General features: G+C 40.6%; 2 protein-coding genes across 2 annotated transcripts in view; one reads left to right on the forward strand and one right to left on the reverse strand.

Annotated features, from left to right (window-relative positions):
- APCDD1 (APC down-regulated 1) overlaps positions 1-13,648 on the forward strand; it is a 24,024-nt gene extending 10,376 nt beyond the window's left edge. The window contains exons 3-5 of the mRNA XM_039706300.1: positions 887-1,418; positions 10,247-10,568; positions 12,576-13,648. Coding sequence (XP_039562234.1) covers positions 887-1,418; positions 10,247-10,568; positions 12,576-13,024 — 1,303 coding nt within the window. The 3' untranslated portion in view covers positions 13,025-13,648. The remainder of the gene's footprint in view (positions 1-886; positions 1,419-10,246; positions 10,569-12,575) is intronic.
- Positions 13,649-28,810: 15,162 nt separating this feature from the next.
- VAPA (VAMP associated protein A) lies at positions 28,811-54,967 on the reverse strand. The gene is made up of 6 exons (XM_039705981.1): positions 54,769-54,967; positions 38,145-38,297; positions 35,444-35,547; positions 33,347-33,427; positions 30,758-30,934; positions 28,811-29,810 (listed from the first exon to the last, which is right to left on the reverse strand). Exons 1-6 carry the CDS (start codon positions 54,842-54,844, stop codon positions 29,652-29,654), a joined length of 750 nt encoding a protein of 249 aa, XP_039561915.1. The 5' UTR covers positions 54,845-54,967; the 3' UTR covers positions 28,811-29,651.
- Positions 54,968-71,173: the final 16,206 nt, after the last annotated feature.

The raw sequence follows: 71,173 nt of genomic DNA on the forward strand, positions 1-71,173 counted from the left end.
AAAAGACGTGTGGATGTGGCACTTGGGATGTAGCCTGGTGCTGGACACTGTGGTGCTGGTTAATGGCTGGAATCAGTGGTCTTAGAGGGCTTTTCCAACTTTAACAATTCTACAGTTCTGTTTATATTAAGCAGTGTAGAGGTGACAAGGGGAACAAGTTTGAAGACACAGAAGGGCTTCCTACAGGAAGTGGAATTTAACTCATTTACACTTCCAGAGGAAAAAAAAGGGGGGGGGTGGCGGTCATTGGGAAGAAAGAGAAAGAACTGACAGAACCTGAATATTGCATAGTCCAAATTCCAGCCAAGTAGAAATTTTGCATTAACAATCAGAAGTTTGCATTAACTGCCCCCCCTGTTGAATTTTTGAGTGGAAGAGCTCAGGATATGATCCTGCATATCCATAGCAGACCAGAGATGATGGAGTTACACAGAGAAGCTTCTAGAGCAGGTTATAAGCCAGTTCTTTTTGCCATTCCCTGGACATATGACATTTCACTTTCTGATGTTATCAGTCATTCTGCTAAATCTACCGTGCAAAAGAGAGCAATAGATGTTTAATAAGCTGCTACTATTTTCAACAAAGAATTGAGTCACATGGTGGTCCCTAGACAAAAGGCAAAAGCAAAACACGATTCAAAGTATTTAAGCCTACAAGATAAAGCCTTTAGATATGATCACCATGAAGCAGTGTATTAATAGCAGCAGAGGGAATTGTTGGATAATTGGCAGGCCACAGATGCCTAGTTCCTATTTACTCTTATTCCAGCTGGAGGGATTTAAGCACCCAGGTGTCGCTATGGACCCACGTGGGTCATGTTGCCCGTAGTATACAGGATGTGCCACCTTGCTAAAATTTTGTTTCCACACTTTCCTTCCTCCCACAGCTGTGAAGTCAGAGCGGGCCCAGAGTTCATCACAAGATCTTACAGGTTCTACCACAACAACACCTTCAAGGCCTATCAGTTCTACTACGGTGGCAATCGCTGCACGAACCCCATCTACACCTTAGTCATACGTGGCAAAATCCGCCTCCGGCAGGCGTCCTGGATCATCCGCGGCGGCACCGAGGCCGACTATCAGCTCCGCAACGTACAGATCATATGCCACAACGAAGCAGTAGCCAAAAAACTGAGTGAGTTGGTGAACCAAACGTGTCCTGGATTTGTCCCAGAAGACAGTCCCTGGGAGCAGGATGTGAGCTATGATTTGCTGAGAGAAGAGAACGGCTGTGAATGCACCAAAGCTCTGAATTTTGCCATGCACGAGCTCCAGCTGATCCGTGTGGAGAAGCAGTACCTGCACCACAATTTGGACCACCTTGTGGAGGAGCTGTTCCTCGGGGACATTCACACTGATGCTACTCAGAGGAGGTACTATCGGCCCTCTAGTTACCAACCTCCTCTTCAAAATGCCAAGGTACGTGTGTGGGGGTTTGCATGTGTCCTCTTTTTATGATACTGCTGACAAAGCCCAAGTCACTCAGTTCTTCTAAGTGCACTGATGTAACCTAAAATCTACATGTGCTTCTAATACAGGGGGTTGTAACAGAAGAAAGGAGAACTTACTTTGTGAGAGCAGTAACTTTGCTGCAGTTTATGTGACTGAAAAAATGCAAAAAAAAAAGTAATCTCATGAACTCAATAAAGGCCCCTCTGAAGATGGAATCAGAGACTTGTAGGCAGAAGTGGGAGTGGTTGGCTGGGACCATGGCTCTAGGCTAGCAGCTGAGAGGAAGGTTTCATATAGAACTGAGATAGCAGAAGAGGGACAGGCATCAGTGGATACTTCTATAGCTGTGGGGGGGAACCAGGGGAAGAGGAAATAAAATATGAATATGGAATTTGGGTGATCCATAACCTGAAGAGGAGACAAGGAAATTGGAAGGTAAACACATGGAAGGGGCAGCATGAAGGGACAAAAACTGATGGACTGCACAGGTCATGGATCCAGACGTAGGCACACACATTAATGAAATGAAAAACATGTGAATTTTGAATGGGGCTCTAATTCCATTTGATAATTCAGATTTCAAAGGGGCCTCAAAGTGCCCTCAGCTTCATCAGGAATTGATCAACCCATAGTAAGCTAAATAAAACTCAAACAGGAAGCACAGACACTGATGGCCTGTAGCAGGAAGGCTGTTATAGATCTTTCCTGGTGACATTTCAAAGGCAGGCAGCAATTGGAACCACATTGCCAGGAACTGCTGCCATCAGTGTGCTCCAGCTGGGCATTGCCACAGCATCACTTCCAGCTAATGGGTTATCACCATTTTTAATCATCTCATCACAAATGGCTCAAAAATCAGTTACAACTTATCAGCAATAGCAGGAAACACATGATCTGCCTTTAATTGCTCTGTAGCCTGGCCTAGGGATCACTTTAATCCACAGTCGACTGTTTTGCTTTATGAAAAACTTCATGAAAACTGCTGTAATCTCTGTCATTCTTATGCTGTCTTCAAGTTACCAAGGGCAAATTTGAGTTTTCTTTTTAAACTTACCTTCCCAAAATAGAGAGTTTCAGCAGCAGAAGACGTACCACAGCACATCCTCTGCAAAATTTTGGTTTTCTTTAATTAACCACATCATCTTTCCCTTCACTGATTTGTGTGTGAGGGTTCTTTGCTACATCTCTTCCTTGCAGGTATCTGTAGATAGAAATTATTAAACACCAGCTATATTGTATCTGTTCTAGAAAACATTGTAGATCTTTTTCCAACTGCTTGAAACAGAGACAAAATCTTGATTTAAATCACTGTAGCTGAGTATTTTTTCTGGTCTAATTGAGGTGTCTTATTCTGGGCTGATATATAAGACAGTAAATGCCTACACTTCCACCTTGTAGTAATTTCATTACAGTCAGAGCAGTCAGATGTACTTTCAGACAGCTTTAGAAAATTAAGATTGTTTTCCAGGCAGGCCTGCTGTTATTTTAGGTAATGATTTTCCTGCCTGTGTGTTCTGCTACGGTAACATCCCTTTTTCTCTCTAAAATATAGTGGCTCAAAAATACAGTGTTCAAATTTTAGGGATCAAATTCTGCATAAGAGAGGTGTGTTTCTTGAGACAGGTTAGCTAAGAGAAGCTGGGCCTGCTGCTACCTGGCTTTCAGCATGATATAAATAGCAATACCATAAAAAATGAACCTTTGCTTCAGCTGCCATGAAAGATTCCAGGATGTGGGTTTGTTGGTTTGCACCTAAGCATGAAGATCCCTATACCAACAGGTTCTCAACAGGCACTCTGACCTACTGTTTGCCAAATGCAGGAAGAACGGTAACAGAAGTGCTTTTTTTTTCCTTTTTTTCTTGAAGTCCAAGCAAACATACCGTTGAAAGGTTATAACCCTTCCTTTTTGAACTCTTTTCCTTTTTTAATTGTTGCTCCACTGGGACCCAGCTGAAAATGAGTTTAAATGCTAAACTGAGTTTAAAACTACAAGTCACAGACTCCTCTGGAAACTGGACACCATGAATAAATAGAAACGTTAAATCAACTTGTTTTTTTAAGGTTTCTACAGTCATACCAAGAGGTTGGGGAGGCCAGGAAATTGCTTCTGAAGTGAATCAGGTGTATTGTGTGGAATCTTTCATTTAAGGCTTTTTTCATTTCCTTTTTATTTATTTATATTTTAGACTCATAAAGGCCTGCCTAAAATAAGTTAAGAGGATTCACATTTTGAGTTAAATTTATAGTTAAACCTCTATATAGAAGAAAGTTCCACCCAGCCCAAGAGTTTACACAGCCTGTAAGTTGGATGTGGTAGCCACATTCATTACTTATGTGGTTGAAATGAATGGTAATTAAAAACAAATGATTGCTGGATATGTTAGGAATGCCAAAGCCACACGATCAGGACTTTAAACAAATAGAATTGGACCTTTTCCAAATTCCTGCAGCGATTTCACCACGGGATGGTAAATCAAAAGGGCTGTCCAGAAACCAGACAGCTTTATGCTGAGCTACAAATCTGAATAAATTCACAGATTACCATATCTCAAGTGTTCATATAGAATCAGGGAGCTTATAAAAACATATAATATGTCATCTCTTAAGGCTTTTCGAATTCTCTTAGATAAGAACATACCTTAAACAAATTCCTCTGGTGAAATATATGGAAGTTCTTGAGTGCAGATGATGAATCGGTCACTATATAGATTTATCTTGGCTGTTTTCTAACCTGGCTCAAGATACTAGTTGGGACTGGCTGATGAATGGAGATGAACATCTTTGATGTCTCCTGACATTGAGAGTTTATCGAGTGATTCAGGCTATCACACATGGAGCTTCTTCAGCCAGCATGAGAGACCACGTGGCTGGGAAGGGCAGGATGGGGGAACTGCTTGGCCATCATCACATATATTACACAAAATGTTCCCAACTGGAACAACACCAAGGAGGCTGCCTGGTTAGTTGTAATATCACAAAAGTATATGGGGACTTGTAGCATGAAGGAAGACTTGAATGCAGTATTCGTTCTCTGTGCAGGACAGAAAATGTCTTCACAAATGTCCACTCTGAACTACAGAAAATGTGTATAATAGCAGTACTGGGAGACTTATTTCACAAGTAATTGCCTCAGCAATATTGCTTTGTAAACAAAGAACTCCTTGTGCTATTTTGTCATGTGACAGAGTAACTGGAAATATCAGAGCAGGACCGTGATGACCGGTCATTCTGGTTAGATCATTACTTAGGAATAAGCCTGACATGGTCTGGAACATCACAAGAAACCTAAAAAGCACCAGGATAACCTTCACTCTTTGTCATGCTCAATCAGTTGCTGGACACACTCTTTCAGTAAGATATTTTCTCTTTTAAATGTGACTCAAATGAATCAGTTCTCTATTACAACTTTATTTACCTCTGGGACCTGACTTCCAGCAGCACCTGGAATTTGCAGGTGAAACAGATTCAATGTATGGAGAGACTGGTGCTTGGGCTTTTCTTTAGCCAAGAAAGAGCAAAGTGTGCAGGGTTTTCTGTGCTTTCCAAAAAATTGAGTCTTCATCTCTTTGAAACACAGTGACTTCATCTCTAGGGGGATGCTATGTACTTGTGAAGCTCCCAGGGAAATGCAATCCTAAGTTAATAAATAGATGTTAAACATCTGAAGCGCCTCAGAGAAATATGCAAAAGCCAAATAAAAAGCATAATTTTGGCAGACAAAACTCCTTTGTTGCCCGAGTAGTGCCACTAGACTTCTGGATTAAGGCAACACTTGAAGGGTGCCTTTTGTCCGTTATTACTGGAAAAGGGCTCTTGGTTAGGAAAATTATGAGGGGAAGCAAGGTAGGAATATTCAGAAGAATGCTCAAGTGGGTTAATTCCAGGTTTGTGGACAATAACAGTGCGTGGTGCCCTGCAGAGATGAGGAAGCAAGCAGCTTTTAGCTGAGGTTGGCCCTTGCCGTGCTCGGCAGCGCTGTCAGCTGTGGCCCTGTGCCTTTGAAGGTGCCACATCTGCACTTACCACTGTCTGCTCTGCAGCTGCAGGAAAAGCCTGCCACAACTCAAATGCAGCACCAGGGATCAAAATTTACTATTTAGCCTAGCCCACGCCTTCAGGTCAACTCAGCATATGTATCTAAACTACTGACTGTAAACTACTACACCTTCCTTACAGTTGGCATCTAACACAGTGGCTTCATCTTTTGTAAAAGGACAGGGAAGATTCAGTGGTAATATTTTATGGTTTAGAGGGTGCTTTTTAAGGGCATAATAAATACGTAAGCAGCTTTATTTGGGAATACTTCATTGTTGAAAATGGACATTAAAGCTGTCCCTTCGGGTTTTCCAGGAATTTTTTTTGTTAATACTTCATAAAACATTCATGTCACCATAATTTAGTATCATTTTAATGGGACAGATGACATGCAAGCACATTCATCTGAGAAGTCTGGTTTTCTTTTTGTTCTTGTCTTTTGCCCACGCTAAAGTCATTTATACCAGAAAAGAGCAACCAGAAGAGTTTTTCATTTCATACTGTTTTTGTTTATTTCAGTTTTATGCAGGGTTGTGCAACAGAATCAACATCATAGATCAGACAGTTGTGTAATGGTAGTGCCTTGAGATTCCTTCACTATCTTTCCCTTCATAAGAGCAGTTAATAAAAACCATTCCTCAATATCTTAGAATATATGGTACGCATTTGCAGATAAATCTGAGCATATCTCCACCCTCCTTCCTGCTTGCAGCACCTCTGTTCCCCACCAAAAGAAATATCCATCTGACAACTCTGCAAAGGAGTTACCGCTCTCTCCAGCATCTTACTTGCCTCAAGATTTTTAATTAAAGTTCTAAATCTTCGTTTTTCTTCATTCCATTTGGCAGGCTGAGTTATAACTGTGTCAGCCGTACTTGTCAACTCCCCAGAGCCAGGCTAATGCACATTAGTCAACTCAGCTTCATATGAGGTCATGCAAAGCCTGCAAATTATCACTTTTGTACTGGAGAGAATTTGTGGTCGTTTTTTAAAGTGTTGTCTTGATCTGCAGTTATCTACAGTGGTGGAGGAGAGAGCCTGATACTATCCTGAGCAATTCATAAATGTGTCCTTCCTGTGGACTTGGCTCCTTGGCAAAGTGAAGCAAAGCCATCCAACTTTTTTTGTTGAGCTGGAAGCTTTTCCTTGAATTGATGTTCTCCCAAGAATTTCCATTTATACTCATCCTGGGAGCACTAGTTACTAACACTAACCCCTGGTACTGTGTTTCCTTGGGTGGTGAGGTTTAAAACATCCTGACCAGGCATGACTCATTCCAGTCCCACCTAGTCCTGCCCGTGACACGTGGTATTCGAGTGTGGCTTTTGTCTCCCCTCTTCTTCTGCACTTCCCCTCACAGTAATACATGCATTCACATGGCAGGGGGTTCTTACCTGAGCTTTTTGTGGCTGTTGGCCCCTACAGCATCCTGGGATTCTGGTGAGATCTGTACTGCACACACAGTTCAAGCCTGAGCCTGTGCTTGAGGAAATCCAATGCCTTGTCCCTCATCTCATGTCTCCCTGCAACAAGGATATGCTGGGTACAACATGACAGAGCCAGTCATGGCTATGTGGCATAGTCAGTGTCAGATAATTAGTCTTATACAGCCATAGAATGCCACAGAACTTAAGAGAAAATTAAATTGTGCTGGGAGGGTTTCTGTTTCTGACTATCTATAGCAATTGAGAAAAAGATGAAGGAACTTCATCTTTGTTTGCTTTTTTTAATTGGAATCCCCCTTGCTTGGCTTCCAGAGCTCTCTGGCCTTATTACCACTTCAGCTGAGACAGCAGGACAGAGTGATAAGAAAAAATGGTGATGAGAATTTTTAGATCCTAAGCTATTTTCTCCCCAGCTACAGGAACTGAGTTTTCAGCCAGAGATTCCGGCTTGTTTTGGCACACATGGCTTTGTGGATTAATTCAGAAATTTAAAGAAACACCTGGAAGTATGAGGAATGTTGTCACTATGGCTTTGGCACTGCAGAGCTGCAAGGAATCACCCATCATGGGAAGGAATCTTCCAGCTATTTTAGGGCCCAGTCCTTCTAGCAAGGCCCCACTATTAAAAATACTTCACTGTGCACCTAAGATAATCAAAACACAGAACCAATGTTCATCCTGTCCTGTTTTATTGCTTTTTAGTTTATGTCATGCCCCAATGAGCTTTTTATTAGAGAGAGTTCTTAATCCTGTTTGGACTCAAACGTCCTCTGTCTCTGTTCCCTATTTTGTTTGAATGCCTGTTTTTAGAAAATAATCTTCCCCTGAAACACATGGAAAGGGAGTGATTTGCAAAGCCTCAGATAGTGTAATTAAGAGCCAAGAGCAGCTGACCTAAAAAAGCAAGAGCGAAATATACAGTCAATTGTTAAACATAAATTACTCCATAATTAAGTCAAATTGCCTCATAACAGAACTAGCTTTTTCCTTTGCCCATTACTTGGGCAAAAAATCATACTGAGGGAGTTTATACGTGGCATATTCTTCCACTAAGAAGTTTATAACTTTGTGAAAGATAGTATCACAGCAAAAAAGGTTTATGTGGGCTTAGATTCAAATGCTGGCCTCAAGAAAGCAATGGATTCAGAGTACATCCAGTGAGGGGCTGGAGCCAGCTGGTGTCTCACAGCTGTGAAAGGGATGTTTCTGCTTCCTCCCTCACCACCCCAAACTCTCCCTGCTGCACTCGCAGTTCGATGAAAAAAGTTTCTGGTTACCTCAGCCCCTTCATTTGGGAACTCCATCAGTGACTAGAAGACCATCAGGATGGACATTCCTGAGGAGCCCAGCTGGCCAGACCCTCACAGGTGCAAAGCCTTCAGAATTAGAAGGGCTGCACAGAGCTACAGTAGTTCAGGACCACAACACTCTAAGAGCCAGGTGATCTGCAGAGAAGTAATAGAGAGTTAACAGGGACCTTCCTCGAGTTTGCCAGAGGAGTCACCGCTGCTCACAGTGGCCAGTGGTGACCAAAAAAGAAAACAGGCTGAGTTGTTGTTTGGTTCTCTTCAGATTTTGAACAAGGGCAACAGAAATCACTGGTTCCCAGGTTAAATTGCCTTGGCTCACAAACTGTTTTTGGAGGATGGACTCCTGGGAGGAAAACCAAAACCACTATACTGCTCTGCCAGGGTCTCCTCTGGGAGATGATAGAAGCTTTCAAATTCACTTCAGGAGAGAAGGGACTGTAGCAGAAATTCTCTCCTACTATTGATGGATTCAACTTATATAAGCTATTTTTAGTTTTATAACACTTTTTCTTGCTTTCTGGCTTCACTTTATGTGAGTGGGGCAATCACAGCCATAAAGTTACTGTCATCAGTGCCCTTATGTGTCAGGGAACAGTGCAGCCAGTCTGCCTCATGGCAGGACAGAAATGTGTGGTTAAAAGGCACTGGCATCTTCATCTCCAGAAAAAAAAAAACAAAAGACATTATTTCTATTACAATTGAAAGATATTTTTTGTAGGTATATCTGCACTAATTTCACCAGCTGCAGTTAAATTACTCAATTAAATGTTCTTTGTATTTCACTAAGGTACTAACCTACTTGCAGAATTTAGCTGAAAAAAACATATCTTAAAATTTGGTAGCAAGCTCCACAGCGGGAAAGGACTACATCCACTTTAAGAGTATGTCAGCACATGTGGTCTCCAGAAAACCATGTGTTTAGGGGTGGAAAGACTCTCAGGAGGTCACCAAGTCCAACCTCCTTCCTCCTCAGAGCAGGGCTGTTGGCCAGCAGTGGTTCAGATCAACCAACACAGATCCTGTGCTTTCATCTCTCAAGGACTCTCCTCGATCCTTCTGGAGAGAGGGAGATGCACTGGCAGGTTACTCACATCCACCACATTCAAGCTGTGAGGTATTTTCCTGAGGTGCATCAAGTTAAGAGCTAAAGCTCAACATGCAGCCACCTGGGAGATTTACAGAAATAGTTTTTCTACGTACACCTTTCCAGCCCTCTTTTCTGAGGCCTCTCTGAGCACCCTCTGTAACATAAATGCTCATATTCACTGCTCTTACTTTAAAGTCCACAAGAGCTGCTATGAAGTCATTTCTCCACTCATTGCCTTCAGCTCCAGTTCACTTTAGGGGTGACATTCACACAATCTTCATTAGTGCCCTGAATTCCTCCAATAAAATGACTGTAGGTAGCTTCAGAGGATCAACTTACAACACCCACAATATATTTCTTTTACACATATTAAACAGGGTTTATATTTGCTCCATCCCGGACCAGATAGTCATCCAAAGTCTTTTCACCAATAGGAAATCAATGAAATGGCTGCAGTTCTATGTCCCTAGGATGTAGAATAATAGTCTATGCAAAGTAGCTATAAATGGTGTTGCTCTGGAGGTGGAAGCCTCAACCTGAAATTTCTCCACTCCTGCCACAGACTTGGAGCCTGCAGACCCCTCCTGAGACACCCCAGATACTCTTCTGGGGCCGGGGTAAATTGCCATCTGCCATCTTCTTGTATGATTTGAAGGATAAAGTCAGCCTTTTCTGGATCCTGAACTAAAATGTTAATTTCAGATAAATGCAGACAAGGGAATTAATTTCTTACGTGCTCCTCTGCTGTGCAGTCTTACAAATACAAAACCAAATAGTACCAGTAACAAGATGAGAAATGACAATGCGTTCCTTAAAATGTGAAGCTGGTGTCACTTCAGCATGAAGTGGCTGGCCTGATGCATTGCCCTGTATCCCAGGTGCTGCCTGCTGAGGGTTTCTCCCTGCTTTGTTTCAGAACCACGACCACATGTGCATCGCCTGCAGGATCATCTACCGCTCGGATGAGCACCACCCGCCCATCCTGGCCCCCAAGGCGGACCTGACCATCGGGCTGCACGGAGAGTGGGTGAGCCAGCGCTGTGAGGTGCGGCCGGAGGTGCTCTTCCTGACCCGGCACTTCATCTTCCACGACAACAACAACACCTGGGAGGGCCACTACTACCACTACTCCGACCCCATCTGCAAGCACCCCACCTTCACCATCTATGCCAAGGGACGCTACAGCCGGGGAGTCCACTCGTCCAAAGTCATGGGTGGCACGGAGTTTGTGTTCAAAGGTAGAGTTGCTTAATACAGTGGGGAGGGATGTAGTTATGGACCAGTGCAGTTTGCTCATAATGATTTGGTTGCTGATGATTTCATTCTGGGATTTTCAGGAGTTCCTAATTTCTTGGGAAGTTTGCAGGCATTGTGTGAATGCCCAGCCAAACTATACAGCTGCGTGGCATTTCACACCGCTGAAGCAATACTCATTTGAGGCAGAGGTCTTTAAATTCTTATACTTTTCTTAAGTATAAGAAAATAAGTCTCCACATTACTTAGTGACCATGAAGTCCAGTGGCCATGAAGAGAAGTGGTTAGATCTGTGTCCTAGGGCTCCTTCAGTAGAGAGAAAAAAGCATCGTCAGAAGGCATTTCAGATCTGAAGTGGTATAAATAATTTTCTGTGGAAGACAGATGCAGCAGCATGCAACTTTTCATGTGCTCCCAAGGGGCCTTCAAGCAAATAAGGGTGTCCCTAAAGACAGTTCTGATTAAAGATGCCAGAGCGAAGACAAAATGTATCCAGCCCAAACCATGGGGTACTTTGGAAAGCAGCTCTCCGTGGTGACGCCACCCATAGCTGAGAAGCTTTCTCGTGCAAACAGCCCCATGGAACCCTGCTTAAAAAGAGCCCAGGGGCCTGAGCCACTCACACAAGCAAACATCTCCAAAACACGACATCCCACCACGACACCAGCCCCAGCGGAGCCTCTGGTAACCTCAAACCCTCTGTAGGCTCTTCTCCTTATTTCAGTTACCACATTAGAAGAGTAAAGCATCTTGCATGGGTCTAATTTAGAAAAGTGTCAACTAGAAGAAATAATTTATTTATCTGAGATTTTTTTGTAGGAGATGGGAGATACCCTTGCCTGTCAGAACTTTGGCTCTTTAGAGCCACATGTGCAGCATGTCCCAGCTCAGCTACTGGCATGAAATCCAGTTTGCATTTCTGGTTTATGTTGTGCCAACGTACCTTACAGATCAAGGTCACTAGTTTGGCTTAAACTGGTAAAACTTTCAGGTTCAATTTCTATAAATTACTTTTTACTCCAGCTAGAGTAAATAATGTGAATTGTAGAGCCATTGAGTCAAATGGCTGTTTATAAAAGCTCAGAAAAAGCTCACAACAAATCTTACTATAAAATGATCTGCAAGAGAATTTGAGATTTTGGTATGTTGGGAGGCATGGTTATTTGCTTCTGTTTTGGTCAGCACCAATCCATTCAGATCCCCTTTTCTTGATACACAATGTCAAACACACACCAGGAAAAATCTCTATTCAGCTTCTGCAGGCTCATTCATTTTGGTTTTTCTCAACTTTTTTAACTTGGCTGGAAAATGAAACTTTATATGCCGTAAACTCCTTTGAAATACAAGCAGGTTAGAACTACAGAAGCTGCAGCAGTTCTACATTTGATACTGCAAGCTGCAGCCAATGTTGAGAGATGAGAAAAAACATCTTTCTGTAGGTCATCTATATTTTATAATTCATGCAAAAAAGGGCAGGTAATATAGGATGATAGTGCAACTGTGCTGTTTTACAGATTTCCTAGTGGGAACTAATTATTTTATTAGGTTTACAGGGTAGCTAGCAAATGTTAGGAAATGATGAAAAATATGTGATAAATCTTCACTTACGAATTAATACAGACAGTAATAAAACATGAGTAAAGTTTTATTGTTTCCTCTTTTCCTTATCTCCTAGTATAACCAACCAGGCTTTATCTGTAACGGATTGTCTGGAATTTATGAAAAGCTCTGCTTAATCTCTGGCTGAGATACGTGGCTATCAGGTTTTCTTCAACTGAGTTGGAGGGGGGGTTTTCTTTGCAAAAAGCAAGTTTTGCACAGACAAAGACATAAAATGATGCTCCTAGATTTGCTGGCCACACCTGTAATGTGAAAAACTAGTCTAAGAAGGAACAAGGGGAGACAATTTTGATTTCACAGGTGTGCCCCAATTTGCATGTTGGCTTTGCTTTTGTTCCTCTGCTAACAGCTCCCCTCTTCCTCTCTCACAGTGAATCACATGAAGGTCACTCCCATGGATATATCCACAGCCTCGCTGCTCAATGTCTTCAACGGGAACGAGTGTGGAGCACAGGGATCCTGGCAGGTTGGGGTTCAGCAGGACGTCACCCACACGAACGGCTGCATCGCGCTCGGCATCCGCCTACCTCACACCGAGTACGAGATCTTCAAGATGGAGCAGGATGCCTGGGGCAGGTACCTGCTCTACAATGGCCAGAGACCAAGCGACGGCTCCAGCCCCGACCGACCCGAGAAAAGAGCCACTTCCTACCAGATGCCTTTAATTCAGTGCGCCTCATCAGTGCCCAGGTCTGAGGAGTCACCCGAGGAGAATAAAATCAGGCTGTATAGCAGCAGGGCACCGGAAAAATATCCCAGCACCCGAGCTCTTGCTTTGTTGTTTATTTGTACTGTGTCATATTGGGACATTCTCAGCTAGAAGCAAGGAAAACTTATTTTTCATGACTACAAAGCCAGGATTCCACCAGACTGGGGGTTGTTTTTCTTCAGACAGAGAAGGACATTTATTTTCTTGATGCACTTGAATGCCTGAGAACTGTTGTTCTTTTCCTTACTTCCCTCTTCCTCCTCGAATCCCGAACGGCACTCGTTTGATGTTTGTGCTTTGAACTTCATCCAGTCTGATCCCTGGCCTGACACGACTGCACAAAAGTAATTGCACTTTAGGACTGCAGACTTCTGGGGGGAGGGAGGGGGTCTCCTTTTTTTTTTTTATAACTGCTGGGATGAACTCTATGATCCTGCTTCAGTCACCTCTGCCATCTTACTGTTGTGGTACTCTTATCCCCAAAGCCTGATTTCTCATCAGAATTTAGCTCTGGGGAAGGGCTCGGTGTTGTGCCAGTACTGTGATAGCAGCTTCCCCCTCTGACTTCACAGCTCTGATGTAGATATGTATATAAGGAGGAAACCCACAAAGATTTATCTTGCCATTATCTCACAGCTCATAATACAGAAAGAATCAGCAAATCAAGAGCCCTCTGTTCAAAAAGTGCTAAATGGTTGATACCCCTAATTAAAAAAAATACTCCAAGTAATTTAAGCTATTTTTACAATCATTAAGTTGTAAAAATAACCAGTGGTTTAGTATTTTCTCATTCAATTAACTTAGCTGTGCAATTGCTTCGAGGCCTCCCTTTGTATGTAGAGAGTAGTTACAACGAAGCCCCCTCAAAGCCAGCCAGCAGCAGCAATTTTCTGTTGGATGCACAGAGTGCAGGTAAGCTGCCAATACAAGGCTGCAGGAAAGACTTCTCTTTCCATATTCCTGAGGCCTTACACACTCCACATGCAGTACTTGGGTCAGCTGGGTGGGCAGAGTAAAGCAAATGGGATCTAATGTGTTCTGCAGCCCTATTTAGCAGCATTTTATTAGTCATGTGACCTCATGTAAGAACAGGGAAAAGGGTTACAGCAGCAAGCATGCTGTGGTTCCTGGTACAGCAAGAAAGCAGCTGGAAACACCCTCAGATGGAGCAACACCAGCCCAGTCTTAGAGAGGGAGGAGCAAGAGATGCACTAATGCAACCATGTCCTTCCTTTTCCCCTTGCTGAAGTGTCCCAACACATGCCACAGTTTCATAAATCTTAAATCAGCATTGCTTTGGGGAGACACTGCTGGGATGGTGGTGAGACACAGTCCTCAGAGAGCGTTTGTCAACTAGAGCCTGCCCTGGAAACTCTCAGGTTTCCCTCAGTGGTGAATATATCCTTTTGTGCACTGATGCAAATCAGAGCAGACTCTGGAAGCAGTAGGGGAGATGTTTAAGGCCAGCAAGGAGTCAGAAGTTCATAGATGAACCATGCTCCCCTGCTTTAATGGGGAGTAAACTGAGGGCATAGCTTAATCTTGTGTTTGGGCTGTGGCTTTTACTCATGTACACATTTTGGCTCACAGGAAGAGCAGGAACATCTGTAAAAAACATAAGGAGAAAATTGTAGTGTTTCTTCACAGCACAAGCAGCTGCTAGCTGCCCAACCCAGTATTGTGTCAGAAAAAGAACTGTTAATGTATTATTTTCAGTATCCTAGGAAAAGTATTTGAATGAAAGTCTTTACATAGTGAGTCCTCATACTGACTACTATAGCAAAAGCATTCCTTGAAAACATGGATGTGAATTTCCTCAGAGTTGGAACAGAATGAGTTCACCTAGTTTTGAGACAGCAGGAAGACAGAGGGAAGGAGCAGTATCATAGATAGATGTGCTGCTGAGTCAGAGCACATCTTTTGTATTTTTCCTCAGACAAATGAAAAGTCCCAGAAAACTGTTACTTAAGAGTCAGGAATGGAGCTTGCGTTGGTTCAGTAGTCACCAGAGAAAGTGTTTATCTATCGATTTGATGTCAGATCCTCCTTCAGCCTGTTGGAAGGATCTGAAAGCCAACTCACCATGGTGAATTGAGCCCTATGAACAACAGCAGTTCTGATCAGCATTTCCTGATGTATTTTTTGCTCCATGCAGTCAAACCTATTGAAGAGCCAGCTCTGGATCAGTTGCTGGTGGGGGGCACAGTTCTAATTAGAGGGTCAAGAAGGAGGCAGGATGCCTCTGACAGAATAGTTACAAACCAGCATGGAGTTTGGTTTTCCCTAGACTGAGTTTTGTAGTCAGCAGAGTGCCACCAGCATATCTCTAACTGGGTTACTGAGCTGTTACAGTCAAAAAAGTCTCCTAAGTACCTGCTTCATTTCTGACTTCTATTTGAGATCTAGCAGCAGGAGTGAATTCACATTAGTTTTTATTTAAAAGGATGACCCCTGTGTGGCATTCCTTAGATCACACAAGACAAGCTGCTTTTACCACCATCAACCATTCCCATGTGGTCCTATCTCTGGAAAAATATCCAAGGTTAGAAATTGTCAGACTACGTCACTCGCCTGTGCAAGTGCCACACACACTCGATCCCAGCTGACATCTGCACATGCTTGTGGTGCAGGATGAAAGCAAAGACCAAAGGAGCTGTTCCACAGCATGATTTTCTATACTCATTGGGGCAATCATCTACAGTTTGTTAGTGCCTTGTGGCTCCTTTGTAAATTTTCTAATGTCAAAAATGTTGCAACAGTTTCAAGAGAAAGATCTGTCTAGTTAGAACCTCTAAAAGCACATTTATGTCTCAGCTGTTTTGAATCACAGACTTGCAAAGGTCTAGGTTCTAAGAGGTTTGTGGTTAGACTACATAAAAATGTAACTCACTGTACAAATTGTACAATAAATGCTCTTTTTTCCCCTGTTATTTAAAGACACTTAAAAAGAAAGTATTTTTAAAAGGTCTTCACAATGCATTACATGAAATCTGATTGGGGACTTCTGTAGTCTATTTGTAGTGTTGACAGAAACAATTTTATGATCTGGGTTGTTAGCATTTGCTGCACCAGCTTACCTCCACGTGCCTATATATTTTTAATTTTTCTTTTAGCCAATACAAGTCAAGTTGGACAAAGCTGTAAGTCCTCAGAGTGCATAGTTTATGTGCTAGTCTGTATTTTCTGTGAGGCTTCTCCTTGCTCGCAGGCATAGAACGAGGAGCTAAGCTAACCCCCTCTTTTGGTTTCATCACTCACTAAATTAACTGCTGCACAGCACCACATACATATGTGACACAATTTATTCCATTCATTTTATTCCTCCAACCTGACCTCATGTGCTGGCAGCCCTGGCTGCTGAAGAAGTTAAGCTTCAAGTGGTTTAGCAGTGGAAGACCTGCAAGCTGGGTGATTTGTCCTTTGCTGAAATGCAGAAGGTTAAAAAACAAACAAACAAACAAAAAAAAGAATCCATTAATGTTGGTATCTTCAGCTGCTACCAGTGTTGCCAAGACAGGTGAAAGCTTTTCCCTCAGAAATGGCCTGACAGAAGAAATGGCAACCCAAAGAAATTCTTAGGCAAATTGTTTTAAGAGGCTCTATTCAAGAAGTAGGACAAAAGGGATCAGAAAACTCAAAAGAAGTGTTCTTGCTCTGTTTCTATGCCATTTACATATTGTGCCTGCTGTCCTGGGGTAGAATGTCATTTCTATGAACAGAAGTCTGTATTTTAGGATATAATGTCAGTCTTGCTTGAGTCGGAGCGTGCTTGCCTAAAGTGCAGGATTTTAAAGAAAAAAAAACTTTTTATTTTTGTAAAGTTATAGAAGATATTTTTCTTCTCAACTATGTTCCAGATTAAACTGCTGGGGAAGTTTAAGCACTTGTTAAACTATTGATTGAAATAAAAAAAAAAGCCTAACTGTAAAATGAAGGATTCTTTGCCTCCTCTACATGTTAGTTTCCTGTTCTGTTGACTCTCTAAGTGTAAAAAATTGTTAGGTGTCTTGGAAAGAAACGGCCAAAAACCCGACTAAGCTGAGTAACTTGTGCACAGAAAAGCTCATTTTTTACTACATACACATTTTTTTTGTTTCAGAACACATCTGTCACTAGAAGCAGTTCTGATGGATACAGATATGGGATTTGGGGTTCACAGCACATCTTCAGGTTTTCAGAAAAAAATCGTGGCTGGAGGTGCCCAGTGAGTAACTAGAGAGCGTGGTGAGAACAGCTGTGTCAGGACAAAGGGTATGGTTCAACAGAAACCAAGTGCTTTTCATAAGTGAGATGAGAAACAAACCACTGTTGCTACTCTGCTATTGCATCCCAGATGCTTTAAGGGCTACAGCCTGGGGCAAGGAGCAGGGAGGGTAGAGACACTTCTTGAAAAGAAAGGAAAACCTGAAACAACCCATGAAGGGAAAGCAAGACCTGGGATAACAGAAGTATCTTTGCTCAGTGCTCTGATGTTTCACTCCTGCCTCACGCACAGAAAGAGGTGAAATGCAGTCTTTGGGCTTTCCACCGCCATGATCAAAAGCTTTGGAGTTTACTGGTTCCTGAGTTTTTCAAAGTGACTCAGGAGATCCTTGAAAGATGAGTTCTGTTTTCAGGAAATGTGCCCAAAATTACAAGGTACTCCAAGCGCAGTAGCCACAGCCTCTGAAGTAGCCTCCCTTCCACCCAAAGCAGTGAGTATGGATGAATTCAGGCAATTTATTGCAAAATTCTGCACGATTCTACTTGGCATAATTTACTCAGTCCTGACAGAATGGGGAAGGACAGGTAACAAAAACCAGCACCACTCATTCTGGTTCATTCTGATTCATTCTGTTTCATTAATTTTCCATAATTTTTACTCTTTTTACAAGTATTTTCATCCTTTTAGTCTTCTCTAGTGCAATCACTTTGGATTTTTTTCATTGCCATTTTCTACCAGCAATAAATAATAATAAGAGATTCCACTTCTGAATCAGGCAGAGACAAACACAGTTTTGAGAAATCATACCATGGGTACCCTTAACAGCCAAGGCAGCAGTGCTGTTGGCCTGAGCAATTATTTATCAGGCACCCTCTGTCCATCTATCTTCTTCACAAGTCTGTTCCAGGGTACAGGACCAGTCCATGGGGTGGATTCCAACGTACTACCAAGCCCTGAGGACAGTAATTAATTCCTGCATGACATCCAATAATGGGAACTGCCCATGATCACCACCTTAAAGCAGGCAGACATCCTTTCCCATGGGTACCACAGTGCTCCTTGTCTGCTGCCATTTCCAAGATGGTCTGTTGGAAAATGAGAAAGCACACTGCACAGGGTGGTGCTGTCTTCAAATAAATAAATGAAAAATGCTGGGAGAAAAAAGTTTATACTTGGGAATGTTGAGCATTAGACCTCCTAGATTAACACACAGTAAAAATAACAGAATCAGACATATGTACTTTCATTCAAAGGACAGGTGCTTGCTGGATAGACGTTAATTTATTTAAATAACTGCCCAACTACTGAATTCCTTTGCTCTTAGCGCCAACCAAAGACCAAAAAATAATCAAAATTTTGTACAGGCATCAGCTTTATTAACTGCTCAGTATGAGAGCCCACCTGCATCTGGAGTGCTGCATCCAGCACCAGAGTCCTCAGCACAAGAAAGAACTGTTGGAGCAGGTCCAGGCAAGAGCCATGAAGATGCTCAGGGCTGGAGCACTTCTCTTGTGAGGAAAGGCTGAGAGATTTGCCATCGTTCACTTCAGAGAGGACTCCAGGGACACATTACTACTGTGTTTCAATACCAAAAGAGGTCTATCAGAAAGACAGGTACACACTTTTTAGCAAGGCTTGCTGCAATACGGAAAGGGGCACAGCTTTAAGCTGAAGGAGGGTCGATTTAGATTGGATATTAGGAAGAAATTTTTTACTGTGAGAGTAAAAAAAGTGGCGAGGCAACTGTTGCACTCTGGCAACAGGTTGCCTGAGAACCTGAGGATGCCCCATTCCTGGAAGCGTTCAAGGCCGGGTTGAACAGGGCTTTGAGCAACCTGGAAGAAGATGATTTTTAAGGTTTTAAGGTCCCCTCCAATTCTAGGATTCTCCAAGGCATTTCTGGAAACAACCGCATCTTCCAACAAACACTACAAACAATAATTCCAACACTGCAAACAAGAGACACCCAAGCTCCCAGACACCCCGCCGCTTTCTGGGAGGGCGGGAGCGGGGTGAGGAGGAGCGCCCGGGCCGGGCTGGCGGGAGCGGGGCTCGGGATCCGCCCGGGCCGGGCTGGCGGCAGGCGGGAGCGGGGCTCGGGATCCGCCCGGGCCGGGCTGGCGGCAGGCGGGAGCGGGGCTCGGGATCCGCCCGGGAGCGGCGCGGGCCGGGGGCACAGCGCCACCTGGCGGCGGGAGCCTGCGGAACACCAGTTCCCCTCACAGCGTCAATCCCGCCAAAATCCAGCGGGAACACGGAGAGGGAGAGGGAGAGGGAGAGGGAGGCTCAAACCCCGCCAAACCGTCAGGCTCTGTCCGCTTTATCGAGCACAAGCAGAAAAAAAAAAAAAAAAAAAAAAAGACAAAAAAAATAAAAAACCACCACCACCAAACCCTGAATGAGTAACAAAGCCAGTTTCTCTACGGAGGCCACGGTTTTAGCGTACAGCAAATAAAGCATCCGTCTTTTAAAGCCAGCTCACAAGTTTTCCCCGAGGCTCAGACTAACGCTACAATTTCATTCCACAACCAAAAAAAAAAAAACAAAAAAACCAAAAAAACAACACCACCACCAAACCTTGAATGAGTAACAAAGCCAGTTTCTCTACGGAGGCCACGGTTTTAGCGTACAGCAAATAAAGCATCCGTCTTTTAAAGCCAGCTCACAAGTTTTCCCCGAGGCTCAGACTAACGCTACAATTTCATTCCACACGACGCATGATGCTGTCTCCTCACCGGAGGGGCGCACCATCCATGAAAGCAGTAGTGATAAATCAGGAATTACACTCAGAAAAATGTGAAGATATGCTTTCAAAAGCTAGGAGATACCAGAATGAAGCTTTGCCCCTGCTGCCTTCATTGAAGCCCCCCTTGCATGCCCGGTGCCATATGATCAGGGCAAAACTTGCTGAACCTATGCACTAAACAATTCCCTTCTCTACACTCTGCAAGGGAATACAGGGGAAATGGTTACCTGGTCTAAGCTGTACCAATCGGTTCTGCATTTGTGTTTTCCATAGGAGGAAAATACTGTTACTAAACTGGCAGTCTTGCATTGCCTCAACATATGACCATCTGTCCATATGCAAAATCTGTCCAGAAATGTATATATAGGTAGCATCTGAAAATTGTAATGATTCATACACAGCACATGTGAAAGTGCTTTATCCAGGGAATTACTGAAATTTTTAATGAGAAGTATCACACACTCAACTAAGAGCTACATAAACTCTCAAATACACGAGGGAATTACTGAAATTTTTAATGAGAAGTATCACACACTCAACTAAAACTAAGAGCTACCTAAACTCTCAAATACACAAAATATGGGGGGAAACTACAGAATTTTGACAGATACACTATAATTTTAAATCTTACATTATTATTGTCTCACCCTGTTATAAAAGCAAGTGCTTTAGTTTCCATGATTAGGATATAATAACCCACGTATAGTGACACAGAAGGGAGCACACAGGACTTAGGGGCCATCAGGCATGAGACCAGGAAGGATCTCCTGTAAAAAAAATCTATATTTAAATTACTTAAATATAAAATTGCTTTTGCATTTACAGCAGAGACCTGTGCACTACACAAAAGCAGTAGCAATTGCTCCTGGATGTTGGAAATTCACTTTGCATGAGCCTTCTCCTGCTTAAGCCTCATGTTTCTCTTTGGAGGTCCCAACACTTGCAGAGGTTCAGAGTGCACTTCAGAGGGGTTTCAGATGAGATGGCTCCAATTTGGCAAGAAGGAAGGAAGTGTGTTTGCACGCAGCCACCCTCAAAATCAGCACTACTAAAGTAACTCAAAAATTAGGAGCTGCTGAAGGAAGAAAATGGATTAGAGGCAACTGAAGCAATTACAAATGTGTGTACAATGCAAAGCCCTCTAGAAAGCCAGTCTGCTGCAACCACCAGCCCACACACAGAAAGATTGGTGTTCACGACTCAGATGTAAATATGAACATACACAGACACAAAAAATGGTTCGGCATAAACCCCTTGTCATGTCTGCCCACAGGGCAGCTAATGCTGGTGTGGCTCACCTAATGTCCTGTGTTGTGTGTGCAGAGCATCAGAGAACTCTGGTCACACACTGCTCTTCCCTGCTGCTCTCCCTGAGCAGTAGCCAAGGAAATCAGGAGATCCCTTCCAAATGCTGCTGGTTTACTTTTGATTAGCTGCTTCATTTCTAAAACTCTACTTCCACAAATGCAACATTTACACACCTCACAAACTGGCTTTAGAAACCCACGATTTATAAAAAAGCTCTGATCTATAAGAAGCTTTGAGCTCAGTTTTGGCTACTCTGAACAGCAGACTCCTCTGATCTGTTTGCAATCACTGAACCATTAGTGCTTCTGAAGTGCTTGAGCAGAGCAGTGAGGATGCATAACATGCCAGATTATACTTTCTTCCATTTTTTAGCATTTTTCAGGGGTTTTTGCAGGTTTCTTGGGTCACCCATTCCCACTCCCTGGTAGATCAAGCAGTCTCACCTCCACACCCTGTCCATGAGCTTAGTCTGGTGACAGCTCTTGCCCCCATTGCTCTGCCAACCTGCCCCCTTGTAGCCCACTCATCTCTCACCCCATTGCTGACAAGAGCGGGGCCACTGCAGCAGCTGCCAGGGTGTTTGATCTGTGCCCATGCCCACAGCTTGGCAAGGATGCCAACAGCAGCAAGAAGAACAGGTACCTTCCCAGCTTGCCACGCAGGCTTGCCCAGGCTGGGAGACCCAATTTAAATGTCTTTCATCCGAGCTCAAATCTTCCTTTAATTGGAGGTAATTGAGATCTGTGAAATATACACCTCTCTATCAAATGTGGCTTGAACTAGATTTCAAATTCACATAGGGAACAGCAGCATAAAAATTATGCAATCACATAAATCTTGTCTCTTTGTCTCTTTTAAGTCAGGTTTTTCCACAAATACACTGACCTTCCTTTGCCATTGTAACCTGGTTCCTGTGGAGGCAGGATGAAGAGATTATTTCACCTAATCAGGAAGGCAATCTGTTCTCATTTTCTTGAAGCTGGGATGTGAAATGAGAGGCCCAAGGGCTAAAGTATTTCAAGGTATTCAGTGCAGTCAGAAAGCACTGCCATGAAGCTGAAGGCTGCAGAGGAAATCTGAGGTTAGACAATCCTGGGCATGAATAAAATGAAAATCCTTCTCCTGGCATTCTCCTGTTTACAAGGGCAACCACCATGTTTGAGGCTTTACACCCTAAAATTGGACCGAAATTCCCATGCCTGGAGAAGGCATGGCAGTTTCCAGCATATGTCTGCAGAGAAGGGAGACCTTTCTAACAGTCCAGGCATCCTGGGACTACAAAGCCACTGCTGATGCAGCCCACCTCACTTTCGTCATGGCCATCTCCTACCATACTCTCATTTTCTTCACTTGACACCAACCATTCCCAAGGTGTGGGACACATATCTCATATTTATCACTTCAACATTTTAAACTAACCAGAGGAGATTAAGGCAAGCAGTGAAAAATAGCCACTACTTAAGCTTCTTCTTCTTCTAAGAACCACTCACTTCATTATCAAAGCTGCACTCTTAGTACTTCTGATTGCAGTTCCAGAGGGCTGGACCCAAGGTTCAGGTTTTGTTTTCTGTAGACTGTCTTCGTAAGACTTTCCACAACATGGTTCCACAAACTACACAAGAATTTAAAGTAATGTCTCTCAACCATTAAGAAACAGAGATAATTATTCTCATTACTAATATTCCTCATACCAACCTTCATACTAGTGCAGAAGTCTACTGCAGTCTGAAAACAGTAGTAGCAACATTTACTAATTGTGAGAGAAAACACATCAGTGGGCTTAACCTCTGAGTCAGATGGATTCTGGAGCATCTTTGCTTGCAAGAGTCAAACATGTTTAGTTTTTAAAAAACAAGTGCTTTCTTAAAAAAAGAAGTGCTGAAGTATCTGAAGTAGCTGTCTGTATCATCTGTGTTTGGGCTATCAACATAGCAAAGGAAAAATACTTCTCCACTTCCATAGGAAGAGCAATTGTGATAAATTGACAAGGGCAGGATGCCAGATGCTGACCAAAGCTGCACTACCACTCCCCTCAGAGAGAAAAGAAAATGAAAGGCTCATGGGTTAAGATAAAGACAGGTAGAGGTCACTCACCAATTACCATCATGGGCAAAACAGAGTATTTGGGCAAATTACTTTATTGCCAGCCACATCAGTGTAGGATAATGAAAACCAAATTTTAGAATACCTTCCCTCCACCCCTCTCTTCTTCTCAGGCTTGATTTTATTCCTGGTTCTTTCTCCCTCCAAACAGCGCAGGGGGATGGGGAATGGAGGTTGTGATCAGTTCATCACACATTGTCTCTGCCACTCCTTCAAGGAAGGACTCACAGACTCTTTCCCTGTTCCAGCATGGGGTCCCTCCCATGAGGCAGTCCTTCACAAACTTCTCTAACATGCGTCCTTCCCATGGGCAGCAGTTCTTCACAAACTGCTCCACCACAGGTCCCTTCCACAAGGTATAGTCCTCCAGCTCCAGCATGGTCACAAGTGCTGCCAGAAAACCTTCAGCACTGGCTCCTCTCTCCATGGGTCCACAGGTCCTGCCAGGAGCCTGCTCCACTGCAGGGTTCCCACAAGCTCACAGCCTCTTCAAGGATACCACCTACTCCAGTGTGGCATCCTCCATGGGCTGTAGGTGGATTTCTGCATCCCTGTGACCCCCCATGGGCTGCAGGGGCACAGCTGCCTCACCATGGGCTGCCCCGTGGGCTGCAGGGGAGTCAGCACTGGTGCCTGGAGCAGCTCCTCTCCCTCCTTCTTCACTGACCTGGCCTCTGCAGGGCTCTTTCTCACACATATTCTCCACTCTGGCTGCAAGCTGCTCCTGTGCAGTACCTTTTCCCCTTCATAGCCATGTCACCCGAGTCACTACCTCCATCACGGATAGACTCACCAGTGTTAGGTCCATCTTGGAGCCAGCTGGCATTGGCTCTGTAGGACACCAGGAAGCTTCTGGCATCTTCTCGCAGACAAAACCCCTGGAGCCCCCCCACTGCCAAAGCCTTGCCACAGAAACCCAATGCAATGATACATACCCCCACTAACAGGGCAGCTGTACACATTTAGGACAGTTTGCTTTCTTTTACTTGTTAAGTGCAAACAGAACTGGCTCCACAGAAGTTTTTTTGCAACGCAGACTGACTTTTATGTTTCACGACTGCAAACACAACACACCCAAATGCTTAGCATATTTTTTCCTTTTTTCCCCCCTCGACTATCTTTGGCTGAGGTCAGGCATTATAATTTCAGTGAGCACATTCCACTTCTAAACACCTAACAGTTACATTTTCTGTCCGGTCAACACTTGGCTTCAGGAACAGACAAAGCAACAGCTAAGTCTTTAGGAAGCTGCTTTAAAAGACTATTACAGATGCCTAAGCAACACAAAGCAGCATTTTTGAAATCCAACAAACAAAAAAAATACTTGGACATGGCTCAAGGAATACTTGATGAGAAACAGGACAGAATGTGTACTAGAGAATAATGGCTGTGCTTAAACTACCTAGTCATTTGCCTCAACATTCATGCCTCAGTTTCCCTATCTCAAAAGCCAGGATAACCTATCCTTGACAAGGCAGACCAAGACACTTACAAAGACTGCTATTTAACTATTACCCACCATGAGAAAAGCCTAGATACTGATCCCCAGTAACAGTCTCTCTAAATTAATCTTTGCATGTGAGCCTGCACCAATATTAGTAAAAAATTTCCATAAAGTCCTGAAATAATTACTCCTAGACTATGGCAATTGGTTGGTTGATTGATTGTAGGGTTTTTTTTCCCCTGCAGAACTTGGATGATCAGCAGCCTAACTTAAAAAAAAAGAACAAACCACCACAACTAAACAAAACAACTTACAATGCTTTTTTTCTTATCAACCAATTCAAAAGGTAACAATAACTATTTCAGCCACCCTAGAATCACTGTTTCACTTATTTCAAGTGCTTGAGCTCAGACTACTTTGCTGTAATTACGGCTGTCTGCCTCACAACTCTCTGCCTGGTTACCACAAACATCCTTTTAAGTCTTCTCTAAGGAAAAGGGAGAACAGCAGCCTTCCACCACTGCCAGCAAGAGAGTAGCTGCAGTACTAACAGGAATTCAATACCCTGCTGGCAATGTTACCAACAGTACATACACTGGTACCAAGTTTTAAATAAAATGGCACTGCATTGTGGTGGAGATGCTTATACCCAGATTCAGTTAAAACATAATTTCTAGTGGATGAAACAGTAATTTCATCCAAAGCAGTTTCCAGATCTAGTTCACCACACAAGCACATAAACCCTTCTCCCAGCAAATGAGGCACAGGCACTGACCTTACCACCCCCTGGCGGTAATGACAATGCCAGATAAAAGAATCAACTGTTTTGTCTTTGCACAAGACCTCTGTTCTACATGATCATTTGTCACATACTGGGCAAATAAATAAGAGGTGACAACACCAGCACTACCTCTGCTTATGCAGCCCTGTCACAATCAGCAATTCCTCAACAAACATAGCACACACTGAAACAGAAAAACACAAGAGACCAATTTCAGTCAAACACTTGGTTACGCTATTTGAGTGTTCCTGGGAAACACATTTGGACCAGAAATAACCTACTTCATTTTATCATCATTAGTTTCAGTACTTCCCACAGGAAGGAGCTCAAACCCTTGTGAAAACTGACTCCTGCACTTAGCTCCCCCTCTTGTCCAACACTCCAGTGTGCCACCACTCTAAAGCTACCACAGAGGCTCAGGATCAGCAAGGACAGAGGCTCCCTAGCAGCAGTGGTTAGTGTCACACCAGGACATCCCCCACAAAGCCTTTCCACAGGAACCAGAGTAGCAGGCAAGGCAGTGAACTATTACCCTCACAGCAATGCAGCTAAAAAGACAGGCTACGGAATTTCAATCCTGCCTGCAAACTTGGAGGGCACTGCAGTGTTACAGCCAATATTTATTAGGGTTGCTCTGTAACTGCGTAGCTCTCATGCCATCTTTTGCTACAGACTGAAACAAGTGTTTGCTCCAGCAAGTCAGTTCACACATACAAACCAGTGGACTCCCAAAAGGAAAAACAAAATTTTTTAAGATGATTCTTATAAATCTGACAGACCCATCAGCATTCCTCAGTGCTGTCTGGATCGAGGCACCTGCTCTTCACTCCAACACTGACTCTTCATCCAAGACAGCCTCTTGCCTTTACCAGCAGAACCTAGAGCAGGGCAGTAACACGGCCCATGGGACCAGATACACCTCTTCTCTAGCAGCAGTCCACAGAATGGAGTCAGGGAGAAGTTCCAAAATAAAAAGGACACCACTACATTTTTAATAGTTTATTAACACTTCAACCTTTAATAACTTTGAAGAAGGCCTGAAAGATAAGTTTTGCTTATTGACTTTGTCTTTTCCCCTTTGGCAAAATGTCACCTTTCAACTCCTCCCTCCACCCTCCCTCCTCCCAGGAGGATAATGAAGTTCCAAGCTAATGTTTGGTTGCTTCTTTTAAGTAAGTTGGCTTCAAACATAGCAGCAGAAACATGCAAGCCTGGGCAATAGTGTCTGTCAACAGCTTTTAGAGAATGAGTAGAAACACACAAATAACTTGTGCATTGATACAAATAAATTTTGCTTAAATGAACTTTATATATATATTTTTTAAGTGGGTTAAATTTGGTGCCCAGAATTACTACAGAAGCTGTATCTTCTAGTTAGCTATGTTTATTTTTTTCCCCTGAATCATACTACTCTTTTTTAAAGTGCTATATTCATAAAAAAAATTAAATAACTACTTTGATATTGTATACTTGTATCATCTTGCCCTTTTGAGAAATCAGAAGAGCAACCTGCAATGTGTATTTAACTGAAATTAGGCATCTACCCTGACACGACTTTATGGGCATCACCGTCTGCTCATCTCACCAGGAGCAGGTGGAGAGACTGTATTTCCCTGTGCTTACATACACGAGTAAGCAGGCAGACAAAGCAAGAAGTTCTACCCATTTCAGGAACAAAGACAAACAATTTAATCCATATTACATAATTCACTGAATACAGCTGATCTCATCCAAAGTGACTCCTGAGAGCAAAATAGTTTTAGCATTACATTTTATATACAGCTATGAAGGGATTACGGGAAACCAAGACAGTCTCCTTAGAGCATTACTGAGAACTCGGGTTACAAGAGTGCTGTACACTTGAAAACATCACTTAAACCACGACCAAAGTTTTACCATCAACTTTTTTCTTATTTATGAAAAAAAGTTATTTCATTCCATTACTTTTACCACATTTCTGCTGCCAGATATCAAAACCTGAGTCAGCTGCATTGAGAATGACTTTTTTTCTGGTTTAAAGTCCTCTAAGTGCTAGCACCTTTGAAAACCTCTGCACACCACGCTGTAAACATTTTTAAGATCTTCCAGAGGGTTTTGTGTGGTTTTTCTCCCTTCAACGCAGGAATGACTGCTCTATCTGAAGCAAACTACATCCTGCACAATATTGCTTTCGTTATTTTCCACGTAATCAGTTTGGAACAGGCTATGAAAGTTTGATGTGGAAATGTTCTGTTAGAGAAAAAAAATCAGAAGAAATACACCATTCTGAACCAGCGGAACCAAAATAATCAAAAACTTAACACAGTTTTTTCCAGTCACTGGGATGGAAGGAGACTTGAATGCAGACACTGGAACGTGTAACTGGAAACATCAGTGCTTGCATGCTTAAGTGAAAAGATAAGCAGTATTCACATTTTCTCCATCATCTTCCTTGTACGTGTGCAAAATTTTATAAAAAAAGTTTATCACAGAGAGCTATGACGGAACATGATGGAATTAAAAAAAAAAAAATAGCAGTAGAAATCAAAGGCAACCAAGATAACGTACATCTTTCCCAGAACATTTTTCTCAGCTACATAAGGTGTGCATATACCAAGGTCTAACACACTTAGCTGCACCACATCAAGTCAAGCTGTCCAAGAGCATACACAATTTTGCTTACAGGAGTATATCTCTTCCACATTTTTTCAAGTTTACAAGTAGTTCCCTGTATTGGATTATGCTTACTCAGAAGTACAGATAATATTTTGTTTCAATACTACTGTTTGTTTTCATGACATATTCAGAGATGAGGCAAGACATAAGATTAAGTGCAGGGAAGCATTTCAGACCCCAAAAATGCATTTTTTAAAACTTAGCTATACATGGTTAAAACAGGTAGATCTGCCAAGAGTTGCATAAAATGATTTTTATTTCCCAAAGGTGAGCAACTGAGCCAAAGGTGAGCAACTCAGCAAATATCAACTCTTCTGCATCATGGAATTCACTACGGGCATCTGAATGATTCAACTTGCATTTTTTAGTATCTGCTAAGACAGAATTATAAACTGAGTAAGTTAATACATGTGAATTAAGTACCCTTAAGAAATCAAAGAATAATGCTGACTCCTGGAAGACACCCAGAAGATCCAAAGATGGAACAGAAGGTTGATTATTACACTCCTGCACAATCCAAGCAAATTGTTAATGTATTGAAAACATTCATGTCTGGCATTTGCACCTGCTGGATATCCAAATTATTCTGTCCCAAAACAAGTTTGATAACCATCCTCTTTGTAGCTGAAAGCAGCCAAAAAACAGTTCATTTTTTAAACAAATGGAATGGAAACCTCTTTTTTTTTTCTTTCCCAAGCTTCAATTACAACAGTCAAAGCCAGAGACTTAAGCAAATAAACTTCAAAATAGCCATTTGTTACAAGTAGCAAATTACCATGAACAATGAACTTGTTAAGAATCCCCTCTAAAAGCACGACACACACAAACAGGCTACCCAGCAGAAAAATCTGTTAACAATTTTATTTCTTTTGTCATGTTAAATATTATGGGACAGGACTGTTAAGGATGAAGAACTCTCAACAATGCCTCACAAGGAATAAGAAAGAAATTCTGCCATGATATTAGCAAAGTAAGGTAAGGAGAAAATTTACACAGTAAGAGGCACCATTTCCCCCAGAATACCTCTTGTCATATTCCTGAATGAGTGGGATTAGCAATCTAATAAATCATTTGTCAAGAGGTAACAGCAACAGATAAAATTTTAAAGGATTATTAAAATAACATTTACAAGACTCTGAACAATTTTTGAATTCTTATTAAAACCACAGAAAGAAAGAACAATTCTTTATTTATGAATTTTCATAAAGGACTGACTGTGCAACTGATACCTGCTATTGATGACTGAATGTACAATTTTGTCCAGCAGCTGAACAGTTTGTCTTCTCAGATTGTGTTTTCTAACCGTGCGAGATCATTAAAGGCAAAGCCTGTTATGATGCTGTACACAAGAACGGCCGCTCGGGCCATACTACCCATGATGTGGTAGGTAAACAAACTTTTTTCTGGCCAAGAGAAAACAAAAATAAACAAAAAAAAAACAAAAGGAAAAAAAAAAAAGGAAGCTGCAGTTTTGCATGCTTCTCTGACTCATTCTTTCTACAAGATGAACTTCCCTAGAAAGAATCCAATGAAAATGGCTGCAATTACAACAAGAAGTGAAGGAAGAGAATTAGAGCCATTATCTCTGAGGGCCAAAGCTGTGGGTGATCCAGATTTATCCGAGTGTGCTACCTTTCTGAGCCTCAAGCCTTCATCCTGAGGGGAAGAAAAAACACAGATGGAAAAAAACCATAAATGCATCACTAGGATAGTAAAAGCTGAACCCAAAAGGCCATATTTACTGGCAAGTATTTAAATAAAGTTTTAAAAAAACCCTCAACATATACAACATTACATCACAGCAAATCCAAAACATGAACATAGAAAACCGTATTTTAAATAAGAACCATAATTCACTAGCCTCTCTGCTTAAAAAAAAGTACCAAAAATCTTGCTAGGCCCAATGAAGCATTCTGCTCTTACTTAGTATGTGTCAAAATTAAATAGCAGTAATTCCTTATTGCTAAGGAGAAACATCTGCTTTGTTTAGTGCCAATGTCATCAGAATAACAGGTGTGGAGATATCATACTATTTCATGGTTCTTTAAAAGGCTATCACGGCCAATGAAATTGTCAGAACTGTTCCAAAAGCAAATATATAGAAAAGATACAAAGTCATGTATCGACAAGTTACCGGTCACTGAAGTGACACCTTTACATAAAGGTACAAGAAAGCAGTATTTGCTTACCTCCTCTGGCCAAACAATTGCTCTTGTTCACTAGCTGTTTGTAATACAAAATGTGACTGCTCTAGATCTCACTCATTATTAATGAAAAATAAAGCACTTTTACAAAGCTACCAATTCAATAGCTTTGACTTGGACTTAAAATAACTAAGATCACCTTAAATAGGACCACTACGTTTGAGAAGAACATTATGCAGCTTCAGTGTCTCCTCCATGACAATGACAAAGTCTCAATCACAGACAAGTTCAAAATATACATTATATACAGGACAGTAAACTCGTATCATGAATCAATCTTGACATTCTAACAGCTTTATCTACTTGCTGGAATATACCTCTTTTGGCCTAATTATAAACCAGACCTTTCAATCTAGAAGAGTGAAGCCACTTCAGTATAAACATGGATGCAGAACTTACTCTCAGGTGCCGATTTTCCTCTGTCAGCTTCATAATCTCTGCCTGAAGTCTTTTGCACTCCTCCACGAGCTTCCTTGTTTCAGTGTCATTAAGTGAAACACTATGTGGTTTTGGCATCGGTCCATCCTGCTTAGATGTGTTCAGTACTGGGGCGGATTTGCTTGCATCTATATCATTCTACAAACATCAAGAATGATTTGAGAATTTACTTACCTAGAGAAAAATCATCCACAGCTTGACAGTGAAATAATGAAGCTACAAATATTGTTCAATGAGATTTATATTTACAGTAAGCTGAACAGACACACTGACAGTTCAATTCTGATTAGCTCAAGTATTAAAAAAGCAAGAGGAGATTGCACTGTTTATCTGGTACTACATTCTACTGAGACACAAATTAATACTTTAGCTGCTTAACACTGACCCAGGAGGCATCCAAAAGAGGGCATAAAATACACCAAAGAGCATTTGAATTTGGCAGGGGGGGTGTGAAATAAAAACAAGAAAGTAATCCTGCAATAGTAAGAAACAAAATAAAGTCAGGTCAGAACAGGTCATGTCACCAACTCCTATGAACAAATGTTTTGCGCTTATAATACCTTTTAGTGAAGAAAAATAAAGTGCTGCACAAACATGAAAATTAAGTCTGACAGCATCTGAAATACACATTACTAATTCTGAGGAGTCACAAAAAAGTCTGAAAAGAACAATATTAAAATTAACAATCTAATTCCCACAGCTCTGCTCAAAATCACACAATCATAGAATAGTTTGGGTGGGAAGGAACCTCAAAGAAGATTTAGTTCCAACCTCCTCCCCCCAACTAGAGGCAGGGACAATTTTCACCAGATCAGATTGCTCAAAGTCTGATCCCACACAGCCTTGAACACCTTCAGGGATGGGACATCCACAATTTCTCTGGATAACCGGGCCCAGTGCCTCACTACCTCCTGAGCAAAGAACTTCCTCCAAACATCTAAGCCAAATCTTTCCTCCTCTAGTTGAAAATTATTCCCCCTTGTGCTATCAGTATCTGCCTGCAGTAAAAGTTGCTGCAATGAGGAGCAATGCTGCATAGAGCCTTCTCTAGGCTGAACAACCCCAGTTCTCTCTGCCTGTCTTCATAGAAGAGGTGCTCTAGGCCTCTGAGCATCTTCATGGCCCCTCTCTGGACTTGCTCCAGCAGCTCCACACGCTTCTTATGCTGGGGAACGCAGAGCTGGACTCGGGACTTCAGAGGGGGTCTCACAAGGGCAGAGTAGAAGGAGGGAGAATTTCTTCCCTTGATCTACTGGCCGTTTTTCTTGTGGTGCAGTCCCAGATGCAATTAGCTTTATGGACTGTGAGCACACACTTAGTAGTCTCATGTCCAGCTTTTCAACCATGAGAAGCCCCAAGATCTGGCAAGCCTGACTGCCAGTGAAGATTGAGGTAAGAAAGTCACTGAGTACCTCAGCCTTCTCCATATTTGTTGTTACCAGTTCTCCTTTCTTGTTTATCAGGGGGGTTCACTCTCCTTGTCCTTTCTTTTCTAACAAACTCCATATTTACAGAGTCCCCTCTTGTTACTCTTCACATCCCCTGTCACATCCCATTTCATCTGTGCCTTAGTTTCCGTGATCCCATTCCTACACACCCCCAAACCATATCCCTGTACTTCCCAAGTCACAAGTCCAGCTTCCACTGGCTGTGCATTGCCTTCTTACTCAATGCAAGGAGCAGATCCTTGCTCAGCCATGCCATTTTCCAACCTGTCTTCCTTGATGTCTTACACATGAGGACGGAGAGCTCTTGCACTCAAAGAAAAATGGCCTTAAGGAGTGGGCGCTAGAAGGGCCTAAAGCCCCTTAAGAGTGGCTGTACAGAGATGACTTTTTAATTAAAGAACAAGCTCCTCTGTCCCCAGGGACAGTTTCTTAGGAGGAAGTACAAAAGGAGGAAGTTTTGTATAACCCATTACATTTCTCTCACTACATTACACACTTTATGAAATTAAAGCTAGAAAGTAGACAACTAAGTGCCTTGATAATAAATGCTAATAAATATAAAATATTTATTACATTATAAAAATTATAATAAATAAAAAAACCTTTACACTTTTACTGTTTAACACACATTTAGGAAGCTTACACCTTCATCTCACAAATTATCCTTTCAAAAAAAGAAAAAACAATAAACCAACCCCAAAAACCCTGACCACAAAGAAATCCCTATATCCCCTTCCCCCCAAGATTAAACTGAGATTTAACTTCAGATTGCATCTGAAAACTATGAAGTTCAAAAATAACAAAAATATAGTTTTTTGGCACTGCTCTCCATTGCTGGAGTTTTCTAAGATGTGGTTGGACAGAGTGCTCCCTTTCAGACTAGATCTTGGACCAGACGGTATTTCAAGGTCCCTTTAAACCTGGGCTGTTCCATGATTCTATGAATCCTTAAAAAGTTATATGCTGAACACCCCTCCTGTCTAATTTAGTACAAATTCCATAGATTAATTTAGTCATTAAATCAAGTAAATTAAAAAAACCCTGAAATTTCTGTGAGATCCTACCACTCAGTGTGTATGACAGTTTCTTATTCCTTACTTACCAGTTTATCGTTTTCGTTGGGCATTTCAAACACACATCTCAATTTGGAGTCCATCAACTCATCAGGTTTCGCTTCTTTCCACTAAGGAAGCAATTAATAGTTATTTAACATGCTGGACTTATGCAAACATCTCAACATTTCATGAGCTTGCTCTTAGCACTGACCTCCCATACAGCTGAATACCATGCTTACCCTCCCTGCAATTTTCAGACTTGCTCATGAACAATGCTTTTTGTTCACACTCACTGCTGTGAAGTAACAAAAGCTAGAGATGGGTATTCAAGACTGGAAATGAAAATGAGTAAACTGAATGCAAGGATGGATCCATCAGAGGTTTGTATAAAACAGGGAGGAGACAATACAGTGGTTTCTTAACACACAATGAGAAACAAGTAGCATCTGAGTCAGTTTGAGAAGAAAGTTCTATCCCTATTATGCCTCGGTAAATGTACTTCTTGTATCCCATCTTGGAAGCACTGATTTTAAATAAAAGATTGAAAGACACCTTTTAGTGATTCTACATGTGTTCTAGAGTAAATTTCTTTAGTTCTTCAAATTTTAGACTCTTACCTGCCTTCTCCTTTTATTGCATATCATGTGACAATTTGGGCCTAGAGAATTTTTCAAAGCTACTTATAAAAAACATTTAAATTTTAATGGTTCTCAGTATATTTAAATAATTAAACTATGCTGGAATCTCTCTACTCAGCTGACAATTAACTTTCAAAGCATGCACTTCATGTAGTTGTGTTAAATTCATAGGCTCAGAGACTGGGCTGAAGTCTGCAGCAACTTTTCTAAAAGGTCCTCCTGTTACCTTATAGGTGTTACAGATTCAAATATTCAGGTTTTTCATAACATTTTTTTTTTTTCTTTCCAGCAGTATTAGTTATACAGTAACTTTTAACTACAAATAGCAATTTTCTGCAAGATCTGTTTCTCAGTACTGTATACCTGAACTCACTAAGAAAGCAGTTATTTAAAAGGTATTTCTGAAGTAGGTTTTCATATCCTCACCAAAAAGGCATGCTTCATTTACCAAAAATAACCAAGAGCTCCTAAAGCATATGAAGAAAAACAAACCAGTTCAAAAAGGCAGACAGATGTTAACACTCATGTCTCCAAAGCTTCACAAAATCTAGAAGGCTTTCCACTGCTTCCAATGAAGACTGATGTCATGGTAGTCTTTGCCTTCATATAAGGGGACAGAGCCCAAAAGGTCTCTTGGATTTCGGCAATTTATAAAATCTCATCTTGATCCTTTGTTCTCCCTCTCCTTCTCTGCCTTGAGTGAACATCAAATGTACCTGTGTGAACCCAGGCATTACTTAAAATACTTTGCAGAGTCAGAAGCATGTGCAACGCTGACCTCTGCCTTAGGACATACTTACACGAGTCCACATACACCCTAAAAGGCATGTTCTGACAACTGAGGGCTTCGTTCCCATTGCTGCCAGCCAGTAAAATCAGAAACAGTCACTTTACTTCTGAATGAACAAGCACAAACCTACGTATCTTCTTTATGGGTGGGTCTTGCATCAGACCAACCCAGCCTAAGAACTAAAGCTACAATATGGTCTATTGAAACAGAAAATAAATATATCAATCATTTGTGCTGTGTTTAGCCAGCACTTGGTATCTTGTAGGGAGACACATCTTAGTCTTGAAAATGTTTTAATTCATTATAATCCCATTCAACATTTCACTTAAACACTTTTCGTACCACATGAACCCATTTACATACAGCTTCAGGCTTGTTGTTTGAATATACTCTTGATTCCTTCAAATTCAACCTGTTTATCCCTTTTAAATTAGCTGCATATAAAGATATAATATGCCCATATTTTAACACTGAACTGACCTTAGACTCTCTCCTATTTCCATTCAGTAACCTCTATGTTAATCACTACAGGCAAGTTCTTAGAACTGACCTTGTATTTCATATTAAAAACTCTGAATCACATTTGAAGTCACACTTGTTCACAGATAACCAAATTTTTCTTCAAAATGAATTGCAAAAACGTGACTAATTTATAGTTAAGCCAAATTTTTTAAGGAAAAGAAAGACATCATCCATTTTACTCCAATTTTACTTACCACTGCCTCCATATCTGTAATATTTGGTGGTGCATAGGTTGTTTGTACCATAAACTTGTGTTTACTCTTCTCATTTGGGTCATAGTCAAAAGGCTGCAGCATTACTGTTCCAAAGGAAAAAACAAAACTGTGATTCTTCAGCTAATCACTACAGCAAGCATGTACATACAGCAACCTCTTTAGACTTCAGTCCTCATTGAACAGACATGGAAAGTTAAAATGCAAAGGCAGTGCATACACTGTAGAAAAAGGGACTGAGAGGTCCGAGTCTGGTGTGGCTGACATGATTATTTCTGTAATTACTATAGGAAAAGACATTTCAATATACAAATATGAACAAACATCCTGTAAAAGAGACCCAAAAAATGTACATCTAAATATGTGTATGTGGGAGTAGACTTGCAACTTGATCTACCAGAGGATGAGGATGCAGTGAACTGGAGAGATAAATTATTTCGCAGTGTATATACACCTGTCTTCCAGAGAATGGGAATTTAAGTTCAGTATATCTTTATACAAAATTAAGAGAAGTAGAGGCAGTTTCAGAAAATTATAAGAAAAAAATACATGGAGTCCTATAACAGTTATCTATGTATGTACCTATTTAATGTAAATGAGAAACCTATGGCAGAGATACTGATATAGCTAGAAAAATGCAAAAGCAGAGAGAAAAACATTAACAAGTAACAGTAACAAGCTGTGAAAGAACAAGAGTAACATGGTATATTATAAAAAAACCCAAGAACAAGCAATTGCTGTTAACAAGTCAACAGCAAACAATACATGACAGATTAATAAGTAGTAAATTTAGGGTATCAATGCAAAGAAAAACAGCTCTTAGGGAATTTGTATTTTTGGAAAAAAATTTTAAAAAACGTGGCTGAAGGTTACTTAGTGATTCACAGTTGAAAAGTAATAAATGATTAAAAAATGTCAGTGGACTTCCTTAAAATGACTGTCAAATCACATTTCCAACAATGAATTTTTAAACGGGCTTGGCTCTGAATCAGCACGATGCATTAAACAGGCTGAAGACAGCTAGCACTACCACAACATTCAGTTTTGAACATAAGAGCACACAGTATCCTATAGTTATTTCTCTCTGCACAACAATATGAGAGAAATCTATTTTTAATTATATGAAAGATGACTCAGCACTGAAAACATTCAGTTGAGAGACTGATGAGATAAAGTGGGTCACTAGAAAAATAATCTGTGCGCTTATCTTAGCAAATGACCCAAAATAAATGATATGCCTAAAAACAAAAATATGAAGCTGACACTGTGGGGAAGAGAACTTAGTTCTGAAAAGCACAGTGGAATCACTGTAACTAAACAATGGCACTTGAAAACATCTTGAGGTCACTGTAGCTGAATAACTGCATGAGAATCCAGTAATACAGAAATAGGCACATCAAAGACTTCCTGCCATGCCAAGTGAAGACTCAAGCAGTGTGACATGTTTCCCTTTACTGGAGATCCTGAAGCCACAATACTGTTTACATCTCCAGTACTGACTCATTTAAAAAACCAAAATATTTAAAGCTTTAAAAAGATGATTTATAACTATGAAAACACACAGGATGTAATCCCTCAATCTACTCAATTCCCTGAAGAGAAATGCCAGTGAGATTTTGATTGTGATATTGAACTAGCCAGTGGAAAAGTCCCAGATACCAGGTCAAACACACAGCTAAGGCAAAATGGCTATAAATTGGAGTTGAAGATGGAAATAAAGAAGTTTTTGACTATTTGAATGTTAAATCAATTCCCAGTAAAATAATCTTTCATCCCCAAGTCAGTGAATAAGAAACACAAATCCAGATGCTGAACTGCCCATGCTAAGCAATAATGAAGTTTTAAAGGGCCCCATTCTACAGATCAGATTAGAAAACTCCTACAAAAAGTTACTCTAAGGTTTTAATCAACCATAAACTTGTCTTGCATTCTTCTTTGCATCATTGAACATAACACCTGAAGATAGTTTTCCAGTTTCTTTTAACTTCCCAAAGGGTGTAAGAATATGGATCTGAAAAGCTCTGAGGATTGCTCCCTTATTTCCCTTTTGCTTTGCTACAGAGGTCTCCAAGGGCTCTAAAATAATCATTTTTCTAGACCTAGGAGATCTAGGAGCTCACACCGGTAATGCCTATGATATCTACAACCTGAATTCCCCTTATCCTAGAGATTCTACCACAAAATGGTCAGAAGAATGACCTACAAATTCATTTACCAAATCTGCAGACTACTATCTTGTCTTCCCATTTTCTTGAGAACAACAACTACATACAACTGCAAACGAATTTTTTATTAAATGCAATGAACTATGAAATGTTACACTGAAAGCACACCAGAGCAGCCAAGAAATGCTCTACTTCAGGAAACAAAAAAGAATATAGTAGTCTGAGGCAAAGGTACCGTTAATGTCACTGCCCATTTTCAACTTGCTTTTCCTTCTTTTAGAGAGCCACAAATAAATGTGACAAAGGCAAGTATTTCTACATGGAAGATTTTTTTTCATGTATCACTGCAGCTCTACATCAAGTTGCCATCATACTAATGAGGGGATTCCTTTTTATTTAAAAATAAAAAGGTTTTGAAAAGCTGACATACTTCAAACAGTCTTTAGGATCAAGCATTAGGGAACTAGCAACAAAGGCTTTAAAGACATTTAACTACAACTGCATATATTTATTTTTACCTGAAACAATTACAGATGATCCTGGGTCAATAATTCCACTGTTTGGCCTCACGCAGTATCGACGAGGTGCTGTGGTCTTCACTTTGAAGCATACTTTTCTATCTGATGGATTTCGTAGTTTAAGATTTGTAGTTACTACATCTGTAAAGGGACCTGAAAAAAGAATTGGTCTTTTTAAAATACATGTGCATCTCTGGAGAAGAAATCTGTTTATATAGTACAAGTAACTCTTAAAATACATCTTGTTGCCAGTTTGCTGGCAGGTTAAATCATACACCTGTTAGGCACATACCCTGTGTTACATGCAAAGAGTGCTCTGTCACCTTAGTTACAACAATATACATTACAGCAATCAAGAACTCTTAAATATTACAACAGACTCGAGCTGCTGGCACAAGTGGTTCATATGTGTATATGCTATTCCTACCAAATCATTCTTAATATTTGAAATACCTAGAAGGTACTGGTCACATGCAAAAGCAAATTTTGCTGAATTGTTCTTCAGGAATAGAAGTAACACATTCTTTGGAACGCTTTCAATTGTTTAAAGAAAGAAAACACTGAGACTAAAACACAGTCACTGCTCTGGAGATTTCAACTTCTGTTGGCTTCTGACCTCCTATAGAGTTAAAAGAACAATGTATCCATCGCCCCTTTTAAACTCAAAATAAGCAAGAGAGATCATATTCTGTTTATGCATGTACTCTAACTGATCCACAGAAAAGCAATAGTTGCTCTTGTAGTTGAAGTTGCTATATTTATGTACTCAATGCAGTGTACTCTCTAATCTGTATTTATGTTAAACCTTCAGGATAGGAATTCCTTCCAAGTCTGGACAAGAGGCGTAATTCGAATATCAAGCTGGAAAAGCACATCTTCCAACAGGGATCACCTTCATGCAATGCCACACAGGAACATCACAAAAAATAAGGTTCACAGCATTCCGAGCAGTGTAAATCTTCCTTATGTTTGTGTCATCTGAAAGCAAGACTGCAAGGGCTCTAGAAAAACGGTGTTTCATATGAACATTAAATTTATTCAAGAATATTCCATGTGTACATTAACTTTTACGAACCTTCTTTATAGTTCTTTAAAACTACACATTAAATAACTACAAAATAATTTTTATCAGTATTGAAACCACAACAACTTTTCCATTAAAAAACTACAATGAAAGCAAACTTCAGATTAAATTGGATGAAAAACATAAGTGATACGAACAAGTGGCAAGGTACAACAAAACCACCAACTGCATGAGACATAGGAAGTCAATTCAGGGAGGTCTGAACACCTTATTCCATAGAGGAGTCTGCACTTCTCTGAAGGAAAAAGCTCTGCCCGCTATCAAACACCTTACTACACTAGAGGGCTCACTACCTGACTGATGCATTTATTTCTACAGCTCATTCCAAGGACTTGATTTTGAGAGAGCGTTAAACAGTCCTAACACAAAACACCAAGATACAAATACATAAAGACTAAAAAGAGAATCACTGAGAACCAGAATACTGAGATGCGGCTGAAGATACATGTGAACTAGGTTTACATTCAGTGAGGTTCTTTTGACAAAATAGGAACTGGTATTATTTGTCTGAAATTTCACTTCTGATCTGACTTTATATGGTGGATGAAGTAAGTCATCCTCTCAATCCACGCAAATTTGACACAGGCCCCAAGATTTACAAAATTACTTGAAAGTTTTCTGCCACTTATCTTTTTGATGGTTCTTGCATGATCCAGTTGTCTTTACCTATAGAGGAAGGTCCAAAAAAAACCTCCCATCACCCATACCACAAACTGAACTAAAACCAGGCAGCTGAATACTCTTCTCATTCTAAGACTGGTGATACACTCATAACACACCAAACATGTATTTTTTTCAAGCTACACACACATTTTTGAGGAAGTATTCTGGGAGTTTTACTAACAACGACCTAAGCTATTAGTCATCTAATAACTACTGCTTTTGCAGTGCCCAGAGGCAAAAAGCACTTTGAATCTGGCTTTCAAACTTGAGGGTTACTTTTTTTTAATTGCAACTCTAGGCAACATGAGATGGTCTACTTCTCAATCTTCTCAACCACTTTTACTAAGGACATTCTGCACAAAGGAAAAAAAATTCAGAGGCTCATTTTGAAAAGCACAGGCATCAAGAAAAGGAGATATACTATTCAAAACCAGCTTGTTTCAAGACAAAGCAACAGTGAATTTATAAACTGATGATAAACTGCTTCTTAAACTAAAATAAAAGATGTTCTGTTTCTTTTGTGATATGAAAGGTCTCCTCATGCCTGCCTTTTTAAAGTGTGCAATAATGAGATAGGATTCAATATATTCTTTCAATTACTCCACTATTTACTGTCAGTTTCAACACCTCAGATAATTAAAAGAAATCTGCTTTTCTTTCCCAGGTACATGAATGCAGTGACCTCCTTTGCATTTCCTGGATACTTCACAAAAAAAAGCTTTTAGCTCGGGGACATTTTTTAGAATCAGACGTTTCTTTCAGAGGTGACTGAAATCTTTTTCAGGTAGAGGATGCTTATGACAGCTTTACCTTTTACCTGATTTCTAAAAGCTTTAAAGAAAATAGCTGTATAAAGACTCTTAAGATTTGCAACCATCAGATTTAATAAATAGGTGGTAACAAATTGGTGCACAAAAGGAAGAGATGACTGAATTCCACTGTTCCTGCAGATCCCAGCTGTTTGGTAGTTTTGTGGCAAACCAACAGCTTGGATCTGAGAAAGGACAGACAAGAACAGACAGAAGGATAGTAAATCAGAAAAAAAAATCTAGTATCTTTCAGAGGAGCCACATGATACAAGCTAGCATGACATACCCTTCAAAAAAGAAACTGCAACACCTGAAGAAGATTCTAGTGCTCATTATTACGCAAACATAAGGACCACTACCTTTACAGGAGTGGGGAAATAAAGTACAAGCTGGCAGTAACAGCCTAAGTGCAAAAGCCTAAACTACAACCGTTCTTGACGAAAAATGCGGGGCACAGGCAGAAGAACCAGGAAGGAGAAACGTTTGGATTGTACTACCCAGACTGCATGTAAACAAGGAAAAGAACAGGCAAAGAGGGATACAAACATTCTGCTCATGCACCAAAATGGACAAAGGCACACCCACTTCATCTCAGTAAATATTCAGCTACACCAGGGCAGCATTATAATCTCAAAAATAGCATCTTACCTGCTGCTTGCATGACACTCTGGTCCAAGCAGATTTTTATTTAAGCATTCAAATCTCAGATAGGCTTATGTCTAACTGTACACACAAGCTGTGGTAATTCAACTAATAAAATCCTCAGGCTACATACCAATGTAACATGATGTCTAATGACAAGAGGTCACTGCTTTATAAACCTGTAATCTCAATCCAATAACCTCTGGAAGTCAAGAGTTACTTCAGAGGGGACAGCAAGTTCAACAACTCTCTTAGTAGAGTAAATTCAAGACAAAAATTACAGCATCTCCCTGGAATAAAGGTTGTGAAAGTGCCAGTTTGTTCCAATTCGTTTTGAATGGAGCACGACAATTCATGCCACAAGTTTTCCTGTCACTTCGACTTATGAAGGCCTTAGAAAAGGACAGACACCTGCCTAATCACACTCAGAAATACCAGACCTATCCAAAAACTTCATGTGCTGAGTTTCTATTTCAGCATCTTGCAGTGCAGTCAGCACACAACATTAATGCCGGGGTTGCCTCTGGCAACTACACAGCTTGGACTACAGCAACAAGTGGGCAGGAAGAAATGCCATGAATTTTGCACAGACAGTTTCTACTGCTGAAACAGTGCCAAGTTTCCCATCTTGCCACAAGCTTGCCAGTTATAATGCAGTAAAACCAAAATATATGTATTACTGGATAGGTAAGACCTGTACAGAGATCTTTTTCATCAATGCTCATTTTCATTTCAGATTCAGGTCTCCTTCACTGTCCCAGCTTCAAAAGCCATTTTTCTACCACCTGAGATGGTCAAACACCAGGGAAGAAATGATGATGTGAACACACCTTCCTAGTTGGGAAGGAAGGGCTTAGATAAACCTCCACAGGCTTGGTACCCCTGGCAAAGGTAAGAGACCCATGTCAGTACCTCTAGCTATACAGAGCAAACAAAGCACTTCTGAGAAGGAAACAGGTTTGGTCAGCAAGAAGCTCCATTCAAAATTAGTAAGGTTGCCATAATGTACATAAAAAGCCTGCCTTAAAATACCACCTCTCCACAAAACTGGATAAGAATAAATTATAATTTTATTAAATTACACAAAATCGGTGATAATTAGAAGGCAGATCACTTGTAGAGTTGTACAAAAATGAGCATGCATTATTTAACAAAATCAACAGCATTTTATGAAAGAGCTTAAGTGTTAAGCATATCACCCTCTTCAATTTAAGACAATGAACTGTAGCTGCCACAAAAGTCATTATCTAAGCCGACTCTGCCAGAAAACATTCTAGTTCATGCATTGAATTAACATTTATTTAAGCTGTAAATTGACACAGCAGAGTGATACATTCAACCACATCTAAAAACAATGTAAGTACACATAAAAAACATACACAGACTGGCAAAAGGAATTCAATCTCCTTAAAATGTGTTAGAGTATTAACTTTAAAAACACTCTTAGAGCTTTAAGTGGAACTCCTTAAAATGCATTAAAGTATTAACTTTAAAAATATGGGGATTATATGCTTTAAGTGGAATGCTGTTTTTTAAAAGTTGCTGCATCACCTTTGAATTTCCAAAAGCACTTGAAACATACAGAACACTTCAATGCAGCTTAACTAAAACAAACTCAGAGAAGTTTCCTTTGGATGCACAATACAGTTAGGTTGGGCAGAAAAAGAAAATTCATTTACTGCATTTGACAGTTTGAGTCCTAATAAATGAGAAATGGGCCCAAGTCAGCAGAATTAAAACTAATAGTAATATTGTAAACCAAGCAAGACAGATTTTGGAGACCAAGTAAACTGACTTTTCAGATAGACCTGAGAGGAACAGAGTAAGATCTCCAGCAACTCAGTCTGCCAGAATCAAATATAACAATGGAGTAAAGAAAGAGTAAGTTAAATTAAGAAAGCTCCATGTAATCTATATTTGTATGATGTTATATGGAATTTTTAAATTAGGCCAAAATAGAATTGTTTCTTCTTTCCCATCATTTGACACAGCAATCACAAAATGGTTGTGGCTGGAAAGCACCTCTAGAGGTCATGTGGCCCAAACTCCCTGCCTAAAGCAGGGATACCAAGAGCCAGCTGCCCAGCACCATAGCCAGAAAATTTGTGAATACACACAAGGATAGAGACTCTACAGCCACCTGGACAACCTGTGCCACTAGCTGGTCAACCTCAGAGTAAAAATATGTTTTCTCACGTTTAGAGGGAAGCTCCTGTGTTCCAAGGTGTGTCCAATGCCTCTGTGGTCTGCCCATAGTCACCCATCTCCATCATCTTTGCACCTTCCCTTCAGGTATTTCATACATCAGTAAGATTCTCCCAAGCTTTCAGTTCCCTAGCCTGGAGTAGCCACAGCTCTCTCAGCCTTTCCTCAAAGAGAGATGCTCCAGTTCATCATCTTCCTGGCTCTTCTCTGGACTCTCTCCATGGTGTCAGTACTGGGGAGCCCAGAACTGGACCCAGCACTCCAGCTGTGGCCTCACCAGTGCTGAGCAGAGGGGGAGGATCACCTGCCTCAGCCTGCTGGCAACATTCCTCCTGATGCAGCCTGGGACACCACTGGCCTTCTTTGCAGCAAGGGCACTTTGCTGGCTCATGATCAACTTGGTGGCCACCAGGATGCCCAGAGCCATTTCTGCAAAGCTGCTTTCCCAGCTGTTCAGATCCCAGCCTGCACTGCTGCTTGGATGGCTGTTCCTCCCCAGCTGCAGGACTTTGCACTTTTTGTTGAACTTCGCAAGGTTCCTGTCAGCCTGCCTGTCCACCTGCCAGCTCCCTCAGCACTCACGTGTGCATTGCACCAGAGTCCTTGGACTTACTATGTCTAGCTTACTTAAGTATTCCTTGACCAGATCATCTTCCACCAGAGGTACTGAAGGAAAGATGTCTAAAAATGAGAAATACTTGTGTTCTGTAGCAAGTCAAAACTGCCTTGACTATCAAATAAGAAAATCAATCTTAAAATATACACAAAGCACTTTATTGCTCAAAATCAAATTTGATAGTCCGTTCTGAAAAAAGCATAGGTGACATAGCTGACACAAAAGCGAGTGGAATTTGTTTATTTCCATAAATTCATTTGAAGATATTAATATTCAGACCTCTATGAAAAAAATCTGAAGAGAATATATAATGTACATTGCCGTCGAACATAAATAACTCCTTCCTCTTGAAATACCAGAACCATGACCATTCAAATACCTTTGCCCACTGGAAGAAAAATCCCAACTCTAACAAATCACCTACATTAAAATTATTCACGGTCTATGAAGCATAATAACTTAGGTTTCATGGATTAATACTTAAACATGAATATGAATGATCAGGAATAATCAGTGGATGAAGGTGAGAGATTAATTATACCTACAAATAACCATGGCTCTCAGGAAGATATTCATATATTAGAACAGCATTACAGAATCTTTCACTTCTTATTCTACCCTGGCACTTGAGAAACAGTTACATTTTATCATCAACCTGCATGTAAAATATAGAATGCAAAACAGGCTTTATAAGAAAGCTGACACACCTTAATGTCCACAATTCCTGAGGGCTGATTCTAGGCTACCACTGTTTACAAGGGGTAACATCAGATTTTATCTGAGCTCCCCACGATGACATGCTGTCAGCATTCATGCTGCTGATGTGTCTATCATAGATTTTTCTTTCTAAAAAATGCTGAGACAATGCCCATTTTAAAATCCTAAAATAGCTCATCTTCATCCATCAAAGGGGCAGAGCCTGCATACAGCTACACAGCTTGTTAGAGGTGCTTGTGCAGATGCTGGCATGCACACTTTACTGGGGGCTGGTGTAGGAGAAATGGGAGCTGAAACCTTTTGCCTGCCATTCTGACAGAGCAAGACAAAAATACGACACAGTGACATTTCAAAGCAGACAAAACATTTCCTTACATGTTTTTTCTGGATCAAAACTTCTTATTCACCCCAGCTTGTGACTGAAATGTTGTTAGTAGCCAAGAAACCACAGTAAAAATGCTGTAAGCACCTATCTATCTCAAGGGTAAAGTACAACCACAGATGATTACCAGGAATTCTGATCAAGAGAGCATTCTTTTCTTTATATATTAGATAAAATACAGACTAAATGTAGACTGTCCTGTATTTAATGTTAAATATGGGCAACGGTTTCTTTAGCCTTAACTACAACAAAACACCACTAGTTATAAGATGGTAGAACACAGAATAACTTCATCCGAAGATATTACTGCTGGTATTCAGCTTAAGCCTTAAAATCTAGCAGTCTAGGCCCAAGTCAGTTGTAGATGTCTATTCTTGATATCTTTCCTATTGAAAGAGTGCCATTACTAAAGGACAACCTGGTTACTAACATCAAAGGGATGCTTGTACCTTAAACTTAACCTCCATAATATCGTGAATTTCTTACTCACAATTTAGCTCTGCTTGATTACACTGTTATTCTTGCCAGAGACATATTAAGAGCATACTAAAATTGGTAGCTCTTATTTCTACTAGAATAAAATCTTCAGGATCTAATCATAAAGTATTATTCATACCAAAGCATTGCTGAAATAACAAGAACAGTAGAAATATTTCAATGGTGCTTAACTTGAACATTTAAACCATCAAATTATCCCCCCAAAGTCCTGAAACAACTAATATATACACGCAATCTTTCAGTATAGATTTAGTTCAGTAAGGGCTATGTTATAAAGCCTTCCTGCTGGAGCAGCTATTCTCTTCGCTTGCATAAGGTAGGGTAACTAATGAGTTTGATATTTACAGAGGTTCTTGATTTCCAGAATATTAGCATATTTGATCAACAGAATTAAATAAACAAGTAACTTTTCCCTTTCCTTTTTACTTTTAAACTTGTTTTGTATTTAACCTGCTGTAGCATACCAATGGTTTCAGTGATGCTGAAAAACCCAGATGTGCTGCTTAAAATATTCAAATATCCAGCAACTTAAAATCCATATGCATCATCACATAAAAAATCTCCCATTGGATATACCTAACTGATCTGCATTGCAACATACAAGATACTCTTCAAACTGTATAGCAGTAATCAGAACACTTGTAATCATCTCAGATGACAGCTGTAGTGGCACATAGAAAATCAGTCTTCCCACAGAAGACCTGATCAAAAGCTCTTGCCTTGCACTTTTCCCAATATGCTCCAAGAAATGGGTATGAGAGGCCAGACACAAACCTTGAACAGACCACCAAAGCTCTTGCGGTTTTCTCTGGTTTCCTTGCAAGCTGTATCCCAACAGTGTGACGAAGGAACTTTAAGAACCAATTAAATTCTAAAGTCTTCCACCATGGACAACAGCCCAGAAAATTCTTAAAAAAAAACAAAAAACCCAAACAAACAGTTTCAACTGTTGGACTGCTACATGGTATCCAACCTCAGCCCATAACACAGAACCTGGTCAAAACAGACTTGTGTATTAGACATTAAAATCTCCTACAGACAGGTCCAGCTGACACTGGACTGCCTCCCAAACACACCACCAGATCACTGCAGTTTCAGCGTGACCTTTCAGTCTCTGGAAGCACAGGCCACAGGTCTCCATTTCCCAAGCCACTGAAAGCCAAGCACAACCATTTCCTCCAGTCACTTGGGTAAACAAACACCTGCTTCAAGCAGAAGTTGCATTTAGTTGGTGTTGTCGATCAGACAGGACCACAAACTCCACTTCCTCATCAACTTCACATCCCAGTACTGAGCTGAGCTAATGCAGCCGCACTTCCCAGGACCAGTCAGGTCACTGCTACAGAAGCAGCTGGAGTTCCATCCTGAGCTGTAACACAGAACGTGCCTGGTAGATGGCTACTGGACATTCAAATTAAAAAACCAAACAGTTTTTACTTTCAGTTGGTCTACTATGTTTACTGGCCTTATTAGCACCATGGTGTTAAACATGATAACATGTTAAATTAATATCATATCCCTACAGACTAGAATTACTAGGTTTATTTCACATACAGAGCAGTTAATTACACGTATATAATTTTTAAATTTATGGATATCCCTTTTTACAAAGGAAAAAAATTAAACATATCTCAGTCAAGCTATTCTAATGTTTTGGAATGTAACACAAATACCTCCTCTACCTTAAGTACATAATTGTATACCATTAATGTCGTACCAAACTATCAAGAGCATTGTAAACTCATTACCTAGGAGAAGCTTTCTGAAGTCCACATGAAACTAATAATTTTGTAAAATGGTATCTGATGCATTTAAAACTATTTTTGCCCACAATTTTTAGAAGGTTCATTCAGACTGACAGGATTCAAATTCAGCTAAGTTTCTAATGATCTAAATACATTCATAGCCACTTGAAGCAAATTCATTTTTCCACCAAGTCTATCCTTTAGTCTAGATAGATATTCTTTTCCCCAGTGCTTACCTTGCTGATGTATTTATAGATAGCAATCAGATCCCCTTTCAGTCTTCATTTTGCTAAGATTAACAAGCTAAAGCTATTCTCCTTCTACTTCACTTGTGTTAATAAAGCTGTCTTTGCATCATTCCCATTTGGATTCATTTTATCTGACTAGGTGTTGCCAGGGATGCATTCAGATGAAGCTTCATCAAAGCCAAAAACCTTGACATAAATACTTTCCTCACTACAAAATTACAGTCCTGTATTTGCCCCATTTCATGACTTGTCACGTTCACAATAAACCCATGATTAAGTACTCATCACTAGTTTTACTTCTTTTTCACCACTTCTAAGAAAATGTTTTATTATTAGCACACATCCAATTTTGTTTTTGCATTCATCACATCTCCTAACCTTGCATTACCAGTGCGCTGTACCAGCATACTCCCACCCATACCAAGGTCATTAATGAAAATTGGATCAGACTTTCCTCAAAAACATATCAAAATGTATTGAAGACAAGGAGTTAGTGACAGCCAACATGGCTTTATCATGGTCACATCAGGCCTGACTAATCTAGCGGCCTTCTACGGTGGACATCAATGGACGAGGAAAGGGTACACGTGTCACCTACCTGGACATCAGTACAGCCTCTAATACCCAACATTCTTACCCCTAAATTAGAGGGTGATGGGTTTGATGCATGGACTGTTAGATGCACAAGGAATTGTCTGGGTGGTTTGTCCAAAGAGCTCCAGTCAATGCCAGAACATTCAAGTGAAAACCAGCAACAAGTGGTATCCGTATCCCCCAGGGATGCATACTGGGATAGTATTACTCAGTGTCTTCATCAGTGACACTGACAGTGGAAGTGACATCACCCTTGGCAAGTCTGCACCAAGTGACACCAAGGGAGCGATGCAGTGCATTCACTGGAGGGAAGGGATGCCATCCACTGGGACCTGACAGGAGGGAAAGGTGCCCCCATGGGAATCACACGAGAGTCAGCAAGGCCGAGTGCCAGGTCCTGCACATGGGTCAGGGCAATCCCCAGTATCACAGACAGAGAAGGTCTCAGATCAGACTGCCACATTCTACCCGGGACACTGCGTTTTATTCCGTGTTCCATCTGCCTCAATGTCTTCCTTCCTTCCTGTAAGGCTTTGCTCACTATTGAGGCCAGACCAATTCAAGCACTGAGGTGTCAGAAGATTTTAGTCCAAGACCACATTTTGAGAAACAAAGGGCAGAAAAGTTCTGATTTGACTATCTTCACAAATTTCATGCAAACACTTTATTTTCTTCCTCTTCCATGCTTAATTAAACACATTAAGTCCTACAGCAGGATAATATTCAGCAAACTATCTTAATTCACAAGACCTTGCTCATATAGGAATGAGCTGAAAATATCTGTTTTCCTTTATATAACTATCTATTTCTAAATACATTCAAGTACAAAAATGAAATACGACATCTACACTGCTAAACAATTTAAAATGCCAGGAAATAACTTTATACAATCCAAAACAACACTAAAAGGCAATAGAAGCTAGAAGCCAAGATAACCATGCCCCAAGTCTTACCACCTTAAGAAAAACAAAGTTAGTAGTAAAATTCTAACTTGTGTTTATGCATTTTTATTTTCAAAAATATCACATCAGAAATTATCTTAGTAGAGTCATTTTGCTGATTTTTTTTCTTTTTAAAGAAATAAGCTTACACTCACTTATCAAGTTCATCTGACATCACAAGCCTTGTAAACTGACAGCTTCCAAACTGGAAAGTGTAATACTTATCTAATTAGTCAGGGTTGGTTTTTCCACTTTTAATACAGTAAGTTCTCTTCAGAAACCTTTTCTATTTGAATTCATGGCTTATAAGGGAAGTATGTAAAACCCTTCAGTGACTGATAGTCACAAAGATCTGGTTAACAAACACCTCCCAATGACAAAGCAAGTAAAATGTTCACAAACCATGGTAAGGCCAAAACAGGAACAATTTTTATTTCCACAATGGACAGTAGGTGCACTAAATATTCAGATATATTTACTGATGCAATAAAACAGCTCCTCTCAATCCTCTCAAACTTTCTACTTTTCAACCTGGCCTTGAGCAACAGTACACTGTTCATGCATAATACAGAATGTCTTTATAACATTAATAAAAATGTCTTGTGGTGATCTAGAACACCTGCTTATGCTATCAACAAGCAGCATGAATAAGCACTTTATAGTAATTACAATGCAAAGGTGAAGCTTTTATACCAATCACTGGTACACACTAGAAGGACAAGATGTGAGGTTTGGATAGTGTTTCACTGTTTAGTGAAGCAACAGCAATATTAAGCAAAACAGAGCCCCATAATTTTCAGGTAAAGGACAAAACTCCTAAATCTTCACTGCTGTATACCTCTATCACCACAAGAATATATTCCATTACTGAATCTTAAAACAAATGACAAACTAGTTCTGCCAAAATATAATCTAACACTGTAACACACCTGACTTCACAGATCAATATAACTCCCCTTTTATAAGGCAGTTTTAAATGCAGTCTAGCACAGTGGTAGAGACTATTGTATAACATAATAACCACCTAATAAGCAACACCATGTAAAAAACATTATCTTTTTCTTCCTCAACACATTCCCACAAATCATCCTGTACTTCGATTTTCATTAATATATATAATGTCAAGAAATTAAAATACTAATAAATACTACATTTGAGCCAGGAAACAACAGATAGAAGTATACATATAGGAAGAGCAAACAATGCCAAGCATTGCTCTTGTATTTAAAAGAAAAAAAATGTCAGACTACATGTTGAATACTGAGTCATTTTATTGTCATTATGCAATTCCCAGCCAGTAAAAATATTAACTAAAATGGAACCATTTCAAAGTATCAGAAAGTCACAACTATATTAGTAATCACTTACAATCAGTTTTCCCCCCTCTACACTCCCACTCTTTTAGTTTCAAAAATGTTCCTGAATGAAGACAGCAGAAAACTGACATCCCAATCACCTTTTTTTTTCTAACCTATCTTATAAAATTGGGACATAAAAAATTTAATGGTACTTTGAAGAGAGTGAGAACAGGCATAAAATTTGACATAATCAAGATACACACAAGTAAGGCAGTAAGATCATATTTGAGGACTTCAAACTCTGCCTACACCAAAAGGCATCCTAGGCCAATTCTGGCAACAGACCTTGAGGGCAGGGGATGCATTTAACATTGAGCTATTTTTGCCTTTAAATTCCATCTTCTCGATTTGCAGCAACACATATCCCATGGCTTTCTGTGTTACCAATAGCAGAGTAATGATTACAAAATAACCTACAGCAATATTTCTGTATTATTTTAAAGGCTGTCGAAATCTGCATTTCAGAATAAGCCACAATACTTGAGTGAAGTGCTCTCTACCTCCCATGAAAAGCCATTTGAATACACACCAGCTGATAGCTGATTTTATACACTGACAATTCCAGACTATGATGCAGATCAACAATCAGAAATTAAATATTCTCTGTCACACTGATCTCTCCTAGTAACTCAACCCACCAAAGAGAAAATTTACTGCACACAGACACATTCCAAATTTTATTTTAGTTTGCTAAAGGAAAAGGGTAGCTCATTATTTTGAGATGTTTACAAAGGTAACATAACTGGACTTCACACATTTGTAAGCAAGACCTTCAATAAAGGATATTAATTTAGAATATTCAGGCGTTTTTAGAATCTTGCATTGCTAGTCAAACACTTCTGAATCACATGAAATTTAAATTCTGAACACTGTCTACTAATCTTCTAAAGCTCATCAAATCAACTAGTGTTGATTTTCAATTAGGTGTTGCAGAAGCATGTCTTATGACTGATTTAAACATTTGGAGAAGGCTTTTAAATATTTTTTTAAAAAACTACCACAATCCAAGACCAACCTAAATCCATGTCACTTAAAATTGCAAAACTGGCTTCTCTGGCTTAAGGAAGAAGGAGTTTCCATAAAAGTGCTTCAAATTTTTGAATTTAAAAGTTCAAATGTTGCTGTTAAACTACCTAACTGCTTACAAAAAAAAAAAAACAACACATTTATTCACAGGGCACCAATTCCAGATTCCCATAATCTTCACTGAAGTAGAGCCACCAACAATGATTACATGTATGAGTTACATGAAGAAGGCACCAGCAAGAAGATGTTCCACCTTCCAAATGGGTTGCTTTCAAGCGTCTTGTGTTTCAATTCTTCCTATCCAGTCCTAAATAAACCCCAACAAAGAAAGCCAACCTGCAGGAGCAATATGGCTGAAGAACCTGGGTACAAGACCAGAATTCTGCCACGAGGCAAATTCTCAGTGTTCCACCCTGAGTGTCTGAAAGTGATATTACATAGTTTATCAACTGCCTCTTGGTTTCATCACTTTTAAGTACAATTTTTCCCTTTGTCACATTTGCACAACACTATGAAAAGTACTTAATTGTTTTGTGGGCTTTAAGAGATTCCTGATAGTTTCAGAATCCAAAGAAATCCACCTACCGAAGGGGGTCAGAGGGAATCAACCACAACCCAAACACTACTAATGACTGCAATTTCTAGGACTAGAAGCACTATAAAAACAGGATTGCAATCTTGGACACCAAGGGAACTATGTAATGTGTTAGCTACCACAGGACACACTCTTAGAACTCCCCTTGAATCATGCTGAATAAAATTCAAGGATAAATGTATTACAGACCTTATTTTTGCTGACAGAGTAAATTAGGTTTTATTAATAGAAAAGCAGTTTCATCAGGAAATGATGAATTTAAAGCCTTGTTAACAACTTCTTATGTTAAGTACTACATATCTTTTAATGAAATAGTTGTTTGTAAAGGGGCACACTTTTTCATTTCACTGTTACCCTAAAGGTCGGCAAATCCATTATAAATTCCTGAGGCAAGAAAACCAATAACATTATTTGTTCAATTCAAATGTTTAGACTTAAACTGGATCTCTGTTCATATGCATCAACAATAATAATTAAAAAAGGATGATTGTACCAATAAAATAACTTTGAATAATCTACTGCACTAAAAAAATGTAGTTTTATTCTTTTAAGAAAGTTTATGCTTCTCCTACACTAGGCTACTTTTATTCTGAGTCATATATTCTCTTTCTTACTAACCAATTACTTTTTAAAAGGTGACACTCAGAATTCATTACTGCCAATATTGCATTCTTCAACACAGTACTTTAGAACTGGGTTACCTTGTGGCCCACAAACCTTTTTAAACACCTCTAAATAATAAGCAGTTAGAAAATATTTCTTGAGAGTGCACTCAATGCTCTCTGAATTGACAGCACTTCCTGTAGTATATTACTGCAATAGTACAGTAATAGAGAGTGCTGCAGTCTCATTATGCTTCATATTTTGTTTTTGCTTAGTCTGCTCTTCAGAAATTTTCCTAATATATAAATTAGCCTGAAACCAAAGTTTATGCCTAAAGAATACACATTTCATGCTCTAAGTGCATAAACATAGAGCACAATAAAGATCACTGACTGACAACAGCTTCACACAGACAGAATTTCTCATCTAGTATTTATTCTATCAACACACTGTTCCATATCACATCAATACGGCTTAGTTCCACCTCAAAGACATCTCAGCATTTGCAGGCTTCAAATTACACACAGTATATTTTTTAATTAAAATAAAAATAATGCATTTTCCCCCAGCCTGTTCTTGCATCACCCTGTTTGAAGACAGCATACTGAAATGTGAGTGCAGCCAGACCGGCAGCATTTTAAAAACACAAAACCCAAGTGAAAATGACAAGTTCCTGCAACGGTTTTGAGTCTGCATATGAAAGTGAAATTTTAAAAAATTTTAAATAGAAGCTATGAAGAAATTAATATGCATAATTAGACAGATGTTGGGGTTTAATTGATTTGATAGATCAATTAAACAAGTATAGTTTGCTAATTATCTAAATGCTAGGCCAGACCAAATGTATTTTGGGGAAATATAGTGTTCTATTCTAACACAAACATTCATTTGTTCTAGTTGTCCGTACAAGATTTTTACAACATCATAAATTCCACTCTGCTCTCTAAAACAATGAAAAATGAGCATTCTAAAAGTGGAAAACACAGGAATGTACAGGATTAGGCACGTAAATGTGCTGACACCAGTCACAACACTTAAAAACATAAGTTCACATAATATAAACTACTCTTTAAAAAATAATCTAATATTGATGATTCCAAATCTGAAAGGTTCTGAGATTTTTCTCAATATCCCTTACAGATATATCATCACAAAAACTACATGTTCTGACACGCTTTTTTTTTATGCCCATGCCTTTCAACGATCACTCATTTCTGACAGAGCCTTTCCTTTCTCAACTGTCTAACTCACGAGGAGAGAAAACCCCAGGCACACACGACACCAGCACTAGCAGGAACCTATTTTGACAGCAGCACGTCAGCACTCACAGCCATGCGGTCGGCACGCAACACACAGCACACATAAAACTTCCGAAAGGCACGCATTCCATTTCCCTCACTCCCAGGAAAGAGGCGAGCTCCCTGTTTACGTTCCGAGAGCCTGCCTGAGCCATGACAGCTCTGGGGAAAGGGCGGGGAGCCCTTGCGGGGCTGCGATGCACCGGGGCCGGCCACCGGTGCTGCAGAGCCGCACCAGCCCCGCGCGGGCACCGCGGCCCAACACGCCTGAGAGGAAAAGTGGGACAAGGCCAGGCGTCAGGGCAGCCTCGTGAAGGCTGGAGCCCCGCAAGGCTTCCACCGCCCGCTCCAGGGCCTCTCCTGCCCGCTGCTGCCAGAGGGAGCCCGCACCGCCAGCGAGCGGAGAGCGACACCGCGTCCCCGGGCGCCGCCGCTCCGGGGCCGGGCCCAGGAGCGCAGCGGAGTCCCGGCGGGGCGGGCGGGGGCGCGGCAGCAGCGGGGAGCGCGGCGCCCGGAGGCGGCCCGGCGCCCAGGCGGAACGGGACACCGCGCCGCTGCCGCGCCTCTCCCCTCCGCCGCGCCGGGTTCCCCCCTCCTCACCTTTGAATTTGAGGTCGGTGGGCGGATCGAGCACCAGGATCTGCTCGTGCTTCGCCAGAGCCCCAGCGGCCGCCATCTCGCTCGCTCGCTCCGGCGGGAGGAGGGGCAGGGGGGAGGGCGGAGGAGGCGGAGGAGAAGGCGGAGGAGAAGGAGGAGGGGCGGAGGGGGCCGGCGGTGCCGCCGCTCCCTCGCGGCGGGCGGGCGGTGTCTCGGCGCGGCTCTGCGGGCCGAGCGCGGCCCCGCGCCCTCCCCGCCCTGGCAGCACCGCCTTCTGCGCGGGCACGGCGGCGGCGGCGGCGCGCACCCCCCCGAGCCTTCCTTGTGCGCATGCGCCCGGGCGCCGCGGGGTCGTCCCACACAGAGGCACCGGGACACGGACGGACATGGAAACAGACGGACATACACTCCCCGACACACCCTTCCTTCCCGCTCTGACGGCTAGAGCTAGTCAGAATCCCAGAATCAGTTGGGCTGGAAAAGAGCTCCGAGATCATCGGGTCCAAGCTGTGACCGGACAGCGCCCGGTAAGGTGGAGCACGGCACTCAGTGCCACGTCCAGTCTTTGAACACCTCCAGGGACCGTGACTCCATCACCTCCCTAGGCATCAAATTCCAATACCTAATCACTCTTTCTGTGAAGAAATTAGTCCTAACGTCCTGCCTAAACCTCTCCTGGTGGAAGTTGAGGTTTTGTGCTCTCATCCTATTGCTAATTGCCTGGGGGAAGAGACTGATCCCCAGCTGGCCAAAACCTCCTGTCAGGCAGGTGTAGAGAGCGACATGGACCTCCCTGAGCCGCCTCTTCTCCAGGCTAAACACGCTCAGCTCCCACAGCTGCTCCTCACAGGACATGTGCTCCAGAGCCTCCACCAGCGTCGTTGCCTTTATGTGGACACGCTCCAGCGCCTGAATGTCTTTCCTGAATGGAGGGGCATGTCCAGAATTGGACACCGTTCTCAAGTGCAGTCTCACCAATGCTATATATAGGGAAAAAATCGCTGCCCCGGTCCTGCTGGCCACATGATGCCTGATAAAGGCCAGGGTGCCACCGGCCTTCTTGGCCACCTAGGCACACGCTGGCTCGTGTTCAGCTGCTGTTGGCCAGCACCTTTCCAGCCAGTCTTCCCCCAGCCCGTAGCGCTGCAGGGGTTGGTGTGACACAAGTGCACTTGGTCTCGTCGAACCTCACACCACTGGTGTGGATCGCTCATCGATCCAGTCCGTCTCCCCCCGCGCCACAACTTATCCCGGTCCGGTCCCCACAGCAGCGGTGGCTAGGGCGGAGCGGGGAGAAGCAGCACCCCCGCTCCTCGCCTTCCCAAGCACACACACGCACAGGTCGGGCTGGAGCGGGAAGGGTGCCGCTGGCTCGGAGCTTCGGGCAGCCGCGCCGAGCGGACTACAGCACCCGGCATGCCCCGCGGCAGTAGCGGGGCCTGCCGGGAGTTGTAGTCTTGGGGGGACACCAGCGGGCGCCCTTCCATAGGGCCTCAGGGGCAGCGGCTTGACTGGCCTTTCCCGCTAAACTGGAGAAGGGGCAGGAGCCTGGGTGGTGGGTCCCGGCGGCGCCCGTGGCTCTGACACGGGTCAGTGCTGTTCATGGGTGAGGCCGTTCCCAGTTGCTGCCAGGTACCCTCGTTGCAATGGCTGTGGTCTGGTCCAAAGGGACCTGGGCACTGACGGGGATGGGCCTGACCTTCTGGTCTTGAAAACAGCCAAAACCATTAAAGTAGGGAAATTGTTGTCACAGTAAGTCTTAGGAATATTAACAGGGGAATGAATGGACCTGTTTGTCTAGAGAGAAGAAGAGTGAAGGGGATCTCATTAATACATGTAAGTATCTCAAAGGTGGGTGTCAGGAGGATGGTGCCAATTTTTTTCTATGGTGCCCAGAGACAGGACGAGGCGCAGTGGCCATAAAATGAAACACAAGAAGTTCCATCTTAACATGAAGAAGAACTTTACTATGTTAAGGGTCACCGAGCACTGGAAGAGGGTGGGTTATGGAGTCTCCCTCTCTGGAGACATTCAAAACCCACCTGGATGCGTTCCTGTGTCACCTGCTTTAGGTGACCCTGCTTTGGGAGGGGGTCTGGAACAGATGATCTCCAGACATCTCTTCCAACAATTCTGCAATTCTGTGAAAAGTTGAGAGAGATTGAGCTCCTGCAAAACCTGAATGAAAAATAAGAGTCATTATTTATTAGTAGGCAGGAACATGAGTTGTTTGCCATCCTCCTTGCTAACACTTTTTGTCAGATACAGTGTTGTCACCGTGGGCCTTTTCATTAGTGCCATACTTTCAAGCAGATGGTGCATCCTGGGGTATTTGAATGTACCAGTAATAAACAAACAAACAAGAAAAAACAGACAGTCAAATCCATTCAAACCTTGAAGATTTTTGTGTCCTAAATCTGCTTCTGAAGAATTTTCCTGTAAGAGATAAGTTTGTATTCATGAAAAGTTGGAGTACAGGTGATGCAAATTTAATCAGAAGGACTAACACATTTTCTCTCTTGCAAAATCTGGTGTAGGTGTGCTAAGAACATACATAGAGACATAATAACCCATTTCAAAAACATGTCCTGATAATAAATACATTGAGAAGCCTTGAATGGTTTGCATTCAAAATCACCTCTTCATAGTAATGCTTGCAGATCACATAATTTCCTTGGTGAACACCTCTACTTCAGCCGAGCCATGAAGGAAGGACTGTGGACTGGGAATGCTGGGGAGACCCTCTGAGTAATTTAGGTTCAGCTTCTGCCCTGGAGCCTCCATTTCAGCTGCCTACCCCTCCTCCAGGCCTGCCACCATCATTCCTGCCTACTTTTTTCCACACCACCCTTGCCAACACTAAAACCCACATGACTTTAATACCATCAGTGCCTGAAGAAGAAACAAGTAAAAAGTGCACTAGAGAAGCTCCTCAGAGCAGGTTTGCCTGATTGGAATTGGCTTCAATAGGTGGAGTTACATGACCTATGTGTGAAAATGTCACTAGAGCTCTGCAACTGCTCTGGCTCCAGGTTTTTTCCGGACTTACTTTATGATGCACATAAAACAGCATCTTAAATTACATCTTTTATTTACAGTGCAATATTTAAAGTTGTTATCTGGTGGTCTGTTGGGCTTTGTTAAGAAAACAAATGTTCCACTCTGTTTATGCATTCTTACCCTTGGGATCTGGAAGATAAACTGGCAAATAGAGGTTTTTCTTCTTCTGTCTTAACACAGAAGAAGAATGCTAACTCTGTTATCTCCATTCTTTCTCTGTTTCTCTTCATGAATCAAGCAAAGATTAAGCCATAGTGCACACTTCTCAGAAACAGTAATTCAGTAATTCCAGAATCACCTGCTGCTTATGAACCAGAAGAACTGGGTCTCAGCTTGCAAAAAATCAAGACATGGGAAATGGCTGCAAAATGGTGAATGCCACAAAAGTTTCTGTCTTTTCTCCTTTTAATGAGGTAAAAAAATTACAGAAAAGAGTGTAAATGCAAAAGAAGCTTAGAAGCTTCTGCTATGCAGATTTAGAAGACAGAAGTATTTATGCTGTCTAATTCTTCTACATACCTCTTGTTTAAGAAAAACTGAGGAAAACCAGAAGTTTGGATCTCTCCTTACTATGATAACAGGACTTAGAGGTTTTCCCATGCAAACACCTTGTTAGACGTGGCTGTGCAGTAGGTGGGACTGGCATCAGGGGTGTGCACAGTTTGGGGTTCATACTTACCAACAGCATGGTGAGAGGCAGTGAATGAAGAACAGGGCACAGCCCCAAACTCTGGGGGGATGTCACATCATCAGCGAGGCTGCAAAGGACCCCAGTAAGGCCACAGTTTAATTTCCAACTCAAGCTGCTTTTAACTGTGGTCTTTGTTGTTGTTTGAACACATTTTGAAGCTCACTAATGCTTCACTAATGTATTGATCTGTTTTATTGCATTTAGTATCATTTCTGATCTAATGCTTCTATTTCATCCAGACTGATGTATATTTTTATATTAAAACAACACACGTGTTGTTGATCAGCAGTATCTGGCAACCTTCCCCAACATCTGATTAATTTCATTTCATGACCTCACAGCACAGCTCCGGAATGAAACCTTGGATCTATTTCAGTCAATAGAACTCCTGTCACTGATTTCAGTGAGATAATAATGTCATTCCAGAAGTGCTATTAGTGTATTCATCACTGCTTGCAAAAGGATAACATTTGCTTAATCTGAGGTCAACATTTGTTCTGTGTATTTGTAGATCTTGATGTTTTTCACTCTGCAAATTCAGTATTGTTGTTATAATATCTCAGTTTTGAGATAATTTGATATCTTTCAAAACTGTTTGCTATTAAATATTAAATAAGCACTCTCTGTTCCTGAGAAGTAATAGAATAGATTCAGTTTCTTAATAGCTTTTTCCTGCTTATTGTGCAGGTTGTTTGGTCAGTCCCACCAATTCTAAACTTGAAAATGCCTTGCAATAAAACAATATCACAACCTTCTTTGCCAGTTTTTGGTGTTACTGAGACTGTCAAAAAGAGTAACCAAGTGCTGCATTACTTGTTGTGTTAATGGGAAAATTCTGGCTCTCACTCAGTGAAGTATCTCATGCGTCCTGCACTGCTAAGTCAGTGGATATTGCAAAATGCAAAGGTATAAAGCTAAGAATATGTTCCAATTTCTCTTTAGGGAAATACTTGGCCTTTTTGTGCTGCTGTTTTTTCTTCTGAAATACAAAACTGTTCTTACGGCAGGCTCTAGTCATCATTTACTTGACTGCTAGAGGTTCACATATAATTTTAGGCCCACTTCTTATATTGTAAATCTGAGATTAAGTCACAGTCCAAAGTATTATTAAAGATTTACGGCAATATTCAAACGTTGCCACAGAATGGACAAGTAGATCTTCGCTGAATATCTTCAACTTGGTTCAACTACAGTATATTTCTTTACCCCAGTAAATTACTATAAAAACACACAATATCACAATATATGTTGAATATTCATAAAGAAAGAAGGCAGTAACACATAATGGCATTCTCATAAATAGCTATAGCATGAAATTTAATGTGGTTTTCATATTTTGGACCCAGTTCTGTTCTACTGAACACAAAATTGCCCTGGACCATTGACTTCTGTAAGGGCAAGACAGAAGTGTTGTCTTGTCTTTGTGGTTTAAAGTACAATTTAAAAACTGAAGGATTTCTCAGGCAATTTCAAAAGCCGTTAGTCCTTTGATAAAGGAAAAAGTTATTAAGGAAGTGGAGTTTTGAATATTGTTTCAAGAATTTGCTCTTACATTCATACCCATTCAGGAGGGATGTAATGAGAAAATTCAATATACAAAATACAGACTCTGTGTTGTTTGCTGCTGATGCATATCTAAAATCAACGACCTTCCTAAAAAGTAGCCAAAAATCAAAATTGTAACTAAGTATACAAACATAAGTATACAGCTGAAACTTGCTTCCAGAAGAGAAGTCTTAAGGCCTCCTTAAAGGCTCTTAAAAGACTCAAATGAATCTTACCTGAGAAATAATTCTGCAGAACCAGCATGATAGTGCCCTATGGTCATCACATACCTCTCTTTCTCAAACTGATATTCTTGCAAACAATGTCATGGTCTTTCTGAATCTCAGCTTGAAGAACTCATCTGGCAACTGAGATTCAAATTCCCCCTCTCATTTGCTCTACAGCAGCTCTGCATTGCTAGTTCTGCCCTCAGCATTTCCCCAGCTGTCCCAGGAAGCCCTCAAATTATATTTTTGAACTATGCCCAGTTTCAGTTCTAATGGGTCACAAGGTAAATGTGAGCAAATAGTGCCATATCAACGTGTGAAAGACAAGCACTGTGCTGAGGCTGTGCCTGACTCTTGAACTGCTTCCACTCTACAAAGCATTGATAAAACCTGTGCTGAAGGGATTTGTCTGTTTTGGGTACTAGCTGTCAGAAAATATGTGGGATAAGTTAAGGGAGTCCAGAAGAAAGGACCTGTGTTGACTAAGATCCAGAAAACAGATGGATTGAAACATAAAAACAGATTGAAATACCAAGGTTGTTTAGCCTAAGGAAGAAAAGAGTGTCTCACATGTTCAGTAATAGTCTTCAAATACATTCAAAGCTATTGGAATGAGAAAAAAAATAGTCTACTCTCATTCACTTTGAATAGAACAGGAAGGAATGGGTGCAGATCAGAGCAAGAATTTATTTAGAGCAGGTATGAAGAACTTTTTAAGAGTAAGGATAATTAACAAAAAAGACTGCCTGGAAACACAATCCATAGTGTCCCAGTCACTGACCTTCAAGAACAGGTTAGACATCTGTTGGGAGATGTAAATTTAGCTGATCTTGCCTTGAGATGTGACCTCTGAAGTCCTTTCCAGCCCTATGAATCTATCATTGCATGAATTCCAGAATGCTCAAAGATTAAACTGATCATCTGCAGTGGAAATGTCCACTTCCTAAGATCTGGGCTACAGCCCATTAAAATCAGGGGGAATTTTCCAAGTGACTTTAATAAGCATTGGATCAGGCCCTAATTGAGTGTGTAATTTGGAGCTGCATATGGAATTTGGTCCACAATTTTGTTAATGGTATTTGCAAATGGGAAGAATCCAACTCATTTTCCCAGGGCACATTAGTTAGCAATGGTTTTACAAGGGAAAGTAAACACACTCTGAAGGTGCAGTGCTAGATTTTTCTTAAAAATTGAGTGGAATTGACTGGAGGCAGACACAAGGGGAAGATCTCTGGGGGGGAATTAGCAACTTTTCTCAAGGAAGAACATTTTAAACAGCTATTTTTTACATCAATTAGGCAGGGCCAGACAGAGGGAGACAGCTGAAACCATGTTAACAACATTTTAAAAATAAATAGGTATCATGAACATGAGAATGAAATGTTTGTCTCTGCCAAAAGATCAAATTAGCTGAGAGCCTGAAAATGAGCAGAGCAAAAAAAAAGGGAGATATTAAAGCTGTCAGTGGATTCAGTCATTTGTGTAGTGACTGATGAGGAAATATCCATTTTCCCATAGTCTGTTACAAAATAGCATAAGGATTTTTCTTCATTTTGAATGATGAGTTAAATCACAAGCACTTATGCCAGCTCAAGTTCTGCCTCTGCAATTGCACTTCTCTTCAATTGAGAGGAATGCTGGATACATGAAGTTCCACATGAAGTTTTGAGCTTGCATATTTGCAAGATCAGAGCTCCTGTGGGCAGCCATAGACACTCTGCTTTTGTGGATTGTGGGCATCTCCCAGAAATTCTTGCACCGTTACCTTTGTCTTGTGGCAGGAAACAGGGACAACTCCTAATGCTTCTTTAACTGATACAGGAAGCAACTACTAATGTGAGGCTAATACACAGATGAAAACTCTTTGCTTTTGACTAATTTATTATGTCTAGGAGTAAAGACATAAGGGTTCTAAAATCATCTCCCCACTCTGGTTTGTTTGTTGCAGAGGTGTTCTGTGTCTGCACAAAATCTAGAACAGTCTACCTGAGAGATCGTTTATGAAATATTTGCTTTGCATCCTGGGAAGAAAAAAAAAGAAAAAAGTCTGCATATTATTATGGATGAAGTGTTTGACTGCCAAATACTGAATTATTTATGGCTTAATTGTACAAATGATATCCATGAGGACCTGTTAGATTTCAATGTGCAATTGATACACTGCACAAAAACAGGGCTGTGTCTTTCAGACTTTCTTCTGGTACTTTGGTGGGTCACCTTAAAAGAGGTATGAACACTTAGCAGAGGCCAAACAGGGATACCTGGCTGCATTTTGTTAGTTGCAAGGGCTAAAAAGGCTGCAGAAAGCCCCATGCAGCAAACGATGCTCTGACCTGGTTTAGCTCACGTGGGACCTTTCCACTCCTCACCTGTGTGCACTCTCCAGCCAGCAATCTGTCATGTTTTTCTGATGCTCCCCTTCCCTGTGGGCAACCCAGCCTCTCCTGTCCTTCAGCAGAGTTCTACCTATGCTATGGACACTGCAACCTTGTGCGGGATTTTTTACACCTACAGCTGTGAATATCTACCCTTTTCCGCCTCCAACACCAAGCATGAGCAGGGAAGGTTGGGAGACTGTACCCATTCACCTGCTACTTTGGCCCCATGCCTACGTACCTGTTGCAGACCAAAAAAATAAATAGACCTTCACTGTTAAATTCATAAAGTTAAATGCTTGTAAATATTTGGTGAACATGCCTTTAATACAGACTTTAACTGTGAAGTCTCTATTTTAATGCCACAGGTTTCCTGTCTTCAATTCTTCTCTGCAGTGGGAAAAAAGTTACCATGAGAGAGACTCTTCTGCTCCCAGTCCACCACCCCATAACCAACTCTGTCATCTTTTGCTGGGTTTTTTTTCCCTTTTCCTTTCTCCTAATTCACATTGTTCCTGCCTCTGTGTTCCCACTAGCTTGCATGCAGGCCAGCAAACTTGCCCTGCTTTCCTCTTCAAAGGAGGCTGGTCGGTTTGTCCCTCCTTTTTCCCTAGTATGAGAGAAAGAAATTTAATAGAAATTAATAGCAATCTAATAGTAAAACAGAATTAGCCACTGCAAATCTGGAATGTGATTTTTTTCCTATATCAGGCTTTTCCTTGCATTTTTTCCTTCTGTGAGTAAGACAAATAATAGAAATGAGGAAAATGGGAACCGCCAGTGGATCAGAGGGTAGTCTCTATTCATTAATTACTCTCTCTCACTCTGGGTCAGCAGCAGAAGCTTCAGAGGATCCCACATTTGAAGACAGAAGCTAGTGTTATCTTCCACATTGAGATTCATCCTTTTCTAAAATAGTGGCTTAATGCTCAGCATCTGAAGCAGCATCTTCAATACCATTATCTAATTTTGTTCTCTCCATTCTTTCCTTTCCAGCAATTCTGGTGTAATTTGTGAAGTTAGCAGCAGAGTTTATGTTTTCTTCCAGATCACTGATAAAGATATTGAGCTGTATTAGCGCCTTTGAAGCTGTTAAATAACCCATTAGAAAAGAGTAGAAACATGCTGATGTAGCTGCTAATTGGTTCCCAGAGCATTTGATATAGGTAAATTGATTTTGTATAGTACTGCATTTTTTTTACCAGATTGTCATGCAGGGCTACATCAAATGAGTTAAAGTAATTCATGTGTATTAACTCAATTCATCTATCTTAAGCAATTGTATTTTAGTCTCATCTTGTTGCTTGAATGCATCTATTTTCCACACAAAAAACCATATTTTTTAACATTACATAAGATACTACCTATGAATTAATTTCTATTTATTTCTGGTTTTATAATTTTTTTCATTAGTATTTTGTCCAGGATCTATATAATGCTTATAATTATCCAAAACTCCTTGAATTTATTCTTTACAGTGTGCCACATTCACTTTTTACCAGTCATCTGAAATCTCTCCTGTGCACCAACAATATTATTTCAGAATGAAGACGAATGCCTCCAACAGTATTTCCACAATTTTTTTTTTTCATACTCTTTGTGGAAGCACTGAAGCCTGAAGATTTAAATGTGTTTTGTTTTCACTGATGAACATTCTCTCATATATACAGTGAGAATGAAAAAAAAAAGTATATCACTTCATTATGATAATAGAAAGAAATCCAACTTTTCAAAGTAGCTTAGTAAAAACTGTGTTTTGTTATCCAAAAACTAGTCCCTACATGGATTCATATCAAAGGCAAAAAGAAATCATTGCATTTTGCTCTTGTGGGCTATTCAGAGACTATACAATTGTGACAGAGAGAGCTGAGCTGGATTTTAGACTAAGCATCAGTAACAAAACTTTTTACCAAGTCAAAATATTGGATGTTCAATCTTAGGGGTGGCTAAGCCCTAATGAGATTACTCTTTAGGCCATTTCCACATTCTATCCAGTTGACTCTCTAAGAGACCAATGTAAGATTGAAAACCTCATTTCACTTTTCAGTAAATATAAAGAGGAAAAATGGTCAAGAAATATCACACAAGATGTCAGTGGAATACACTAGCTTTCCCAAATATATGATGGTTTTTAAAGTGTGACTTAGTAAAAATGTAATGATAGAGCTCCTTGCTTTGTTCTCCATCAAAGCTATCCAGATCAATCCTTCTGAGATTTGCTGAAGACTGCACTCCAAGCTTAGAAACCCAACTCAGAATGTGAAAATGGCCTAAAGAGTAATCTTATTGGCCTTGCCCCCCCCTAAGATTGAACATCCAATATTTTAACTTGGTTAAATGTTTTGTTAGTGATGCACAGTCTCCACAGACCTGCTCTGGGTATAAAAGCTGCAAGCAAATGAGAACTGTGACATTATAGTAATGGTTATGTTTAAAATGGTGAGAACCACAAAATTTGATAGAGTTTATCCATCTTTTCATCACACACTTTCTATGACATGGCTGTATATAAAATCAGATGGCCTAGCTTGAAACACAGCCTCCTTGCATTTCCAGAATGATCTGAAGATACTAGTAGAAAATCACAAGTTCCTGAACTCTGATTTCCCACGTATGGCCACATGGCTTCAAATATACATTGGACTTACCTAACATCCAGGACTTTTTTATGGCTTGGACCTCCCACTAAATGGAAGGAAAATTTCCAAAGCTGGTTGAAAATGGTGAGGATCATGTCTTTCCTTGATCTTCCTGAGAAATGAGGACTTGTCATGGGAATCCTGGCACCATTTCACCAGAAAAGCTAACTGTCTTCGAAAGCAGAGCTGTCAGAAAGCTGCCTCAATAACTTCAGGCTCTGAGAGACAGAGACCAGAGACCTGGGCTGAGTCATTTTGCCAAAGAGCTAAGTAACCACTTTCTTAGAGCTTTGAAACCTGTGGCTCCCAGACATCCTTACCTCACTGTCATGGATGTGATGAGAAACAGGCTTCTCAGATGGCAACTCTCTTTCTAATCTAGTAGTTGCTTCAGGCCGTGTAATTTTTTTCAGCTGTGTCTATCACACAGGGGAGGGTGCAATTTTTTGCCATGGTGTGCATCTTTCCCTGGTGTGTGAGTCACAGTGAGATAAGGTGAAGTGTCTGAAAGACATGCCTGCTGACAGTGATGACTTGATGACTCAAGCCTTGCGGATTTTCTAAGACATCAATTTCCTCCCTAGAGATTTCAAATAAAAATCCCTCCATTTTACCTTTCAGTGATGGATGTTGTGTTATTGTAAAGCCTTTATACTGCCAGCAGCAACTACTTAAGTACATACTACATGCTGTGGTTAAATCAGTCAATATAAGTCTACTTGGATATGTTTATCATCATCTCATCCTTTCTTCTTTAATCTTCTCTGGAACAATTTGTGCAAAAACACCTATCATTCCAAGACATCATTCAGACAGCATCAAGCACCATGAAAAGCTAAACCATGCAGGCAGGGTGGCTACATAAATGTACTGGAATGTATTAGCCAAAGCCCTTTGTCCGGAGTTCCAACTCAGTAACTGGTGTGTCATGGACTACATGAATGGGTATCATCTTTTATTCCATGGACTTTGCTCTTGGTATATTCAGGCATACCCACATGTGAAGATATGATATCATTTTTTAATAGGTGGAGCATAGGTACCTGATGTACTCTAATCTTGTGTTTGTTTATGCTTATTTATTAGCTAGGGCTCTCAAGTAACAATGGTGTTAATGTGGCATGGCTGTGCCATGAAATGAGTGTATTTGCACTATGACCACTTACAACGTGATATCCTTTTTACCCCAAATCTAGATTTTGTACTCCAGACGTAGCTTTTGTTTCTTATCATCTCAGAGGGGTTGTGACCCACCATGAAGAGGATCTCCCAGGGTAGGGCATCTTCATGTTGTTTGTCCCTTCTTTTCAGTTCTAAGCATTATTTTCCCTCTTCAAATTTTGTAATCAACAAGACATTCTGGCTTCATTCTTATTCCAAGAAACCTATTTCTCCTCCAGAAATTTCAGACCTAAAACACTGCAGGAAAAAAAAATACTGTGGTAAAAACTTATATAATAAAAAATTGTTTGCTTTTCTGGTATCTTTATCATAAGAAAACAATTTAAACTGTTGAAACCTTTTCCTACATCAAAATGAGCTCATATTTCCAGCACATCTCAAGACTTCTGTCCCTTCTTACTGAAATTATTGGGAGAACCATTTGGGTGTCAAAGGCTGCAGGGTAGGAGGGTAGCTGGTTGGGTGCCAGCAGGCAGTTCAGGTTGCCACCTTGAAAGCAAATTTTCCTTGAGAATCAGGAATGACTTACAGAGTGTGGCAAAACTCATAGGACAAACAGTATCTCTAAAGGGAATGCTGCCAGGAAAGCTATTTAATTCTCATTTGTGTTTCTGACTGTCTCACGAAATAGCACAGAAAAGCTACGTCTTTATTTTGAATGTTCTTCTTTCTGAGGGCTCTTATTAGATTACTTCTACACATTTTATTCTTTTTAGGTAAACATCTATGGTGCAAAATTTTCCCATGTTATGAGTGATGAACGAGAACTTGGATATTTGGTAGTGATTCTATAAGCTTGGTGATGACGTGTTTTTTTGCAGAGCTAGAATACAGAAATGCATTGTGTCATCCAGGCTTCATCCATTGCTCTTTCTTGCTAAACCCCTGTGACAACTCCCAACACATATTTGTCAGCAAAGCTGCCAATGTCTTTGAAGATGACAGGTAACAGGGATTTCTTTTGTAAGATGATTAACCTACATTTTAACCCTATTAAACAAGTGAAGAGAAACTGTTGCTATCCTCCTAAACATTTTTAATTTATTTTTCGTCAGTAACAACAATGCTACCACTTGTTCCCCCAAGCCATGTTATATTGACCAAGAGGAAGGAATGTGATGTTCATTTTCCTCAAGGGCATCTCTCAGGCATGTAAGCTGACTTTCTTATTGATTGGTTCTTGTCAATATGTAATCGGAAGCGTAGGGATCATTTCTGTTTTAGTCTGTAACAGATCATTTCCCCACGGTACTCTACTTGATGTAGGGGAATAAGGATTTAGTTGTTAGGTATTTATCTTCTTATTTAAACATGTATTTTACTGCTGCGGAGGGAGCAGGAGTGGCACTAAGTAAAACAAATGTGAATTAAATGGACTTTAGGGGAAAGGCATTTTTGTTTTCTAAAATTCCCAGTGTAGCAAAGAGAATGGTTGAGTGTTTTATCATAAATAAGGTGTGTCTCAAAAAACTTCTGACAGATGATGGGAGAGAGAAAGCTTGGTTTCTCCAGGACGTTTTGAGAAAACAAGGTCAGTACTTTTCAAAGAAAGCTTTTTTTCTCTTTTTTTTTTTTTTTTTAAGTCTTTCAGGCAGTCTCAGGGATAAAAAATGAGTAATTTAACAGCCAGATAAAAGAAATCCTTCCCAAGCTGTTAAATGTTTAATACCTAACCAGGAGCCTCAAAATTCTCTTCTCCACACTAAATAAGGATATCTTATTAAAAACTTGTTAATTGGTGTGACACTAAATGCAAGTTTGTACAGGTCTCTTACACTTCAAGTTCTGTCAGTGTACTATCTTCAAGTTTTCATAATGTCTGTGTTACAAAACAATGTCAGTAACACTTCTAGAGCTATGTCTTGAAAACAAAAGGATTATGAATGAGTATCAAGAGCCTGTGTTCCTATTTGAACAAAATACACAGCAGTGGTGGGTGATAAGGCAAACTAATCTGCATCATGACCCACTTGGTAGTATCAGAAATACAGGCATTTTGCAATAAGGACTCTTCTTAATTGAAACACAAGAAACCCACCTGAAATAGATATGAAAAAAGCTATATGAAAAAAGCCACAGTATGCTAGTACTTATTCTTTTTCATATTTAACCTGTTAAATGTGGCTAGCTATTGATTTCATAGTTTTTAGTGAAAAGTCTTACTTTTGGACAGTAAGAGAGCATTTATATCAAGCAATGATTTTATCCTTGATCCAGCTGGCAAAAAGCAGTAGACCAAAGGAGGACCTTATTGATGGCCAAGAACCCCATTACACAATGAAGACATCCATCCTATCATTGCTGTCAAGTCCTTAGGGAGTAACCAGCACCAATTAACAAAGGCATTTGTACAGCACCTTTAGCTAGTCTATCCTCCTATGAGTGTTTTTACATTTTTAAAGAAAATTATTCTGTAGCCTTGTATAAAACAACACCAAGAAGGGATAAAAAATAATCCTGCAGCTTACTCTTTTCCTTTCAGGGAAGGGAGGGAAACCTGGTAGTGGCCTGAACAGTTTTGCAGATTAGGTGAGGGGGTGGAGGTATGAAGTAGCTACACAGACTATTTCATCAGCCTTGCTGTCCTGATTTCAGTGCAGTGCTCAGGAGATCACAGCAGGGTGTCCTATGATGCTCTTTGCAGAGACTGAAGCTGCAGTGGTGAAGATTTTGAAGGCCGAAATGTCAAATACTTTTCCTTAAGTACCTTGAGACACAACCTTCAATCTTCAAAAGGAAAGCAGAGATTTATTTTCCAGTCAATTGTATAGCTCCCCTCTCATTGCTAAATTCAACTCCAACCTAGAGCACCACAAGCACATGCTTCCACGCCATGCAAAACACCCCACTGACAACACAAGGACTGATCTGTTCAAGGGCATAACTCTCTTCAAACACCTAAAGGCAAAACAGCATTCACTTCAGATCTTCCAACACACAGACAACAGTTAAGGGGCTTAGGAGTTCCACTAATTTAGTACATCACCCTTTAGTTCACAGTTATGTACCTGGGTTCCTTCTTGTTTATGAACAGCTGGAGGTAAGATTTTTCTTAAAATAATTTTTTCAAGATAATTGCAATTGCTTTAAAGCAGGGAACAGATCCTCTTTATCTTCCAGCAGTAACTAAATTCACCACATATGAAACCTCTTTGAAACCCTGGTTTCTCATTACACAGAAAAGTGGTGCTCTGTGCTGTTATTTGAGTTACACTGCTTCTTGCATCCTGTTATGTATTGAATTTATCATGGCAGTCAGGAAAGTATTACTCCAAAACCCTGTTTTTTTCTTTAAAAACCCAGCTCTTCATTCATAGTCCTCATAGTTGTTGTAATAACTGTGAAAATATGAAACAAACAGTGCAAAAATCTGCTGGTGTAGTTAAATACCTCTTGAAACAATAGCACCAAAGGGAATGAAATACTGCATATTTCTTAAGAGAGTGTTAATTCTTCTAGACACAAGTCTGAGGGAGGGACATAAAGTAGGGTGAAAAAATAAATGTACACCAAAATAAAAGTATACAAAAGATGAAGTGTCTTACAAGCCATACTAGTCATTGCTCCTATTCAAAGCAAGTGGTAACTGGAAGCTTACTTTCTACTGACAGCTACTATTCAAAATTTCTAAGCAGATGCTGGCCACTCAAGTCCCTCTCTTCTAATGGATAAATCAAATATTAGCAAAAGGATTTTCAAATCTTCTTTTTCTGGTTTTTGGGAGTTCATCTGGACTGCAGGATCCCCTAGGAATGCATTCACTTTCTGTTAAAAGGCCATCCACACACGTTTCAAGCAGCATTTAAATCCCAGGCAAGTAATCCACATACTGCAGACAGCCCTTTTCCAAGAGCAAAGGACATGCAAAATGGGAGCTATTTTGTTCTGCTTTATTGAAAACCAGAGATAGCCCCAGTTCGGAGGCATTTAAAACATTTATTAGCATTAATCATTGTAGGTTAAATAAAACACAAAAAACTACATTTTAGGGGAAAAAAATATTATTAGGTATGATACAATTAATATGTAAAACATAAGGTAAAGTATTAACAGATTGCAGCATCCCATACATGAAGCGAGTGGGTCCAGCCCAATCAAAGCCCTTACATAAACAAAACAGAGGAAGAGTACCAAGCAGGTGATTTTAAACTGGAAATTTATCACTGACTCTGGTTTAAATAATTAAGGGTAGGTTAGTAAAATATATCACTGTAGTGAAACAGTCTGATGACAGCCAGAATGCTCACACATGTAATCTATCTAGTCACGCTTATTCCCATGTGCCATGAAGGATTAGTGAAGACATGGGATGACAAATAAGTTTTTTAGGTATTGAAACAGACTCATATTACATTGCAGCAATTTAGATAACATGTTGTACTGTGAGCAAAAATAGTAAGCTTTTTGAGTGTCACTTTATTACTTCTAAGTTCCAATTCCTGAATAATAATGGCTGGTTTTAGATTTCTCAGTCTGCAAGACAAACATTTTCTAGAATATGCCATTTTCATGCACAAGAATGGCAAGTCAAAACTTGTACCTATGCATATCTCTATCTTCTTGCTACCTTTGATCCACAACTTTTAAGTTCATAAAGGTGAAATGATCATTAAGAGAAAAATGTACTTAGAGAATACAATGTGTAATATATATCTGACAACAAGACATAGCGAAAAAACACTACATGTC

The sequence above is a fragment of the Passer montanus genome, unplaced genomic scaffold (genome assembly GCF_014805655.1).
Source record: "Passer montanus isolate IOZ18808 unplaced genomic scaffold, ASM1480565v1 scaffold19, whole genome shotgun sequence".
Classification (NCBI taxonomy): domain Eukaryota; kingdom Metazoa; phylum Chordata; class Aves; order Passeriformes; family Passeridae; genus Passer; species Passer montanus.

Excerpts from the sequence above, each read along its gene's own strand:
- VAPA (XM_039705981.1), bottom strand. The coding sequence starts at position 54,844 with ATGGCGGCCGCTGGGGCTCTGGCGAAGCACGAGCAGATCCTGGTGCTC. Across the intron at positions 35,548-38,144 it reads ATCATCTGTAATTGTTTCAG|TAATGCTGCAGCCTTTTGAC; the intron begins GTAAAAATAAAT and ends CCTTTGGAACAG. Across the intron at positions 29,811-30,757 it reads AGGAAAATCGGCACCTGAGA|GATGAAGGCTTGAGGCTCAG; the intron begins GTAAGTTCTGCA and ends TCTTCCCCTCAG.